Source organism: Dendrobates tinctorius, unplaced genomic scaffold (genome assembly GCF_039654945.1).
Source record: "Dendrobates tinctorius isolate UK_male_01 unplaced genomic scaffold, ASM3965494v1 ptg000136l, whole genome shotgun sequence".
Taxonomy (NCBI): domain Eukaryota; kingdom Metazoa; phylum Chordata; class Amphibia; order Anura; family Dendrobatidae; genus Dendrobates; species Dendrobates tinctorius.
In genome coordinates, this window is record NW_027361804.1 from 3,148,062 (window position 1) to 3,218,080 (window position 70,019).

Below are 70,019 nucleotides of genomic sequence, written 5' to 3' on the forward strand. Positions count from 1 at the left end.
GAGTCCTGGCTCTCTATTCAGTTGCTGTTGTGCCCAAGTCTTAGATGGGAGTAATGCATTTACAGCCAACTACTCCACCGGTGTCTGCTGCAGAACCATAAGTGTCCATACAACCTCAGGGACCGGGCCCCGGCCTTGCGCTGAGAACCTATAGGCAGGGTTCCTCTTCCAACCCACAACTCCTCTCTGTTCTCTCTATTCCTCTTTCCTATGGAAGCTTAGGTTGCAGGTCTACGTCCTTCTCCTTCTGTTCCTTTCCCGTGCCAGCTGGCTCAGATCACTGAGGCAGCTGCAACGCTCCTCCTCGGACCCGTCCTCAGACTCTCCTGACTGACTATCCTTCTCCAGACTGACCTCTAGACTGATCTGTAATTCTAAACCTTCTAAACCTCAACTCCACCCACCTCCCAGCACATCCAGTGTTCCATGCAGGGAACCACCAAGGCACTCCTAATATCTAGGAGGAGAGAGACACCTCACTGTGGATGTGCAGAAATACCCTGTTCTGTGGGATGAGAGAATTGGAGTGTGGAAAGGAGTTCCCAACTTACCTAGTTGGTGGGACACTACACCTTAGGAGAAGGTGCAGCACCTCTGTGGCGACTGAGCCTCAGGGGCGCCACATACCCCCCCATTAAACACAGCACGTCCGCGGGCTGCAAGACAACAAAGTTGACAGCACAGGAACATACATTTTTTATAATGCTGCATAAACAATTCTTATACTAAGCTTCCTAGCATAGGAGGTACGTATTCTTGAACGTTACAAACAATTCTTATTTAACTATCTAAGGTTCAAGTCAAAAAGTGCAGTTTTTCAATCTAAGTGCCATTGTCTGTGACTCACTATCACTTCAGTATTATTCAGCTTTCCTTCCCTAGTACACGTTTCTTTATCATTTTACTCTCTTCTAGATGCAAGACGCTGACTGCAAGTACCTGGTCCGTCACCTGTCTACTTTCAATTCTTTATTCTTAATTCTGTATCAAAACATTCTCAATTCTCTATCTAAAAGCCATTTCTCAGTTACTAGTACTCTTATAAAACACATTATCAAATACTTCACAGTAAAACATTCAACAATTATTTTTGTAAGTGCTGGACATTGCTCCCAGCCAGGATTTCTTGCCGTGTCCTTTGAGGTAGACATCATCTTCGAAAAGTGTCCATGCAAAACATCATCTTCGCAAAGTGTCTTTATGTAAAACCAAGAGAGAGCACCTAAAGAGGTGCAAGCTATTTACAAGAGAGTTTGTGATACACTCCAAGTTCATGATCACGGTAGTTCAAAATTGAAGAACGCTGCCACTGCAAAAACTAGGCAACAAAAGTGCTACCAGAAAAACAAAAACATGACGAACAAAAGGGCACAACAGGTGCAAACAAACAATCCTGGTTAACGAGATTTGTAAATCCTTATTGCTGATCTCTTCCTGGGGTTAAGGAAGCCGAATTGGAACTGTCACCATCCTGATTCTGATTTCTTGCAAAAAGGCCTTGAAGCTGTGGCAAAGGGAACCCATGATGCATCTCATCAACTGCTCCTCCTCGATAGGTGGTTCCGCTGTTCTGGTACGAGGTCTAGCTCCTAGGGCTTCTGCAACTTGTTGGCGCTGATAAGCTACTACCTGGGGACTTGGCAGTGAAGGGATCCTGAGATCACCGTCCCAAAACGATCCAGACCCTACTCTTCCCTGGAGATATCGGATCAGGCGTGCCAGCTCCAACCGTACCCCTAGCAGCAGGGACCTCCTCCGCCTCCCCATCAACCCATTAGGAAGGCCGGGGTATATACCTGAGAGTTCCCGGCGGTGCAGCCTCTGCTCCGGTGCAGGCGTGGTGGCAATAGGCGTTGCCCGGTGAGACACCGGGGACGGCGGTGGAGCCAATAGCAGCTCCGGTTCCGCGGGGGTCACTGGCAGGACCTGCGCAGCCGCGCCAGGTCCAGGCAGGAGCTTCTCTTCCTCCGCTTCAGCTCCCTGGGCTGTGTACAACTCCTCCGGTATTAGCGGCAAAGAAGGGACAGAGTACGCTGCTGGTGGCATGGCAGCGGCTCCAAGCTCCACAGGGTCTGCCAGGGAAAGGTCCGGTGCAGCAGCGGCGGGTACCGGTGAAGCGGGTACCGCAGGCGTAGGCCCTTCCTGGGCGCGCTGCAAGTTCAATGTCCATAGCGCTTCTCGCCTCAGTCGCAGGCGGCGCGTCAGCTGGATAATCTCATCCTCCAGCTGTTGGTGATTCATCCCTGAGATCGGGTCGGAGCCTTCAGCCATGGCGCCGGGGAGATCCGTTTCCCCGCGCTCCTCAGGCCACCTTCCCTCACTCTCCAAAATGGCGTTCTGGCGTTCTTCTTCCTGCCTCGGCCCCTTTCCCGCCACTGGCTTCTTCTGCCCCTCCTTCCGGGGGCGGCGTCTTCCTCCAGCGCCTCCATTCCAAGCCAGTATACGAACCCCTCGGGGGGTGGGCCATGTCGCTGTCACATAGTAATTCAGGCAGGGAAGGCCCAATACTCTTCGCGGTCTTTTCCTAGGACCTCCCATCTCTTCACGCCCTTCTTCTCCGCGCCAGCAGCCATTTCTAATGTCCATTTTACAGTCTATTAAATTAGGTCTTCTGCACATTTTCAAAAGTATAAAGTCTCACAAATTTCAGGCGCACAGGACCCAATGGAATCGGGTCTCGTCATCCCGTTCGTGACGCCAAAATTGGGTCGCCCTCCCAGGGCTGCGGGGTACTCGGTACCGGGCCGGTGTCAGTGGGATGTGTCACAGCAGTGGTGACCCGGTTTGTGGCCCTGGGCGCCCAAGTAATGGGGAAATGTAGTTAATGGAATGGAATAGTTCGTGACGCCACCTGTGCTGTTTGGCAAGCAAGATGTTAAGCCAACGCTGCGTGCAGATCCTCTGGGGCTGATGGTGTGTTGCAGCATAGATGGTGTAGCTCCCCACAGGTGAAGCTGTAACCCCAGAGCAGTGTAATGGCAATAGATGAGAATAGGCGCAGGCGGTGTGAAGAATGCTGGTACCCAGATGTAGCGGTGCTGACGGTGTTAGCGCACAAAAGAATGGAAGACACCAGGGCTTGCAGTTCCAAAGCTTTACTCACAGTCCGTGGTACACACTGGTGCCTGCCTCCGTGCCGTGTCCTCCGGGGCAGAGACTCAGTCAACCTCCCGGACAAGTCAGGATTCTCCTCTCCAACACTCCGCCAACATGTGCCTCTCCTGAACGACTCCTCTATTGCGCCTTAAGGTGTGAAGAGCTCCAGTACCGTGGTACTCTGGAGTTCCTCCTGTCAGATGTTCCTAACAACTCTACTTGTATGGCAGACAGCTGTAGCCTCTCTCAGGGACTCCCTTCTCCGGAGTCCTGGCTCTCTATTCAGTTGCTGTTGTGCCCAAGTCTTAGATGGGAGTAATGCATTTACAGCCAACTACTCCACCGGTGTCTGCTGCAGAACCATAAGTGTCCATACAACCTCGGGGACCGGGTCCCGGCCTTGCGCTTAGAACCTATAGGCAGGGTTCCTCTTCCAACCCACAACTCCTCTCTGTTCTCTCTACTCCTCTTTCCTGTGGAAGCTTAGGTTGCAGGTCTACGTCCTTCTCCTTCTGCTCCTTTCCCGTGCCAGCTGGCTCAGGTCACTGAGGCAGCTGCAGCACTCCTTCTCCTAGGACCCGTCCTCAGACTCTCCTGACTGACTATCCTTCTCCAGACTGACCTCTAGACTGATCTGTAATTCTAAACCTTCCAAACATTTTATATGTATCTCAACTCCACCCACCTCCCAGCACATCCAGTGTTCCATGCAGGGAACCACCAAGGCACTCCTAATGTCTAGGAGGAGAGAGACAACTCACTGTGGATGTGCAGAACTACTCTGTTGTGTGGGGTGCGAGTGTTGGAGTGTGGAAAGGAGTTCCCAACTTACCTAGTTGGTGGGACACTACACCTTAGGAGAAGGTGCAGTACCTCTGTGGCGACTGAGCCTCAGGGGCGCCACATATACACTGCACAGTACCACTCCTCCTGTCCTGTATATATACACTGCACAGTACCACTCCTCCTGTCCTGTATATATACACTGCACAGTACCACTCCTCCTGTCCTGTATATATACACTGCACAGTACCTCTCCTCCTGTCCTGTATATATACACTGCACAGTACCCCTCCTCCTGTATATATACACTGCACAGTACCACTCCTCCTGTATATATACACTGCACAGTACCACTCATCCTGTCCTGTATATATACACTGCACAGTACCCCTCCTCCTGTATATATACACTGCACAGTACCACCTCTCCTGTATATATACACTGCACAGTACCGCTCCTCCTGTATATATACACTGCACAGTACCGCTCCTCCTGTATATATACACTGCACAGTACCCCTCCTCCTGTATATATACACTGCACAGTACCCCTCCTCCTGTATATATACACTGAACAGTACCACTCCTCCTGTGTATATATACTGCACAGTACCACTCCTCCTGTGTATATATACTGCACAGTACCACTCCTCCTGTATATATACACTGCACAGTACCACTCCTCCTGTATATATACACTGCACAGTACCACTCCTCCTCTATATATACACTGCACAGTACCACTCCTCATCTATATATACTGCACAGTACCACTCCTCCTCTATATATACACTGCACAGTACCACTCCTCCTGTATATATACACTGCACAGTACCACTCCTCCTGTATATATACACTGCACAGTACCGCTCCTCCTGTATATATACACTGCACAGTACCACTCCTCCTGTATATACACACTGCACAGTACCACTCCTCCTGTATATATACACTGAACAGTACCACTCCTCCTGTGTATATATATACACTGCACAGTACCGCTCTGTCACGCCGCCCTCGGGCTCGGGGCCTGCTGTCCAGGCCTCGGCCACCAGGAGACGCCGGACTGACATGTCGTCGTCGATCTCGGGGCCTGCTGTTCCGCCCTCAACCACTAGGAGGCGCTGTGGCTCGCGCCCGAGTGAGGGCGGCAACAATGAAAGGGCTTCTGCGCAGGCGTCTACTGGACGCAGACTCCGCTCCTCTGTCAGTCATGAAGGGGCTGGTGCATCATCATCAGGTCTGGTCCTGGGGGCGGTCCTGATGACATCACCAGCCCGGGAGCCTGTGAGGGACGACCTGATCCCTCAAATACCTTGGGACTGGGCTTGCAAGCCGCCGGATATATTCTTGGTTCCCCTACGTGTTACTTGTGATTGCCTATCGTTAACTCCGACCTCAGCCTGAACTTCTGACTACTCTGTTGCCTGCTGTTTTTGTACCTTGCATTTCTCCTGATTACTGACGCTGACCTTGGCCTGGATTCCTGACCCCCTCTACTGCCTGACGATTTTGTACCTCCGCTACTCTCCCGGTTTTTGACCTCTGCCTGGACTCTCGACTCTGCCTCTGCCTGCCGTTTCTGTACCTCCGCTGCTCGCCTGGTTTCCGACTCCATTTCTGGCTCCCTTCCTGCTGTTCTATTGCGACCGTTCTGCTCTGGCACTCTGCTCCTGTTCAGACAGCGCTTCCTGGGCTCTGCAGTAAATCCAGATCCCTGTATAGGGGTAAAGGGTGTCGGTGCTACTCGGGGCGCTGCCTGTCTGCAGCCCAGACTTGAAGACGGACGCGACATTATATCCGGCCCAAATAAAACTGTCTCTTGTGTGTGTGTGTGTGTGTGTATATATATATATCACACCTATATAAAGACAGTTTCTCTGAATTTTTTTTTTCTTTCCTCTCTTGCCTGAGCTGATTGTTGGCCTAAAACACCTGTTACTAAGCCTCAGTATACAGCCTGGAGGATCAGTCTCACCTTCCTGCTCGAGCATGCTGCAGTTAGGAGACTCCAGGTGTGATGTACAATGCCCGAAGATATGTTTTCTGTTGCAATGTGCTAACAAATCCTCCATCCTAGGACATTGTAAACTGTCAGTAGTAGGAATTCTTTCCCCCCAGGTTTTATCAACCCTGCCACTTCCTCTGGAAGAGCAGGAATGTTAATTAGCTAGACCATCTTCCTCACACCATTTGGCTTCTCTCAGCTGAAAGAGAAAAAAAGTGCGGGAACTAAACTCTTTGTTTGAAACCAGGAGTTTGAATAAAACAATAAGGGATTGTCCCGCGAAAACCATACCCAGCAGAAATATAAAAATCATATTTCTGCGATCCGAGCAGACCCAGCTTCGCTGTGGTGCCTGTTGCAAAACTCTCGGATGTCCAGAACCTGAGATATGATTTGCGCCCAAATGGACGGTCATATCGCATAGATGTTTGATGTTTTCTTGATGGGCTCATTACGCTGGGAAACATGATACCACTGATGAGTCCATACCAGCTTCTCCCATAAAGTTATAGCTAATCTAAGTTTTGTAGCCAAAACATAACTTGGATAAGAGAGGTGGGATCAACCCAGAATGCACCTCTCTGTGATGTCACATAGGAAAGTCTATAAGGCATTCCCTGGCAGAACCAGCTCAGAACAGCTCAAGTCGTCGTGCTAGAAAGATCCAGATGAGCGGAGAAGTGCAGCTCCGCCTCCACCCACCTTAGCCGCATGGTCTGCCTAAGGAACAATATGGAACTGTGAGTGTAATCTCTTTGTTTTCTCCACTTTTATTTTATACCTGTACTGTACATATTTTATGTCTCAATTTTATAGCAACTTTTATCTGTAATCACTGTCCTCTTTCGGAAAATAAATGAAATTATTTAGATCTGTCTCCATGCTCTAAGAATCGAACTATACGCCTTTGATAGATAATCGCTACTAATTCAAGGGGTTTGCCACGGACCCTCTTAATTTAACACTGTGAATTAAGTAACCGTGACTGGTGGCAGCGCATTGTGTACGGCTATTACGGCTTGCTGGCAGTCTAGAAGGGTCTTATATTGCTGAGTAAGGGGCTTCAGCCACAGCATTGATAATTCCCTTACTGCAGAAGCCTAATTGCCGGTTCACAACAGGCAGCCCGTCCGGCGACTAATTATCCTAGGTGCAGTTCCCTGACTGACCTGAGGGTAAGGGGGGCGCCGGAGAGCTGCGAGTTCCAAAGTGGAACTGAGAAAGTGGGATATACATAAATCCCCGCAGTACTTGGAAGATTGATAGCAGTGGTGGGGCATCCAAATTAAACTCCCCCTGCGGCAAATTGTAGAGCGAGATTAGCTTGCTGGATATTTTTGGTCACATGGTGCCAGTGTTGGGATAACTAAGATAAGCCCCACTGCGCCTGTGATAGCCGTGTGCCGGCATTGTGTCACGTCCCTCCGTCCGCTGATACACCCGTGTCAGTGGTGGGACTGTGACATGGTGACACAGGGTCCGCTGTCCGTCGCGTTTTGGTGGCAGCGGGACTCCCGTTAGTGTCGCCCGTAAGTGGACGAACGGCGGTGGGCTGTTCGTCACATATTGGTGGCAGCGCGGTGGGATCATCCTAGAGCATTAGTGATTTGGTTTGAGCAATCATTCCTCTCACTAAAAACCTGCACGGTTCCTGCGGGAATCCTGCATCATAGGTTTTGGAGAACAGACTCAGTGGTTACTAGTTCTGAGACATTTGTGTGTACGTACAAGTATTCCCTCCCATTTCTTCGTTTTTCTTTTTCTATCTTTTATTTGGCAACCATGGCGGCAAAAGGAGAACCTTGGTACAACCGGCAGACAAAGGAAGTTCTTGCTGGGTTATGCACGTACCAAGGCCTTGACGCCACGAACAAAAACAGAGCTCAAATGATCGCGGCTCTAGTGCAGCTGGACAACGACCAGAATCCAGCGAGCGCAGAAGTTGGCCCAAGTGGCAATGGGGCTGCAGCAGAGGCTCCACTCCTGAGCGCTGGCCCCACATTCAACCAGGACGGGGTGGACCCCTATCTGCAAATGGCCTTGGACGCACTCCCCGCCGAAGACAGTGATGGGCGGGTGAGGCTGATCCAGCAATATCGGCAGGAGGCCCAAGCCGAGCGTCAAGCCCAGGCTGAGAGAGCTGAGCGCCGAGCGGAGGCTGAGAGAGCAGAGCAGCGAGCCGAGAGGGAGGCGCAGAGGGCCCATGAACTGGAGGTACTCCAGCGGGGTGGGAATGCCCCCACAGCCCGAAGCAGTGAGCCCAGCAGCGTCCAGACTCCTAAACCCCGGCCAGAGCATTTTCCCGTGATGGAAAAGGATGGGGACTTGGACACATTTCTGCGAGCCTTTGAGAAAGCCTGCAGACAGTACCAGCTGCCTAGAGACCAATGGGCAAGGTACTTGACCCCAGGGCTAAAAGGCAAAGCCCTGGAGGCATTTGCTTCTCTTCCGCCAGAAGCCGATGACGACTATGACGCCATAAAGCAGGCGCTGATCGCCAAATACCGGCTGACACCTGAGGTATACCGAAAGAAGTTCCGACACCTCCAACGTGGCCCACACGATAGCTACAGTGATGTGGTGCAAGGACTCAGGACCCACTTTGACCAGTGGATCCATGGACTGTCCGTTGAAACCTTTGAGCAGCTACGGGACCTGATGATCAAAGACCAGTTCCTGCATCTCTGCCCAGCTGAGGTCCGACAGTTCATCCTGGACCGCGAACCAACGAACGCGGACAAAGCGGCGCAGATCGCCGACAACCACGAGGCCAACCGGAAGCCCGAGACGCGGAGGCCAGTCGCCACCAGCTGGAAAGGGGGTAAGCCAGCAACCAACCCCAATGCCCCAGCTAGCCATCCCTCCGGAGGCCCAGTCCCTGTTGCCAACAGCAGGCCGGCTACTGACAGTCGCCTGTGTCACCACTGCCAGCGGCCTGGTCACTTCTTTTACACCTGTCCGAATAGGCCGAAGAACCCCCCAGCCAAGGCCCCCGGGCCCAACGCCTCTGTTCTTTTGGTGGGAGGTGTGGTTGGGAGGGCTGACGACAACGTTCAACCTGTTCAGGTGGGGGCCCGTCTTGCTACAGGCCTCAAGGACACCGGGGCTGAACGAACCCTCATCCGTCCTGGACTGGCGGCCCCTGAAGAGTTTGTTGAGGGGAAAACCCTGACTGTCACCGGGATTGGAGGCACCCGTTGTCCCTTGCCAGTGGCACGAGTTTTTCTTGACTGGGGTGCCGGGAGCGGGTTGAGGGAGGTGGGAGTGTCTGAAAACCTGCCCACTGATGTTTTATTGGGGACTGACTTGGGGAGGATGGTTGCATACTATGTCCCTGACACCCTTCCCCAAACTGATAATAAGGGTAACGTTAACCCTGATGATGTTGATGATGGGAAACTGAATGTGTTACCTGCTAATGCCTTGATGAGTAATGATGCAACTAACAACCATTCTTTCCCAAGGTATGATGCTGATGCTGATGTGAATGTACCAAAGCAAACTGATAACCATTCTTTTCCTAGGAATGATGATGTTGATGTATCTGTGCCGACTGAACCCGTTAACCCTTTCTTTGAAACGGTAGATGTGTCCACAGGTACCGAGGTGCTCAGCCCCGTCACTCTGCGGAGTGAGACGGCTGAGGAACCCCTGGCAGGAGCAAGCAACGGTGCTCAAGAGAATGGGGAGGTGCATGGGGACCATGAGGAAGGTAATGCCATGCAGCTGACCAGTGCCACCGAGGAAGGTAACTGGCCCATAAGTAGCACTGCTCCTAAAGTGTTGGGGGTGGATGGGGAGGTAGAGCCCAGGGCAGCACCAGCTGGTGGGTCTGAAGAAATCCCCAGGGAGACAGCATACATAGCAGCTGTCACACGCAGTCAGAGTGCCCAGATCGCAGGTAACGCACTGTCTTCTGGACCCTCTGCTGCTACAGGAGAGACTGAACCAGAGGTGAACCCAGAGCCGGTTCCAGAGGGTCCCAGTAAAGAAGGGACCCTGACGTCACTTCTGGCAGCCTCCAGCATGGAGTTCCAGGCTGCTCTGCACTCAGATGCCAGCCTGGAGAAATTGAGAGGTCTCGCCGAGACGCCCACCTCCAAGTCTGATAAGGAGAGGGTGTTCTGGGAACGAGGAAGGTTGTACCGGGAGACAGTACCCGGAGATCCTAAAAAGGAGTGGTTGAGGGAAAGACAGCTGGTCGTCCCCTATCAGTTCAGAACTGAGTTGTTGCGGATTGCCCATGAGATTCCACTCGCTGGACACTTGGGGATCAGCAAAACAAAGGCACGGCTGTCTCAACACTTCTATTGGCCCAAGATGGGGACAGATGTAACACACTACTGCCGCTCCTGCGCCACCTGTCAAAAAGTGGGTAAGGCGGGGCCTGCTCTTAAGGCTCCCCTTATTCCTTTGCCGGTGATAGAGGAGCCTTTCCAGAGAATCGCGGTGGACATTGTAGGACCGCTGTCCGTCCCCAGCAGCTCCGGAAAGCGATACATTCTCACCGTGGTAGACTACGCTACCCGGTACCCAGAGGCAGTAGCTCTGTCTTCAACCAGGGCAGATAAGGTGGCTGACGCACTGGTGACCATCTTTTCAAGGGTAGGATTTCCCAGGGAGATGCTTACCGATCAAGGGCCCCAATTCATGTCTCGCCTAATGGAGGCGCTCTGTGAGAAAATGCAGGTGACGCAGCTGGTATCGAGTCCGTATCACCCACAGACTAATGGTTTGTGTGAACGCTTCAACGGTACCCTCAAACAGATGCTCCGCATACTGGTTGAGACCCAAGGGCGCGACTGGGAGCGGTACCTCCCACACCTGCTGTTCGCTTACAGAGAAGTTCCGCAGGCCTCGACCGGGTTCTCCCCCTTCGAGCTCCTGTATGGCAGGCGAGTCCGGGGACCCCTTGGGTTGATAAGAGAATCCTGGGAAGATGAGCAAAACCCCACAGAAGTGTCCATCGTGGATTATGTCATGCGCTTCCGTGACAAGATGCAGACCTTGACGCAGTTGGTGCATGACAACATGACGCAGGCTCAGGCTGACCAGAAGCACTGGTACGACCAGAACGCCCGGGAGCGGACTTACCAGGTGGGTCAAAAGGTGTGGGCGCTGGTCCCTGTACCAACGGATAAGCTTCAGGCAGCCTGGGAAGGCCCGTACGTCGTCCACCAACAGCTCAACCCGGTCACCTACGTGGTCACGCTTGACCATGCTCGGGGTAGGCGCAAGGCCTTTCACGTCAACATGCTGAAGGCGCACTACGAACGTGAAGCTTGCATCCTACCGGTCTGCAATCTGCCAGAGGATGGGGAGGAAGATCCCCTCCTGGACATGCTGGCCCAGGCCAAGGCCGATGGGTCCATTGAGGACATGGAGATAAGTGGTTCGCTCACCGTGTCCCAGCGGTTGCAGTTGATGGCCACCCTGGAACTCTTCCGGCCCGTGTTCACCAACCGTCCTGGGAGGACGGAGTTAGCGGTTCATGAGGTGGACACCGGGAATCATGCCCCATTACGGCGAACACCTTATCGGATCTCTGAAACGGTGCAACAAGTCATGCGCCAAGAGGTCGATGAGATGTTAAGGCTGGGAGTGATTCGACGGTCAAAAGGTGCGTGGGCTTCACCTGTAGTCCTCGTGCCTAAAAAGGATCGAACCACCCGGTTCTGCGTGGACTACAGGGGGCTTAACGCCATCACAACCTCTGATGCCCACCCAATGCCGCGCATCGAGGATCTGCTCGAGCGGTTGACAAACGCCAACTACATATCCATCATGGATTTGAGTCGGGGATACTGGCAGATTCCCCTGAGCCCTGAGGCGCAGGAGAAATCCGCCTTTATCACCCCCTTTGGACTGTACGAGTCCACGGTCATGCCCTTCGGCATGAAGAATGCCCCTGCCACTTTCCAGCGGATGGTCAACCACCTGCTTCGGGGACTGGAGGAGTACGCCGTGGCGTACTTAGACGATATTGCCGTCTTCAGTTCCACCTGGGAGGAACACCTTCAGCACCTCCAGGAGGTGCTCAAGCGTCTTCACCAGGCAGGCCTGACCATCAAGCCGGGGAAGTGCCAGATAGGCATGCGCAAGGTCCACTACCTGGGGCACCGGGTAGGCGGGGGTTCCATGAGTCCGGAGCCAGAAAAAGTGGACGCAATCGTGTCCTGGCCCACCCCCAGGACCAAGAAACAGGTGAAGTCCTTCTTGGGCACTGCAGGGTACTATAGGCGGTTCGTACAGGACTATAGCGCCCTTGCCAAACCCTTGACTGACCTCACCAAGCAGAGGCTACCCCAAACAGTCAACTGGACAGATGACTGTGAGGCGGCTTTCCAAGCTTTGAAAGCAGCCCTGTGCAACTCTCCAGTGTTGAGAGCAGTCGACAGCAGTCGCCCGTTTCTGGTACAGACCGACGCCAGCGAGTTTGGCCTCGGTGCTGTGCTTAGCCAGGTCGACTCGGGGGACCAAGAGCACCCCGTGTTGTACCTGAGCCGGAAACTTTTGCCGAGGGAAGTGGCATACTCGACCATCGAGAAGGAGTGTCTGGCCATGGTGTGGGCACTGCAGCGTTTGCAGCCCTACCTGTACGGGCGCGCCTTCACGGTGGTAACTGACCACAACCCTCTGAGCTGGTTGCACACAGTGTCCGGAACCAATGGAAGATTGCTCCGCTGGAGCCTTGCCCTTCAACAGTACGATTTTACTGTAAAACACAGGAAGGGCAGTGAAAACGGCAATGCCGATGGGTTGTCCCGCCGGGGCGAACCCGCTGAGGTGCGCATGGCAGATTACCGAGAGGTAATGCCTCCTTAGCGCCCTCTTAAGGGGGGAGGTGTGATGTACAATGCCCGAAGATATGTTTTCTGTTGCAATGTGCTAACAAATCCTCCATCCTAGGACATTGTAAACTGTCAGTAGTAGGAATTCTTTCCCCCCAGGTTTTATCAACCCTGCCACTTCCTCTGGAAGAGCAGGAATGTTAATTAGCTAGACCATCTTCCTCACACCATTTGGCTTCTCTCAGCTGAAAGAGAAAAAAAGTGCGGGAACTAAACTCTTTGTTTGAAACCAGGAGTTTGAATAAAACAATAAGGGATTGTCCCGCGAAAACCATACCCAGCAGAAATATAAAAATCATATTTCTGCGATCCGAGCAGACCCAGCTTCGCTGTGGTGCCTGTTGCAAAACTCTCGGATGTCCAGAACCTGAGATATGATTTGCGCCCAAATGGACGGTCATATCGCATAGATGTTTGATGTTTTCTTGATGGGCTCATTACGCTGGGAAACATGATACCACTGATGAGTCCATACCAGCTTCTCCCATAAAGTTATAGCTAATCTAAGTTTTGTAGCCAAAACATAACTTGGATAAGAGAGGTGGGATCAACCCAGAATGCACCTCTCTGTGATGTCACATAGGAAAGTCTATAAGGCATTCCCTGGCAGAACCAGCTCAGAACAGCTCAAGTCGTCGTGCTAGAAAGATCCAGATGAGCGGAGAAGTGCAGCTCCGCCTCCACCCACCTTAGCCGCATGCTCTGCCTAAGGAACAATATGGAACTGTGAGTGTAATCTCTTTGTTTTCTCCACTTTTATTTTATACCTGTACTGTACATATTTTATGTCTCAATTTTATAGCAACTTTTATCTGTAATCACTGTCCTCTTTCGGAAAATAAATGAAATTATTTAGATCTGTCTCCATGCTCTAAGAATCGAACTATACGCCTTTGATAGATAATCGCTACTAATTCAAGGGGTTTGCCACGGACCCTCTTAATTTAACACTGTGAATTAAGTAACCGTGACTGGTGGCAGCGCATTGTGTACGGCTATTACGGCTTGCTGGCAGTCTAGAAGGGTCTTATATTGCTGAATAAGGGGCTTCAGCCACAGCATTGATAATTCCCTTACTGCAGAAGCCTAATTGCCGGTTCACAACAGGCAGCCCGTCCGGCGACTAATTATCCTAGGTGCAGTTCCCTGACTGACCTGAGGGTAAGGGGGGCGCCGGAGAGCTGCGAGTTCCAAAGTGGAACTGAGAAAGTGGGATATACATAAATCCCCGCAGTACTTGGAAGATTGATAGCAGTGGTGGGGCATCCAAATTAAACTCCCCCTGCGGCAAATTGTAGAGCGAGATTAGCTTGCTGGATATTTTTGGTCACATGGTGCCAGTGTTGGGATAACTAAGATAAGCCCCACTGCGCCTGTGATAGCCGTGTGCCGGCATTGTGTCACGTCCCTCCGTCCGCTGATACACCCGTGTCAGTGGTGGGACTGTGACATAGTGGTGACACAGGGTCCGCTGTCCGTCGCGTTTTGGTGGCAGCGGGACTCCCGTTAGTGTCGCCCGTAAGTGGACGAACGGCGGTGGGCTGTTCGTCACACTAGGGACAAAGCTGAACGTCAGAGATCCGTACCCCGGGAACATCAGCCTCTGAGCAGCTCTGGCTATGGTTGCGCAGAGGCTCAGGTATTGCCCGCAGATGCGGCCAAAGTTTTACTACCTATTTCATTGTATTTTGGTCAGGATTCTCTGTGTTTAAAAGCCTATGTCGATAGCGGGTCTGAAGGGAATTTTATGGACTCTTTTGCTGCTAAAAAACTTGGTGTCCCACTACTGAAACTTAATATTCCAATTAAAACCACGGCTATTAATGGCACATCCATTATTCAGGAGGGGGTTAAATTTGTTACTGCTAAGATAACCATGTCAGTAGGAGCACTACATACTGAGCTTATTTCCTTTTTTGTGTTGGACAATCTATCTTCTGCAGTCATTTTGGGGATGCCGTGGCTACGTCAACATAACCCTGTCATTGACTGGCACCTGGGTGATGTGGTGCGCTGGAGTTCCCAATGCCAGGATAATTGCATGTCTGTAGCAGTAAATCAAACCAAGCTAAGAAAACACCCCTTCATACCGTTTGCTCTCAGGGATTATGGAGATGTCTTTTCCGTTATAGAGTCTGAGAAACTACCACCCCACAGAGAGTATGATTGTCCTATAAACCTAATTCCAGATGCCCGTCTTCCAAAAGGGAGAATATTTAATCTCTCTGGTCCAGAGCGTCAGGCCATGAATGAGTACATAGCGGATAGCTTAAGAAAGGGGTTCATTAGACCATCTATTTCACCAGTTGGAGCTGGCTTCTTCTTTGTAGAGAAGAAAGATGGTGGTCTCAGACCCTGCATTGACTACCGGGAATTAAACGCAATCACTATAAAGAACCAGTACCCGCTTCCACTCATCCCGGATCTTTTTAATCAGCTAATTGGAGCCCGTTGGTTTACTAAACTTGACCTCCGGGGGGCATACAATCTAGTCCGCATAAGAGACGGCGATGAGTGGAAGACAGCGTTTAATACACCTCTTGGTCACTTTGAGTACCTAGTAATGCCTTTCGGACTCAGCAATGCTCCTGCAGTGTTTCAGCACTTTGTAAACGATATTTTCAGGGACATCTGTGGTGTGTATGTCGTTGTGTACTTGGATGACATTTTGATTTACTCCACTGACCCTGTGACACACGCTCAACACGTCCGTTCTGTGCTGCAGAGACTGCGGGAGAACTCCTTGTTTGCTAAGTTGGAGAAATGTGTCTTTTTCGCTGAGGAGGTACAATTTTTGGGGTACATGGTCTCAGGCAGGGGGTTCCGCATGGATCCTGCCAAGATCCAACCTATTAAGGCGTGGGTGCAACCCAAATCGCTGAAAGCACTGCAGCGATTTTTGGGATTTGCCAATTACTACCGTAAGTTTATCAGGAGTTTTTCTGAGATTGCCAAGCCACTCACGGATCTAACCCGGAAGGGGGCGGACGTGACCAACTGGAATCCCGAGGCCATTCAAGCATTTTCTACGTTAAAAGAATGCTTTGTGGCCAACCCGGTTTTAGTACAACCTGACTTAGACCGCCCATTTATTGTGGAGGTGGATGCCTCCGAAGTCGGAGTGGGAGCAGTGCTATCGCAAGGCACTGCAGCCCTCACTCAGCTGCGCCCATGTGCTTTTTTTTCCCGAAAGTTCTCTGCCACAGAGAAGAACTATGATATTGGGAATCGGGAATTACTAGCAATCAAATGGGCCTTCGAGGAATGGCGTCACTTTCTCGAAGGCGCCAAACACAAGGTCACCGTCATTACAGACCACAAAAACCTGACCTACCTGGAGTCAGCTAAAAGACTGAATTCCAGGCAGGCCAGGTGGGCCTTGTTCTTTTCAAGGTTCGATTTTTTTTTTTTTTTGGTCACCTTTCGCCCTGGCACGAAAAATGTGAGGGCCGATGCCCTCTCTCGCAGTTTTTGCCCCACACAAGCCGAAGACTGTGAACCCGTTCCGATATTAGCCAATGGGATCGTCGTGTCGGCAGTTTCCTTGGACCTTCTGGAGGAGATCCGTAGGTCTCCGGAACGAGCTCCTGACACTACACCCCCCCAAAAATTGTTTGTTCCGAATTCCTTTCGCCTTCAAGTTCTTAAAGAGTCACATGACTCTGTTCTGGCAGGTCATCCTGGGCTCAATAATACCACCAGGTTGGTAACTAGGAACTTTTGGTGGCCGACGATGGTCAAGGATTGTAAGAACTATGTTTCAGCATGTGAAGTCTGTGCCCGCGCCAAATCCACCCATAATCGCCCTGCTGGCTGGCTTCAGTCCTTGCCCACCCCTGAGAGTCCATGGACCCACATCTCCATGGACTTCATCACGGACCTGCCGACCTCAGATGGGAAAACATGTATTTGGGTGGTGGTAGAGAGGTTCAGCAAACAGTGCCATTTTATTCCCCTGTCTGGCTTACCTAACTCCGAAACCTTGAGCAAATTGTTCCTTGTGCACATTGTACGTCTTCATGGTGTTCCGTCAAATATTGTGTCCGACAGAGGTACCCAGTTCGTCTCAAAATTCTGGAGGGCGTTCTGTAAACGCATCGGTGTTGAGTTATCCTTCTCCTCGGCCTACCACCCCGAAACAAATGGGCAAACCGAACGTGCTAATCAAGCTCTGGAGCAATACCTCCGTTGTTACGTGTCAGGACACCAGTCCGACTGGGTAGAACACCTGCCATTGGCTGAGTTTGCCTTAAATAATCGCTACCAGGACTCCATTAAAACTACCCCTTTTTTTTGTAACCTTGGATTGCATCCGCGCTTTGGGTCGTTCTCGGCTAGGATGTCGGAGCTCCCTGGGGTACAGAAAAACATACATCGCTTGAAAACAATATGGTCTGAAGTAAATAAGAATTTGAAAGGGGCTCAAGTTAGACAGGCTTCAGCTGCAAACAAACGACGGTCCAAGGGGCCGCACTTGGGGGTTGGGGACAAGGTTTGGCTTTCGACTAAAAACATCAAACTGAAACTACCGTCTGCCAAACTGGGTCCCAGATTTATCGGCCCATATGAAATTATAGAAGTGGTTAACCCGGTAGCCTTCTGTTTGAAACTTCCGCAGTCATTTAAATTACCTAACGTGTTCCACAAGTCTCTCCTCAAACTGTATCGCTCCCCAATTCACCCTGTCCAGTCCCCTCCTCCTCCTGTTTCGGTCGGAGGGTCCTTGGAGTATGAAGTCCAGGGTATCCTTGACTCCCGCCTTGTGAGAGACTCCATACAGTATCTTATACACTGGAAGGGCTACGGCCCGGAGGAGAGGTCCTGGGTCCCCGCAAGGAACATCCATGCCAAGGCATTAATTAGGAGATTTCATCTCCTTCACCCTGACAAACCGGGTTTTGAGGGTCCGGAGGCCCCTCCTGGAGAGGGGGGTACTGTCACGTCGCCGTCAGACTCGGGACCCGCAGTTCCGCCCTCAGCCACTAGGAGGCGACGGACTGTCACGCCGCCCTCGGGCTCGGGGCCTGCTGTCCAGGCCTCGGCCACCAGGAGACGCCGGACTGACATGTCGTCGTCGATCTCGGGGCCTGCTGTTCCGCCCTCAACCACTAGGAGGCGCCGTGGCTCGCGCCCGAGTGAGGGCGGCAACAATGAAAGGGCTTCTGCGCAGGCGTCTACTGGACGCAGACTCCGCTCCTCTGTCAGTCATGAAGGGGCTGGTGCATCATCATCTGGCCTGGTCCTGGGGGCGGTCCTGATGACATCACCAGCCCGGGAGCCTGTGAGGGACGACCTGATCCCTCAAATACCTTGGGACTGGGCTTGCAAGCCGCCGGATATATTCTTGGTTCCCCTACGTGTTACTTGTGATTGCCTATCGTTAACTCCGACCTCAGCCTGAACTTCTGACTACTCTGTTGCCTGCTGTTTTTGTACCTTGCATTTCTCCTGATTACTGACGCTGACCTTGGCCTGGATTCCTGACCCCCTCTACTGCCTGACGATTTTGTACCTCCGCTACTCTCCCGGTTTTTGACCTCTGCCTGGACTCTCGACTCTGCCTCTGCCTGCCGTTTCTGTACCTCCGCTGCTCGCCTGGTTTCCGACTCCATTTTTGGCTCCCTTCCTGCTGTTCTATTGCGACCGTTCTGCTCTGGCACTCTGCTCCTGTTCAGACAGCGCTTCCTGGGCTCTGCAGTAAATCCAGATCCCTGTATAGGGGTTAAGGGTGTCGGTGCTACTCGGGGCGCTGTCTGTCTGCAGCCCAGACCCGCAGACGGACGCGACACGCTCCTCCTGTGTATATATACACTGCACAGTACCGCTCCTCCTGTATATATACTGCACAGTACCGCTCCTCCTGTATATATACACTGCACAGTACCGCTCCTCCTGTATATATACACTGCACAGTACCGCTCCTCCTGTATATATACACTGCACAGTACCGCTCCTCCTGTATATATACACTGCACAGTACCGCTCCTCCTGTATATATACACTGCACAGTACCGCTCCTCTTGTATATATACACAGCACAGTACCGCTCCTCCTGTATATATACACTGCACAGTACCGCTCCTCCTGTATATATACACCGCACAGTACCACTCCTCCTGTATATATACACTGCACAGTACCGCTCCTCCTGTATATACACTGCACAGTACCACTCCTCCTGTATATATACACTGCACAGTACCGCTCCTCCTGTATATATACTGCACAGTACCACTCCTCCTGTATATATACACTGCACAGTACCACTCCTCCTGTATATATACACTGCACAGTACCACTCCTCCTGTATATATACACTGCACAGTACCCCTCCTCCTGTATATATACACTGCACAGTACCCCTCCTCCTGTATATATACACTGCACAGTACCACTCCTCCTGTATATATACACTGCACAGTACCACTCCTCCTGTATATATACACTGCACAGTACCCCTCCTCCTGTATATATACACTGCACAGTACCCCTCCTCCTGTATATATACACTGCACAGTACCACTCCTCCTGTATATATACACTGCACAGTACCCCTCCTCCTGTATATATACACTGCACAGTACCCCTCCTCCTGTATATATACACTGCACAGTACCACTCCTCCTGTATATACACACTGCACAGTACCACTCCTCCTGTATATACACACTGCACAGTACCACTCCTCCTGTATATACACACTGCACAGTACCGCTCCTCCTGTATATATACTGCACAGTACCACTCCACCTGTATATATACTGCACAGTACCACTCCTCCTGTATATACACTGCACAGTACCACTCCTCCTGTATATATACACTGCACAGTACCACTCCTCCTGTATATACACTGCACAGTACCACTCCTCCTGTATATATACACTGCACAGTACCACTCCTCCTGTATATATACACTGCACAGCACCACTCCTCCTGTATATATACACTGCACAGTACCACTCCTCCTGTATATATACACTGCACAGTACCACTCCTCCTGTATATATACACTGCACAGTACCACTCCTCCTGTATATATACACTGCACAGTACCACTCCACCTGTATATATACTGCACAGTACCACTCCTCCTGTATATACACTGCACAGTACCACTCCTCCTGTATATATACACTGCACAGTACCGCTCCTCCTGTATATATACACTGCACAGTACCGCTCCTCCTGTATATATACACTGCACAGTACCGCTCCTCCTGTATATATACACTGCACAGTACCACTCCTCCTGTATATATACACTGCACAGTACCACTCCTCCTGTATATATACACTGCACAGTACCACTCCTCCTGTATATATACACTGCACAGCACCACTCCTCCTGTATATATACACTGCACAGTACCACTCCTCCTGTATATATACACTGCACAGTACCACTCCTCCTGTATATATACACTGCACAGTACCACTCCTCCTGTATATATACACTGCACAGTACCACTCCTCCTGTATATATACACTGCACAGTACCACTCCTCCTGTATATATACACTGCACAGTACCACTCCTCCTGTATATATACACTGCACAGTACCACTCCTCCTGTATATATACACCGCACAGTACCGCTCCTCCTGTATATATACACTGCACAGCACCACTCCTCCTGTATATATATATATACACTGCACAGTACCGCTCCTCCTGTATATATACACTGCACAGTACCACTCCTCCTGTATATATACACTGCACAGTACCACTCCTCCTGTATATATACACTGCACAGCACCACTCCTCCTGTATATATACACTGCACAGCACCACTCCTCCTGTATATATATATATACACTGCACAGTACCACTCCTCCTGTATATATACACTGCACAGTACCGCTCCTCCTGTATATATACACTGCACAGTACCACTCCTCCTGTATATATACACTGCACAGTACCACTCCTCCTGTATATATACACTGCACAGCACCACTCCTCCTGTATATATATATATACACTGCACAGTACCGCTCCTCCTGTATATATACACTGCACAGCACCACTCCTCCTGTATATATATACTGCACAGCACCACTCCTCCTGTATATATATATATACACTGCACAGTACCACTCCTCCTGTATATATACACTGCACAGTACCGCTCCTCCTGTATATATACACTGCACAGTACCACTCCTCCTGTATATATACACTGCACAGTACCGCTCCTCCTGTATATATACACTGCACAGTACCGCTCCTCCTGTATATATACACTGCACAGTACCGCTCCTCCTGTATATATACACTGCACAGTACCACTCCTCCTGTATATATACACTGCACAGTACCACTCCTCCTGTATATATACACTGCACAGTACCGCTCCTCCTGTATATATACACTGCACAGTACCACTCCTCCTGTATATATACACTGCACAGTACCACTCCTCCTGTATATATACACTGCACAGTACCGCTCCTCCTGTATATATACACTGCACAGTACCGCTCCTCCTGTATATATACACTGCACAGTACCACTCCTCCTGTATATATACACTGCACAGTACCGCTCCTCCTGTATATATACACTGCACAGCACCACTCCTCCTGTATATATACACTGGCCTCTCTAGCTGGAATCTTGCTTTCCAGTTTCGGTTCTCGTCAGCCTTGTGCAGGATCCTCCCTCTTCAGACAATCAGTGATCAGTCAGCTCTCAGCCTCCAGGCAGCGCCTGTGTTACCAGGATCACAAAATCCATCGGATCCATGTCGGACCCCACAGTCACCTCATATCTGACCAAGCTCCTTTGCTCACATGGGGGTCGTCTACCCAGGGATCAGTTGTCTGGATTCTTGGAGCTTCCTCCAGAGCAGATTGAGCAAATTCTGCGTGATGAACCCCAGAAGTTCTCGATGATTGGGGATCTTGTTCTGGCCCGAAACCCTGTGAGAATCTGCTCCAAATATCTGAAGGATGAAACAGAGGAGGAGTGCGACAAGCTGCACCTGTGCCGATACTACCTACAGGACAAGTGCAGGAGGTGAGTAACCAGGGAGTAATGTACAGGACAGGAGGTGGTGACCGGGGAGTAATGTACAGGACAGGAGGTGGTGACCGGGGAGTAATGTACAGGACAGGAGGTGGTGACCGGGGAGTAATGTACAGGACAGGAGGTGGTGACCAGGGAGTAATGTACAGGACAGGAGGTGGTGACCGGGGAGTAATGTACAGGACGGGAGGTGGTGACCAGGGAGTAATGTACAGGACAGGAGGTGGTGACCGGGGAGTAATGTACAGGACAGGAGGTGAGTAACCAGGGAGTAATGTACAGGACAGGAGGTGGTGACCAGGGAGTAATGTACAGGACAGGAGGTGAGTAACCAGGGAGTAATGTACAGGACGGGAGGTGGGTGACCGGGGAGTAATGTACAGGACAGGAGGTGGTGACCGGGGAGTAATGTACAGGACGGGAGGTGGGTGACCGGGGAGTAATGTACAGGACAGGAGGTGGTGACCGGGGAGTAATGTACAGGACAGGAGGTGAGTAACCAGGGAGTAATGTACAGGACAGGAGGTGAGTAACCAGGGAGTAATGTACAGGACAGGAGGTGGTGACCGGGGAGTAATGGACAGGACAGGAGGTGAGTAACCAGGGAGTAATGTACGGGACAGGAGGTGGTGACCGGGGAGTAATGTACAGGACAGGAGGTGGTGACCGGGGAGTAATGGACAGGAGGTGGTGACCAGGGAGTAATGTACAGGACAGGAGGTGAGTAACCAGGGAGTAATGTACAGGACAGGAGGTGGTGACCGGGGAGTAATGTACAGGACGGGAGGTGGGTGACCGGGGAGTAATGTACAGGACAGGAGGTGGTGACCGGGGAGTAATGGACAGGAGGTGGTGACCAGGGAGTAATGTACAGGACAGGAGGTGAGTAACCAGGGAGTAATGTACAGGACAGGAGGTGGTGACCGGGGAGTAATGTACAGGACAGGAGGTGGTGACCGGGGAGTAATGGACAGGAGGTGGTGACCAGGGAGTAATGTACAGGACGGGAGGTGGGTGACCGGGGAGTAATGTACAGGACGGGAGGTGGGTGACCGGGGAGTAATGTACAGGACAGGAGGTGGGTGACCGGGGAGTAATGTACAGGACGGGAGGTGGGTGACCGGGGAGTAATGTACAGGACGGGAGGTGGGTGACCGGGGAGTAATGCACAGGACGGGAGGTGGGTGACCGGGGAGTAATGCACAGGACGGGAGGTGGTGACCGGGGAGTAATGTACAGGACGGGAGGTGGGTGACCAGGGAGTAATGTACAGGGCAGGAGGTGGGTGGGTGACCGGGGAGTAATGTACAGGGCAGGAGGTGGTTGTATACATATAATTATACATAACGTATATATTTATTATTTTGGGTTCTCACTGAGAGCGCAGAAATATGATATATATAACATAATCATTTATATAACATCTTTATCATACATTCCTTTTGTTTCAGAAAACACTGCAAGTTTTCTCATGATATTACAACAGATCATAACCGATTGATTTTGAAAAACAAAGAAATTTGTGGATTGAATATAGAAGAGATAAAAGTTCTCCTGCTCCAGAATGACAGCCAGATTCTGCCGGAGGTCAGTGCAACACAGCAGAGATAATAAAGACATCTCTGAGCAAAGATTAACGCAGATAACTTCCGTATATACTCGAGTATAAGTCGACCCCCCCTAATTTTGCCACAAAAACCTAGGAAAACTTATTGACTCGAGTATAACCCTAGGGTGGAAAATGCAGCAGCTACTGGTAAATTTAAAAAATAAAAATAGATACCAATAAAAGTAAAATTAATTGAGACATCAGTAGGTTAAACATTTTTGAATATCCATATTGAATCAGGAGCCCCATATAATGCTCCATATAGTTCAAGATGGCCCCATAAGATGCTCCATACAAAATACGCCCCATATAATGCTGCACAAAGCATAATGGTGGTCCTATAAGATGCTCCATACAAAATATGCCCTATATAATGCTGCACAAAGGTTAATAATGGCCCCATAAGATGCTCCATACAAAAAATATGCCCCATATAATGCTCCATACAGTACATGATGGGCCCCATAATATGCTCCATACAAAATACGCCCCATATAATGCTGCACAAAGGTTAATAATGGCCCCATATGATGCTCCATAGAATAATATGCCCCATATGCTTCTCCATAAAGGTTATGGCCTGATATGCTGCTCCATAGATTATGCCCCATATGCTGCTCCCTAAATGTTATGCCCCCATAAGATGCTCCACAGAATAGGCCCCATATGCTGCTGCTGTGAATAAAAGAAAAAATGACATACTCACCTCTGGTCACAGGGGGCCAGGTGCCAGTGTCCTGAGCAGCCAGGGACACCGGTGCGCTATGGGGGACAGGTGTCGGTGTCATCGCTGGCTCAGGCCCCGGCACCTGCGATATTTACCTGTCCCCGTTCCACCACCGCGTGTCGCTCTGCCTTCCGAGTCCTCTGTCAGTGACTGTTCAGGCAGTGGGTGCGTCGCGCACTAACTGCGTCATCATGCCCTCTGACCTGAACGTCACTGTAGAAGACACGGAGGACAGAGCGGCGCGCAGCGGTGGAACGGGGACAGGTGAATATCGCATATACTCACCTCCTCCTGGCACGTCTCTGCAGCCCCTGCTTCTCCCATGGTCTCTGGCGCTGCAGCTCTCCCTTCCTTCAGTGGTCACGTGGTACCGCGCATTAAAGCATGAATATGTGCATATTCATGACTTTAATGAGCGGTACCACGTGACGGCTGAACATTCGCTGGAGACCATGGAAAAGGAAGGGCTGCAGAGATGTGCCAGGAGGGGGTGAGTATGATCTGACACCCATGCTCTTCCGCCGACCGCCTGGTGTATATGACTCAAGTATAAACCGAGAGGGGGCACTTTCAACCTTAAAAAATGGGCTTAAAATCTCGGCTTATACTCGAATATATACAGTAATACAAAATGTACCGTCTTTAGTCTCGCATTTCAGTATGACAACAGGGATACAACTCTTCCATCTCATCCAGTTCTATCAACACAATCAAGGCTCAAAATTACCAGAATACTGCTCCCTATGTACAAGAATATAACTACTACAATACTGCCCCTATGTACAAGAATATAACTACTATAATACTGCCCCCTATGTACAAGAATATAACTACTACAATACTGCCCCTATGTACAAGAATATAACTACTATAATACTGCCCCTATGTACAAGAATAAAACTACTATAATACTGCCCCCTATGTACAAGAATATAACTACTACAATACTGCCCCTATGTACAAGAATATAACTACTATAATACTGCCCCTATGTACAAGAATATAACTACTATAATACTGCCCCTATATACAAGAATATAACTACTATAATACTGCCCCTATATACAAGAATATAACTACTATAATACTGCCCCCTATGTACAAGAATATAACTACTATAATACTGCCCCTATGTACAAGAATATAACTACTATAATACTGCTCCTATGTACAAGAATATAACTACTATAATACTGCTCCTATGTACAAGAATATAACTACTATAATACTGCCCCTATATACAAGAATATAACTACTATAATACTGCCCCCTATGTACAAGAATATAACTACTATAATACTGCCCCTATATACAAGAATATAACTACTATAATACTGCCCCCTATGTACAAGAATATAACTACTACAATACTGCCCCTATGTACAAGAATATAACTACTATAATACTGCCCCTATGTACAAGAATAAAACTACTATAATACTGCCCCCTATGTACAAGAATATAACTACTACAATACTGCCCCTATGTACAAGAATATAACTACTATAATACTGCCCCTATGTACAAGAATATAACTACTATAATACTGCCCCTATATACAAGAATATAACTACTATAATACTGCCCCCTATATACAAGAATATAACTACTATAATACTGCTCCTATGTACAAGAATATAACTACTATAATACTGCCCCTATATACAAGAATATAACTACTATAATACTGCCCCCTATGTACAAGAATATAACTACTATAATACTGCTCCTATGTACAAGAATATAACTACTATAATACTGCCCCTATATACAAGAATATAACTACTATAATACTGCCCCCTATGTACAAGAATATAACTACTATAATACTGCCCCCTATGTACAAGAATATAATTACTATAATACTGCCCCTATATACAAGAATATAACTACTATAATACTGCCCCCTATGTACAAGAATATAACTACTATAATACTGCCCCTATGTACAAGAATATAACTACTATAATACTGCTCCTATGTACAAGAATATAACTACTATAATACTGCTCCTATGTACAAGAATATAACTACTATAATACTGCCCCTATATACAAGAATATAACTACTATAATACTGCCCCCTATGTACAAGAATATAACTACTATAATACTGCCCCTATATACAAGAATATAACTACTATAATACTGCTCCTATGTACAAGAATATAACTACTATAATACTGCCCCTATGTACAAGAATATAACTACTATAATACTGCCCCTATATACAAGAATATAACTACTATAATACTGCCCCTATGTACAAGAATATAACTACTATAATACTGCCCCTATATACAAGAATATAACTACTATAATACTGCCCCCTATGTACAAGAATATAACTACTATAATACTGCCCCTATGTACAAGAATATAACTACTATAATACTGCCCCCTATGTACAAGAATATAACTACTATAATACTGCTCCTATGTACAAGAATATAACTACTATAATACTGCCCCTATGTACAAGAATATAACTACTAACTACTGCCCCATGTACAGTCATGGCCAAAAGTTTTGACAATGACACAAATATTATATTGTCACATGATCTGCTGGCCTCTGGTTTTTATGTGTGTTTGTCAGATGTTTTTATCACATACAGAAATATAATTGCAATCATATTATGAGTAACAGAAGGTTATATTGACAGAATGAGTTAATGCAGCAAGCCAATATTTGCAGTGTTGACCCTTCTTCTTCAGGACCTCAGCAATTCTCCCTGGCATGCTCTCAATCATCTTCTGGATCAAATCCTGACTGATCGCAGTCCATTCTTGCAAAATCAATGCTTTTATTTTGTCTGAATTTGAAGGTTTTTGTTTGTCCACCCGTCTCTTGATGATTGACCACAAGTTCTCAATGGGGTTAAGATCTGGGGAGTTTCCAGGCCATTGTCCCAAAATCTCTGTTTTGTTCCCTGAGCCATTTAGTTATCACCTTTGCTTTATGGCAAGGTGCTCCATCATGTTGAAAACGGCATTGTTGATCGCCAAACTGCTCTTGGACGGTTGGGAGAAGTTGCTCTTGGAGGACATTCTGGTACCATTCTTTATTCATGGCTGTGTTTTTAGGCAAGACTGAGAGAGAGCCCATTCCCTTGGCTGAGAAGCCACCCCACACATGAATGGTTTCAGGATGCTTGACAGTTGGCATGAGACAAGACTGGTGGTAGCGCTCACCTGGTCTTCTCCGAATAAGCCGTTTTCCAGATGTCCCAAACAATCGAAAAGGGGATTCATCAGAGAAAATGACTTTACCCCAGTCCTCAGCAGTCCACTCCCTGTACCTCTTGCAGAATATCAGTCTGTCCATGATGTTTTTTCTGGAGAGAAGTGGCTTCTTTGCTGCCCTCCTTGAGACCAGGCCTTGCTCCAAGAGTCTCCGCCTCACAGTGCGTGCAGATGCACTCACACCTGCCTGCTGCCATTCCTGAGCAAGCTCTGCACTGCTGGTAGCCCGATCCCGCAGCTGAAACACTTTTAAGAGACGGTCCTGGCACTTGCTGGTCTTTCTTGGGCGCCCTGGAGCCTTTTTGGCAACAAGGGAACCTCTCTCCTTGAAGTTCTTGATGATGCGATAGATTGTTGACTGAGGTGCAATCTTTCTAGCTGCGATACTCTTCCCTGTTAGGCCATTTTTGTGCAGTGCAATGATGAGTGCACGTGTTTCTTTAGAGATAACCATGGTTAACAGAAGAGAAACAATGATGCCAAGCACCAGCCTCCTTTTAAAGTGTCCAGTGGTGTCATTCTTACTTAATCATGACAGATTGGTCTCCAGCCCTGTCCTCATCAACACCCACACTTAATGGAGCAATCACTGAAACAATGTTAGCTGGTCCTTTTAAGGCAGGGCTGCAATGATGTTGAAACGTGTTTTGGAGGATAAAGTTCATTTTCTAGGCAAATATTGACTTTGCAAGTAATTGCTGTTAAGCTGATCACTCTTTATAACATTCTGGAGTACATGCAAATTGCCATTAGAAAAAATGAAGCAGTAGACTTTGTAAAAATTAATATTTGTGTCATTCTCTAAACTTTTGGCCATGACTGTACAAGAATATAACTGCTATAATACTGCCCCTATGTACAAGAATATAACTAATGTAATACTGCTCCTATGTACAAGAATATAACTACTATAATACTGCTCCTATGTACAAGAATATAACTACTATAATACTGCCCCCTATGTACAAGAATATAACTACTATAATACTGCCCCTATGTACAGGAATATAACTACTATAATACTGCTACTATGTACAAGAATATAACTACTATAATACTGCCCCTATGTACAAGAATAGAACTACTATAATACTACTATAATACTGCCCCCTATGTACAAGAATAGAACTACTATAATACTGCTACTATGTACAAGAATATAACTATTATAAATACTGCCCATATGTAGAAGAATATAACTACTATAATACTGCCCCTATGTACAGGAATATAACTACTATAATACTGCTACTATGTACAAGAATATAACTACTATAATACTGCCCCTATGTACAAGAATAGAACTACTATAATACTACTATAATACTGCCCCCTATGTACAAGAATAGAACTACTATAATACTGCTACTATGTACAAGAATATAACTATTATAAATACTGCCTCCTAGCTGTGAGGACGTGTCTCATCAGTTCTTCTCATGTCTGGAGCAAGCCTGGCTTCTTCTAATGTGAATACCATACCTCCCAACTTTTGAAGAAGGGAAAGAGGGACAAAGGCTGCGGCGCGCTGAGCGTGCCGCGGTAAATTTCAGGCCATGCCCCAACCACACACATTTCACAACAAGTCACACCCATGTCCATGCCCAAAACACACCCATTTAGCACTGCTGATCACACTGACTGGTACTGAGGAAAAGAAAGAACAGAGAGAAAAAAGAAAACTGAGAGAGAGAGGGGAAAAAAATAAAGAACAGAGAGAAAGAAAGAGGGGAATGAAAGAAAGAACAGAGAGAGATGGGAAAGAAAGATGGTACAGAAAGAACAGAGAGAGAGAGAGAGAGAAAAAGAAAGAGAACAGAGAGAGAAAGAACAGAGAGAAAGAAAGAAAGGAAAGAACAGAGAGAGAGAAAGCAAGAACAGAGAGTGAAAAAGATTAGAGAAAGAAAGAGGGGAAAGAAAGAACATAGCAAAAGAAAGAACAGAGAGATATAAAGGAAGAGGGGAAAGAAAGAACAGAGAGAAAGAAAGAAGAAAGAAAGAACAGAGAGAAAGATTAGAGAGAAAAAGAAAGAGGGGAAAGAAAGAACAGAGAGAGAGAAAGGAAGAGGGGAAAGAAAGAACAGAGAAAGATACAGATGAAAGAAAGATTAGAGAAACAGAGTGAGAAAGAAAGATTCTATAAAGATACTATAGCAGCCCGGCTCCCATTGTAATGCCCCCTGAGCCTCCCGGGCAGGACATATCACGATCCACTCACATGGCAGGCATCCCTGAGTCCAAGGTGATCCTGCTGTTCACGCTATCGGAGGAGGACATGGTGATGGATCTGAAGCATTCCCTGAAGTGCCTTCATGATTCCGTCACAATCTCCTCCCGAAATTACCTAATTTCCGGCAGCTTCTAGCATGTCGCTTCTGGTGGAATGTCACGTGTGAATTTTAAAGTTCTCTTTGGGGCTCCGCCGTGTAGTCCTGTGTCTGCGGGAAAAGTAAGCTCCCGGCCGGGGCAGACTATCAAAATCAGGGCTGTCCTGCTGGATCCGGGACACCTCATACACACACGGTTCCGCTTTGTATGCCTCCTACACACACAGTTCCGCTGCATACACCTCGCACACACACGGCTCCACTCGGTAAACCTCGTACACATGCAGCTCTGCTCCGTACACCTTGTACACATGCGGCCACGCTCTGTAAACCTTGTACACACATGGCTTCACTCCGTAAACCTTGTACACATGCGGCTTTGCTCCATACACTTCGTACACACGCGGTTCTGCTCCATACACCTCGTACACACGTGGCTCTGCTCCATAAACACACGGCTCAGCTCTGTACACTTTGTACACACAGGGCTCCATTCCGTACACCTCGTACAAGCACGGCTCCGCTCCATACACCTCCTACACACGCGGCTCCCCTCCGTACACCTTGAATACACGCGGCTCCACTCCTTGTACACGTGCGACTCTGCTCTGTACACCTCGTACACGTGCGACTCTGCTCTGTACACCTCGTACACGTGCGACTCTGCTCTGTACACCTCGTACACGTGCGACTCTGCTCCGTACACCTCGTACACGTGCGACTCTGCTCCGTACACCTCGTACACGTGCGACTCTGCTCCGTACACCTCGTACACGTGCGACTCTGCTCCGTACACCTCGTACACGTGCGACTCTGCTCCGTACACCTCGTACACGTGCGACTCTGCTCCGTACACCTCGTACACGTGCGACTCTGCTCCGTACACCTCGTACACGTGCGACTCTGCTCCGTACACCTCGTACACGTGCGACTCTGCTCCGTACACCTCGTACACGTGCGACTCTGCTCCGTACACCTCGTACACGTGCGACTCTGCTCCGTACACCTCGTACACGTGCGACTCTGCTCCGTACACCTCGTACACGTGCGACTCTGCTCTGTACACCTTGTACATGCGCAGTTCTGCTACATCCACACTGAAAACCCCTCCTGACCCCACACATAAACTTCATCTCATCCATCACCATGACAACCAGCACAACAGAGTCCTGCACTCAGGGGTCAGGGCTGTATGGGTCGCCCTCACAGGGCTGTGGGGTACTCGGTACGGGGCCGGTATCAGTGGGATGTGTCACAGCAGCGGTGACCCGGACAGTGGCCCGGGGCGCCCAAGTGATAGGAAGATGTGAATGGTAGAATGAAGTTAGATGAATAGTTTGTGACGCCACCTGTGGTGTTCGGCAAGGGAGGTGTTAAGCCGACGCTGCAGACAGATCCTCCGGGACAGATGGTGTGGTGCAGCAATGGTGGTATAGCCCTCCACAGGCAGGGCTGTTGTCCCAGGGCAGTGTAGATGTGGAGACACTTAGGTGATGTAGTGTCTGGCGCAGGGGATGCAGCAGTGTCAGGCGCACGGACGCAGGAAGGAATGGAGGACACCAGGGCATGTAGTTCCAAAGCTTTACTCACAGTCTGTAGTGTCCGCTTCTGTGCCGTGTCCTCCGGGTCAGGGACTCAGTCAACCTCCAGGCAAGATGGAAAGCTCCCTTCCACACTCCGCCAACTTATGTGCCTTTCCTGAACGTCTCCTCTATAGCGCCTTTAAGTGTGAAGATCTCCAGTACCGTGGTACGCTGGAGTTCCTCCTGACAGATGTTCCCAAGAACGCTTCTTGCACGGCAGACAGCTGTAGTCTGCTTCGGGGACTCTCTACTCCTGAGTCCAGGCTCTCTGTCCGTATTGCTGTTGTGCCCTCAAGTCCTAGATGGGAGTAGTGCATTTACAGCCAACTACTCCACCGGTGTCTGCTGCAGAACCATTAGTGTTCATACAACCTCGGGGACCGGGCCCCGGCCTTGCGCTTAGAGCTTCTAGGCAGGGTTCTTTCTTTGACCCACGTCCTCTGTGTTCCCTTTTACTCCTACGTTCCCTACTTGTCTTTCCCTTATATGGAAGCTCAGGCTTCAGGTCAACGTCCTTCTCCTTCCTTTCCTTTCCCGTGCCAGCTGGCTCAGGTCACTGAGGCAGCTGCAGCACTCCTTCCTCCATCCCTTCTTCCAGGGATCCCCACTCCTCCCGAGTGGCTTCCTCTCTCCTACTCAACCTCTGAACTCAACTGAACCTCAATCCTGGAACCATCCCGCTCTTTTATATGTATTCTAAACTCCACCCACCTCCCAGCACGTCTAGTGTTCCAAGCAGGGAACCACCAAAGGTGCTCTGCCTCTCTCTAAGCAAGGAGCCGCAATGTGGTTATGCTGAACTACTCTATTGTGTGGGGTGTGAGTGTTGGAGCGTGGTCAGGAGCCTCCAACTTACCTGGATGGTGGGGCACCACACCTTAGGAGAGAGGAAGGTGCAGTACCTCTGTGGCGACTGAGCCTCAGGGGCGCCACATGTGCACACAGGACCTGTGATGAAGTCACAGGAGGGGAGGAGTCAGGAGCATCGGACGCCCCTGATCATGTGACCCCTGACTCCTTCCCTCCTGTGACCTCATCACAGGTCCTGTCCGCACTGAAGAACCCAGCGATCGGCGCTGGGATTCATCACTGTGGGGCTGCGGTGGCCGGTGGGTCTGTCTGGGGGGTTAGTGAAATGCGGGAAAAATAAGCTACTGCCCGGGACAGCGGGACATGAAATCAAAAACGGGACTGTCTCGCCAAATCCGGGACACTTGGGAGCTATGGGAATACATATCCCAGAGTCGCCATTAATATAAAACAACAAGCCACAGCTTCCATGAAGGAAGAAAGCAGAGTGAGTGTGAGTAAAGTTATGGAGGATACGCCAGCTCCAGTAACAACAGGGAAACCTGAGGTGAAAGTGTCAGTAAAGACATGCAGCAAAGCCCAAGGTCCAGTAATGTCTGTAAACAGCCCCAGCCTGGCGCACAGAAGGTGAAGCAGCCGCCATTACCGACCTCAGGTGTGCAGCTCCCTCCTCCACACAGGCAGAGGCGGACATCTCTGGAGAGGCAGACATGGCAGGAAAGCCTGCAGCAGCGAGACATGGTGACCGGTATGGCACGCTCAGGTCGCACGTGGGTGGCAGCAGTGAAAGGGCTGTGGAGCCCGGAGCCAGAGGTGACACCATAAAGTCATCTGAGGTAAAACCAAAGGAGACTCCGGCACTCAAACACCCAGAGCCATTGTCTTGCGAGGGAGACGGCGCCTGCACCAGAGCTGCAGCTGGCGGAGGAGATACCGGCCCTGGCGAAGAAGATGGAGGCGTTACAGCAGCACAAAGAAATGCTGCAAATGGAGACTGATGGGATCTATAAACTAAAGGCCGCTCATCCTGACAGGAAAGCTGTGTGTGACCAGAGACTTTACTGGCCAATGTGGCTGACCACATAGCCTGTGCCCTGGGGAGGGGGCCCCTGCCGGAGACCTACAGAACCCAGGAACGGGTCACATCTCAGGCCGGGATCACACAGGTGAGGAATACGGCCGAGCCTCGCATGTTAGTACCCGGCACTCAGGAGCAGCTCCATGTATTGCTATGTGGCCGCACGCTCCGATCCGAGTGCCGGGTACTAACATGCGAGACTCGGCCGTATTCCTCGCATGCCGGATTTTGGTGTAGAGTCCACGGCCGCTGATGCTGAGTTTGGATCACAGACTGTACAAGATGAACTTAAGAAGCAGCAGACACGGCCCGAGGTACAATCTGCACGTTTATGCTTTCAGGAGGGACAAATACTGTCCCAGAATGCTAAACACAAGAGCGGAACATTGCGTGTGTGACTGTGTATTGATGGGGATGTGCACACGTTGCGGATTTGACTGCGGATTTTTCCGCGTGGATTTGGCTGAATCCTCAGGTAAAATGACCTGCGTTTTACCTGCAGATTTAATGCAGATTTCCTGCGGATTTTCTGCAGATTTTGTGCAGATTTCGCCTGCGTTTTTACACCTGCAGATTCCTATAATGGAAGAGGTGTAAAACCGCTGCGGATTCCGCACAAAGAATTGACATGCTGCGGAAAATAAACCACAGCAAATCTGCACTGAATTTTCCGCAGCATGTGCACAGCAGATTTGGTTTTCCATAGGTTTACATGGTACTGTACACTGCATGGAAAACTGCTGCGGATCCGCAGCCAAATCCACAACGTGTACACATACCCTAATACTGACTCACAGGCTGGGGATCACCACACTGTTCCCATGGGGTTGGAGGGGGCTCACACTCTGTAGTAGATGTCACATTGCCTGATCATAATGATAGTATTGTTGATACCAATGTGCAGGATAATGTGTGCAATTTCCTCCCTTTAATACCTAATGCAAAAGAGGTGATAAATCCCCCTGCAGAAGACCCTCACCCTATCATTCATCCCAGTGCGACCCAGCAGGCTCCCCCCAGTAATGCCTGGAGCCATGGTGCTCCGTCCTTTGGCGTTCAAAAGAAGAAACGTGGTGCGATTTAAGCACAGAGGTGCCAAGGAGAAACTGCCAGACAGGAGGTTTGTGGTCAGGGAGCTCATGTGCCACCAGATGGGGTTTGCGCCAGTCAGCATCTTGGCAGTGATTAATCTTCCAGACAGACAGGGCTATGACATCAGCTTTAAGATCATGCCTGATCTGGATAGATTCTAGGCCAATTTCCCCAAGTTCAGGGACATGGACAATTGGAACAAGGGCCAGATACAGTTATTGTAAATATCATCATTTGGAATGAGACTGTTTCCCCTCAGGACATTATGGTGTGGCTCCGGAGACATTGTGACCTGGTCTCTGACCTCACCAAGAATCAAGATGATGATTGTTTATGGAAGGGAGGGTGGAAAGTCCTGGTCAAGCTACGGCAGAATAACAACATTACCGTTCACTTACCCAACTCCTTCTTCATTGAGAGGGAGAAGGGTGTTTGCTTCTATCCTGGGCAGCCTCGTAAGTGCTTTAAATGTGGCAAAGCAGGTCATGTGGTCAAATCCGAGGAACAATATGACAGTGACAAAAATACCAGGAAAAAACTCAGCAGCGGTGTTGGTGTGATGGTCGTATCTAACAGATGTGAAGTTCTGTCTGAGTCAGATGGAAATTTTGAACAAGAACTGAAAAGAATAGAGGCAGAATGTGACAGAGATATAGAGGACCATCCACCTACAAAGCGGAAGCTCTTACCCATAGACACTAATGTAGCATCAGACATGGAGACCGGCAGTGGGCAGAACAATTCCGAATTATGATGATGGGTTCTACTTCTCTGCTCCTGTTATGTATTGTTATGGCAGGGTTTTCTTTAAAAATTACATCAACTAATATGAACAGCATTAAGGTGAGGAGAACGACCGCGGTAACATCCACAGCTGAGGCTGAGCGCCCGAGAGCCGCCAACCTGCCCTCCAGCTGCTGGATGTACCGCTGCAGTCGTTCGCCCACCATTACTAGCCAGACCCTGGCACTAGTATAATGTTAGGGCTAGCGGAACACACCAAGTAATAAAAGATGGTGTCAAGGTGCGTTCGCAGCCCGGGGTCCACCGTGCAGAGATGTTACCTGCTGCTCGGTAATGGGGGACGCTATATGGCAATAGAACTGGACACAGTTGGTTTAGCGTCACCTGGTGTGTACAGAGGCGGATTCTGTTACTGCACAGAACCGCGGAATATAAATGCTGGAGCCTGTTAACACTCACAGAGCTCGGCAAACTAAAGATATAGCTCGCAAGTGTGCACAGTACCGCTCTGGCGGACGCCACTAACCACCCGGACTCGGGCTAGGAAAGCGCAACACTTGTGCATGGCGCCGCGCTTGTGGTTGCTGCTACTTGACGCGGTACGATAGTGCCTTGTACCGAACAGCACAAACTGGCGCTAAGTATGTGCTGATAACTGGAAGCACGGTGGTGCATAAGCAATGCCACTAGTAAGCGCTGACAATTCCCTATACACAAACACAACCAGAGGGAGGGGATCATAATGAGTCAGTCGCAAATACATGCATCTGTCAGCACACACACAAAGGTACAAAACACTGTCTATACTAGTGCATAGCCGAGCAGCCATGTGAACCTTTTATAGCAGCATCCTTCTGGGACCTTCCACGTGGGCCAATCGGGGAAGCAACAGGACCTGAGCATGTGACCCCTGACGTCCAATGAGAGGTCAACCCATGGGCATGCTCAGTAGCCCGAAAGGACTTGGTCCCAGGAGGTGCTCGCTGCTGGCCAGTGCAGGTTGCTATAGCTGACCCTGGGATGGCAGCAGCAGCAACCACCAAACCAACAGCACTAGCTGGGGCAAGACGCCGGGATCGACGTCTTTGCTGAGCAGCCTCCTCTGCAGTCGGGACTGAATGGGAGACCGCAGAAGGCAAGGCTCGGGATTCCTCCTGTGCAGAGGCGGGAACCCGACGCCTAACAATAAGTACTATAATACTGCTCCCTATGTACAAGAATATAACTACTATAATACTGCTCCTATGTACAAGAATATAACTACTATAATACTGCTCCCTATATTCAAGAATATAACTACTATAATACTACCCCTATGTACAAGAATATAACTACTATAATACTGCTCCTATGTATAAGAATATAACTACCATAATACTGCTCCTATGTACAAGAATATAACTACTATAATACTGCTCCTATGTACAAGAATATAACTACTATAATACTGCTCCTATGTACAAGAATATAACTACTATAATACTGTCCCTATGTACAAGAATATAACTACTATAATACTGCTCCCTATATTCAAGAATATAACTACTATAATACTGTCCCTATGTACAAGAATATAACTACTATAATACTGCTCCTATGTACAAGAATATAACTACTATAATACTGCTCCCTATATTCAAGAATATAACTACTATAATACTGTCCCTATGTACAAGAATATAACTACTATAATACTGCCCCCTATGTACAAGAATATAACTACTATAATACTGCTCCTATGTATAAGAATATAACTACTATAATACTGCTCCTATGTACAAGAATATAACTATTATAATACTGCTCCCTATATACAAGAATATAACTACTATAATACTGTCCCTATGTACAAGAATATAACTACTATAATACTGTCCCTATGTACAAGAATATAACTACTATAATACTGCTCCTATGTACAAGAATATAACTACTATAATACTGCCCCTATATACAAGAATATAACTACTATAATACTGCCCCTATGTACAAGAATATAACTACTATAATACTGCCCCCTATGTACAAGAATATAACTACTATAATACTGCCCCTATATACAAGAATATAACTACTATAATACTGCCCCTATGTACAAGAATATAACAACTATAATACTGCTCCTATGTACAAGAATATAACTACTATAATACTGCCCCCTATGTACAAGAATATAACTACTATAATACTGTCCCCTATGTACAAGAATATAACTACTATAATATGCTCCTATGTACAAGAATATAACTACTATAATACTGCTCCTATGTATAAGAATATAACTACTATAATACTGCTCCTATGTACAAGAATATAACTACTATAATACTGCTCCTATGTACAAGAATATAACTACTATAATACTGCTCCCTATATTCAAGAATATAACTACTATAATACTGTCCCTATGTACAAGAATATAACTACTATAATACTGCCCCCTATGTACAAGAATATAACTACTATAATACTGCTCCTATGTATAAGAATATAACTACTATAATACTGCTCCTATGTACAAGAATATAACTATTATAATACTGCTCCCTATATACAAGAATATAACTACTATAATACTGTCCCTATGTACAAGAATATAACTACTATAATACTGTCCCTATGTACAAGAATATAACTACTATAATACTGCTCCTATGTACAAGAATATAACTACTATAATACTGCCCCTATATACAAGAATATAACTACTATAATACTGCCCCTATGTACAAGAATATAACTACTATAATACTGCCCCCTATGTACAAGAATATAACTACTATAATACTGCCCCTATATACAAGAATATAACTACTATAATACTGCCCCTATGTACAAGAATATAACAACTATAATACTGCTCCTATGTACAAGAATATAACTACTATAATACTGCCCCCTATGTACAAGAATATAACTACTATAATACTGTCCCCTATGTACAAGAATATAACTACTATAATACTGCTCCTATGTACAAGAATATAACTACTATAATACTGCCTCCTATTTACAAGAATATAACTACTATAATACTGTCCCCTATGTACAAGAATATAACTACTATAATACTGCTCCTATATACAAGAATATAACTATTATAATACTGCTCCTATGTACAAGAATATAACTACTATAATACTTTCCCCTATGTACAAGAATATAACTACTATAATACTGCTCCCTATATACATGAATATAACTACTATAATACTGCTCCTATGTACAAGAATATAACTACTATAATACTGCCCCCTATGTACAAGAATATAACTACTATAATACTGTCCCTATGTACAAGAATATAACTACTATAATACTGCCCCCTATGTACAAAAATATAACTACTATAATACTGCCCCCTATGTACAAGAATATAACTACTATAATACTGCTCCTATATACAAGAATATAACTACTATAATACTGTCCCTATATACAAGAATATAACTACTATAATACTGCCTCCTATGTACAAGAATATAACTACTATAATACTGCTCCTATATACAAGAATATAACTACTATAATACTGCTCCTATGTACAAGAATATAACTACTATAATACTGTCCCCTATGTACAAGAATATAACTACTATAATACTGCTCCCTATATACATGAATATAACTACTATAATACTGCCCCCTATGTACAAGAATAGAACTACTATAATACTACTCCTATGTACAAGAATATAACTACTATAATACTGCCCCCTATGTACAAGAATATAACTACTATAATACTGCCCCTATGTACAAGAATATAACTACTATAATACTGCCCCTATGTACAAGAATATAACTACTATAATACTGCCTCCTATGTACAAGAATATAACTACTATAATACTGCTCCTATATACAAGAATATAACTACTATAATACTGTCCCTATGTACAAGAATATAACTACTATAATACTGCTCCTATGTACAAGAATATAACTACTATAATACTGCCCCTATGTACAAGAATATAACTACTATAATACTGCCCCTATATACAAGAATATAACTACTATAATACTGCCCTTATGTACAAGAATATAACTACTATAATACTGCCCCTATATACAAGAATATAACTACTATAATACTGCCCCTATATACAAGAATATAACTACTATAATACTGCCCCTATGTACAAGAATATAACTACTATAATACTGCCCTCTATGTACAAAAATATAACTACTATAATACTGCCCCCTATGTACAAGAATATAACTACTATAATACTGCCTCCTATGTACAAGAATATAACTACTATAATACTGCTCCTATATACAAGAATATAACTACTATAATACTGCTCCTATGTACAAGAATATAACTACTATAATACTGTCCCCTATGTACAAGAATATAACTACTATAATACTGCTCCCTATATACATGAATATAACTACTATAATACTGCCCCCTATGTACAAGAATAGAACTACTATAATACTACTCCTATGTACAAGAATATAACTACTATAATACTGCCCCCTATGTACAAGAATATAACTGCTATAATACTGCTCCCTATATACATGAATATAACTACTATAATACTGCCCCTATGTACAAGAATATAACTACTATAATACTGCCCCCTATGTACAAGAATATAACTACTATAATACTGCCCCTATGTACAAGAATATAACTACTATAATACTGCCCCCTATGTACAAGAATATAACTACTATAATACTGCCCCTATGTACAAGAATATAACTACTATAATACTGCTCCCTATATACAAGAATATAACTACTATAATACTGCCCCCTATGTACAAGAATATAACTACTATAATACTGCCCCTATGTACAAGAATATAACTACTATAATACTGCCCCTATGTACAAGAATATAACTACTATAATACTGCTCCTATATACAAGAATATAACTACTATAATACTGCTCCTATGTACAAGAATATAACTACTATAATACTGCTCCTATGTACAAGAATATAACTACTATAATACTGTCCCCTATGTACAAGAATATAACTACTATAATACTGCTCCCTATATACATGAATATAACTACTATAATACTGCCCCCTATGTACAAGAATAGAACTACTATAATACTACTCCTATGTACAAGAATATAACTACTATAATACTGCCCCCTATGTACAAGAATATAACTGCTATAATACTGCTCCCTATATACATGAATATAACTACTATAATACTGCCCCTATGTACAAGAATATAACTACTATAATACTGCCCCCTATGTACAAGAATATAACTACTATAATACTGCCCCTATGTACAAGAATATAACTACTATAATACTGCCCCCTATGTACAAGAATATAACTACTATAATACTGCCCCTATGTACAAGAATATAACTACTATAATACTGCTCCCTATATACAAGAATATAACTACTATAATACTGCCCCCTATGTACAAGAATATAACTACTATAATACTGCCCCTATGTACAAGAATATAACTACTATAATACTGCCCCTATGTACAAGAATATAACTACTATAATACTGCCCCTATGTACAAGAATATAACTACTATAATACTGCCCCTATGTACAAGAATATAACTACTATAATACTGCCCCCTATGTACAAGAATATAACTACTATAATACTGCCCCTATGTACAAGAATATAACTACTATAATACTGCTCCCTATATACAAGAATATAACTACTATAATACTGCCCCCTATGTACAAGAATATAACTACTATAATACTGCCCCTATGTACAAGAATATAACTACTATAATACTGCCCCTATGTACAAGAATATAACTACTATAATACTGCCCCCTATGTACAAGAATATAACTACTATAATACTGCCCCTATGTACAAGAATATAACTACTATAATACTGCCCCCTATGTACAAGAATATAACTACTATAATACTGCCCCTATGTACAAGAATATAACTACTATAATACTGCTCCCTATATACAAGAATATAACTACTATAATACTGCCCCCTATGTACAAGAATATAACTACTATAATACTGCCCCCTATGTACAAGAATATAACTACTATAATACTGCCCCTATGTACAAGAATATAACTACTATAATACTGCCCCTATGTACAAGAATATAACTACTATAATACTGCTCCTATGTACAAGAATATAACTACTATAATACTGCCCCTATGTACAAGAATATAACTACTATAATACTGCCCCTATGTACAAGAATATAACTACTATAATACTGCTCCTATGTACAAGAATATAACTACTATAATACTGCCCCCTATGTACAAGAATATAACTACTATAATACTGCTCCTATGTACAAGAATATAACTACTATAATACTGCCTCCTTTGTATAATTTTTACTCTTACTTTGTTTTCTGCAGATCTGTTGGAAGTATCAGCGTGACTCGTGTGACCTCGGCCAGGATTGTTCCCGTCTTCACATTTGTGATTTCTTCACACGAGGAGAATGTAATCGACGCTTCTGTAAACGCTCTCACAATCTCCTGGACGTCGGTGCTGATCGCTGTCATATGTCTGAGGTTTCTCTAAAAAACTTTCAGATACTTTCTGAATTAAAACACAATGAGCGTCTCCAGTCACTGAACAAACTGGAAAAGAAGGATGTTGAGAATGGGAACCCTGCAGTCCAGAGGAGCAGAGGAAGACCCACAAAAAAGGGGGATTACCAGAGGTTTTTGCGAAACAAGAGTCGAGGACGACAAAAAGAAGGATCGGGTACAGTCATGTATTTACGTGGGAGGTCTTATAGACTGGTTTTAATAGGTTCAGTTTGGGGTTTTCCTAGGATAGATGATCACTCATGGCTCGGTCTGTGGGACCTCCACTGTTCAATAAAATGAGCTGGAATACTGTTCGTTCCCCTGGGCCACTTGGTGGAGGAAGACTCAGCTTTTTAGGGCACCTTAGACACTCAGAAGCCTTGACACAAATTTAATATTTTAAAATGTATTTTAGGGTGCGATGTCTGGGAGAGATCAAGCAGCCGGCCAACATCTGAGAATGGGGAGAGTCCTGTTTGGATTGGAGACAATGATGATGAATGGGATGAATTTCTGAAAACTCAGCAAGATATGATAAAGAAAAAATGGTTTAATTCATCTCCATCTCAGTCAGACGACAAAGGGGCTTCATTGCTGCACCCACAGACCAGAACCTTTCCCATTGTCCAGCCATCAATGTCATCAGGAATACGTCACCCAATACCAACTGTAACCACCATACCACCAGCCTCACCTCAAGTATCTTCTTTTCAGCCAGGTATGTCCCCTGTGGGGTCTCCAAAAGTATATACTGCTGTGAAAAACGTTTACAATTTCATAATCAATCCATAATTTTATCCACAGGAATCCCAGCCAGACTTTTTACTCCAAGTTATAGCCCATCTGCCTCTCAGCCAAAGTCGGGCATTACACCAGCAGGTCCAGTTAATGCCCCACCAAAACCAAGTAATTTTACCACACAAGGTCCATCAGTTGTGGACTCTAAAAAGCCAGTGTCCCCCTCATTGGTGAAACCACCCAATGTTACACCAGTGTCACCAACAAGACCAAGCAAAATCGATGATTCTCCAATAGAAGGTCTTCCAGAGAAACCAATGACGGCTCCTATTGCAAAGTCATCCATCTCTCAGTCAGTTGATACCACCAAACAATGGTCCTCCCCAGAGACGCTTCCCAGCTTAGTTAATTCTCCTATGAAAGGTTCATTTGATCCTCTGGAGAAGCCAGTAGCCACTTCAACTGTCAGCCAGAACAACACTCACTTTGGTGTTTCCACCTTCAGACCAGAAACCTCCATCACAAAAAGTCCTATTTTTCCATCAATATCTTATCCAAAATTGGTGGATTCTCATATGAAAGGTCCGTCTATTGCTCAGGAGAAACCAGTGACCACCTCAACTGGAAACCCGTCAATCACTCAACCAGCTGTTACCATCAAATCAGTAACCACCCCAACAGCTGGTCCTTCCACTGCCCCACCTCCATCTTATCCCAGACTGGTAAACTCTAGAACGGAAGGTCTACCTGTCCATCATGTAAAACCAGTCCAGTCCAGTGTCCAGTACCAGCCTGTACCTGATGATAAGCAGATATCGAGAGCAAGTGTTCGAGAAGATATAGTGACTACTGAACCTACATTTTCCGATCCTCAGACGTCACCAAAGAGGGGTAAGTACATGAATTGTGAAAGATTCATCTAACTGTGGCTAATCTTCGAAAATGCTCAAATGAGCTCCATCTGAGTCCATAGTGATTGATGCCGGGTCTGACTTTTTTTCCCCATCATGTTCAATCATTGTTTTGATTGGTCAAATTTACATAAAAAAGTGAAGAAACCATATCAAGGTGTTGTTTCGCCTGTCACATTCAAAGTCCAAAGGTCACGCTTAGAGGGTAAGTCCATGTTGTTGGGTATTTTATGAGTATTTTACTTAGTTGGTCAAACATGGACAAGTCTTTAAAAGATTTATAGTTGACCTACCCATTTTTGCTGCTAGAGTCTACCACCCTCTAGACGGGACATTGGTGATATGTGTGTATCCAGGATATAAAATACTGATGATATCGTCAGGTTTATAACATTATGATGTTTTTCTTGTTTTTTTTTTTCAGTAGATCCCAACAAAGTCCCGGAGATTTGTCTCTCTAATCTTTGGAAATATTGTAGTCTAGGAAGTAAGTGACTCCTTGGGGACATTATTAAATATATGAACATGCACAGAAGATCAGCTCACTGTTGGTGTGTTGAGGACTCTTCAGTTGCACAGACATCTGTCTCTGGATCCACAAACTTTTCAGTAGCAAACGTAGAAAAAGTCCAACAATGCGGAGATGATCCCAAAAGACTTAACTTTTATTCCATCATGGTGTCAAAAACACAAGAGCCTATGAACTGGCCAACGTGTCTTGGCAGGTTATGGCTTATTCATGGCCAAGACAAGGTTTCGGTCCCTCGCTGCAACCTTCTTATGGTGATTAATGGGAGATCGAATGACTTCCCTCCGCTCTCACCCAAATATCATGTGATCTGATATGTCAGTGAGAAGGAAAACCTGGGAAAAATGAAATACAAAATAATGTAAAAGACACAAACACTCATGAATGAGACAAGTGAGAATAGCGTCCAAAGACCATAAACACGAAAGCCCGTGATAGGAACCCGTTCACATTGCACTCAATGATCTTATAATTATATTGTAACATTTCTGATTAAAGCAGAGATCAGAAAAAACTGCATAAAGAAAAAGATCCCGAAGTCTTGGAATGAATGCAGAATTGTATCGGAGAAGAAAGATTCTGAAAACTCCAACATCTGCTGTCAGATGTCTCCGATATATTCTACATCACTAGTTTATTGCATAAAGTCCCTGATTTAAAGGATTAAAGTAGTGAATTGGCTAGAGTGTTATGGCCCACTACACCATAATCCGGGAGTAGGACCAGTGTGACGTTCCCTCGTGAAGGTCTCTTCATGGCGTTGCCCACATAGTCTCCACACCAATCTCTGAGTGTCACTGCATGCAAGACAAGAAACAGGACTCATCACTAAAGAGGACAGATCTCCATTCCAGCCTCCATTGCTTTCTTGCTCTGTACCCTGATAACCTTGGGGAGAGGTGATGTAAGCTCGATGAAGCACCATTAGGTGGATGTCATGCTTCTTATAGTTGTGTAGACGCTGATTGACTCCTTTTTCCAATTTAATTTGCGGTAGAGGATGGATCACTGTGCGCCATTCTTCTAATCTGATGATCCATCTGTGGACTTCTAGCTGTCATTCAAGTTACAACATTGAACAGTTTGGACATCTCGGCCTAGGTGCGCTCCACTCCAAACTTCAGGAGTCATAAACTAAGGTCTTTGAGTTCAAGGATCCTGCCTCTCTCTGTTTGCAAAATGGCAATAACTGGCAAGCTGAAGGACAAGAGACAACACTCAATCATCCTACAAGACTTTTATCCAGCTTTTGAGGTCTCGTGTGAATAGTATTTTTGCCCCTCTCACTCCCCAAAAATTAGAGATTGATTCCAAAATTTCTTTGATTTGCATAACCGTACGGCTTGCCCTTGGAGTCGTAGGCTCCGTGTTGAGGAGAGAAGCTATAGAGATGGATGACTGGCACTTTAGTGGAGATCCAAAGTATACAGCCACCAGTATGATGGGACGTATCAAGTAATAATTTATAGAGGCATCCGGACCCTCTGACACCTTGAAAACCTGTAGAAATACCCGTTATAGAAGGGATGGGTAACCCATCACCTGCAAGCAAGCAATCCAACAGCAGATACCGCGTCCATATCACGTCAGGCCACCAGAAGGGCAGCCACATGGAGAAAAAGGTGCTGCCCCGTCCACAGCCAGTGTCCGTACTCCCAGTGCACAGTAATGGAGTGCAGAAGTGTCGGACAGGTATTCTACAGAGTGAGCGGTGGTGTGGAGGCCACTTATGTGCACATTTTTTTACAGGACTGAACACAAATAACTTTCAATATTGACAGAATTAGCAAAAAAATTGTAGGTTTGTTCACTCATTACGTCTTGCGGGATCATCTCTGCAACGCTGGACTGTTCCTGTGTTTGTCACTATTAGATTTGGATATTGTCTAATATGCAGGTAACGCTCGGTTCTGCTTTTTTCCCAGAGGATTGCCCGGACATGCATTACTACCTGCCGTACCGCTGGCAGATTCACAAAGGAACCGACTGGGAAGACGTTCCCAACATGGAGGAGATTGAGAAATGTTACTGTGACCCAAAGGTTGACAGGTACGGGTCGTCCAGAACCGAGCGTCAGATTATAATATGTGTATGTACTAAAGAGGAACTCCAGATAAGTGTCCAGACGTGATGGCCACTGACATCGGACATCCTCTTGCTGTGGGTCACGTTCTCGAAGTAGAATCGCCATGTAACTGTTTTCTTCGCAGGGTTCCTCTGATTGACTTTCTGACCATGAAATCTGGCATGCGCCGCGTTCGTCGTCTCTCCACCGTATCATCGGTCATGAAGCCGTCTGAATATGTCCTGACCACTGAGTGGCTGTGGTACTGGAGGGATGAACACGGCAGCTGGACACAATATGGTCACTCTGTAAGTAGGCACTTAATAATGGGCGATCCTCAGGGGTGGAGCTGTAGGATGAGCTGAGAGAGTTACAGCTCCCAGTGTCTGGATCCTGAAGGGGCTCAAGAGGTCTCCCGATCCCCCATGTGATAGATGGGGTAGGGATAGTGCTAGAGAGCAGAACTTCAAGGAATTATATTTTTCACATTTCTTCCTCTTAGAATATGAAACACGTGAGCGCCAACATATTGTCGTCAGACCTGGAGAACGTGTATCTCCCCAATCCAGTCGCTGTTATACCTTTCATGGCCGGCAACCAGATCTATGAGATCAACTTCCGAGGTACGGGCGCGATTAATGGCAGCGGTACCGATGTGCGGCTCCAGATAGACACACGTGTACCCCAAGATTACAGTCAGTGACTGAGGATCCAACCACATCTGCTGGAGGTTTCTCCAGGCATCGATGACGCTGACAGTGATACAGGAGGATGACTGACCTTTTTTTTACTGTCTCAGAAATGAAGCAGAAGAACATTATATACACGACGGAGAAAGACGTGCGCAGGAGACCGAAATATCTGAGCTTTGACGATGTGAAATTACTGCGAGGAAGGTAATCTCCTCATAGATGGTTTCCTGGTTGTTCCTGGATGTGTCATTAGATGCTTTGTCAGCAATTCAGTATTAAACTTTTTTTTATCCTTTATACTTTCAGCACAAGATCGGCAGCAGCTAAGTCCCCCCTGAAATCAGGAACGTCCCCCATGAACACTAACATCTACCCCAAGACCTGGGACCCTGAGGCCATGCCGGAGATCGGCTGTAAGGTAATGTGCGGAGCCACTATGACGTGTGACTGGAGGACAATGGACAGGAGGGGTCACGTATCTTCTTCTATCCACTATAGAAGGTTCTTGTCTCGGATACATCCAGCGAGTTCTTAGAAATTGTCAGCAGCTTCTCCAAGACGGTCAAGGGGCACGAGGTGAAGAAGATGTGGCGTCTCCAGAACCCATCTCTGTGGCAGGTGTACCAGTGGTACGTCCGCTCTTCTGCCTCACATCTGGCGGGGGGTTAATATGGGCCCCAGGAAGGGATGAGTGGATGAGCCAGCATTGTACCAGGATGTCCCTGCTCTTCGTGGCCCCATCCTTTCACTATGGGTGGCAGGACATTACAGATAGATGATGTCCTTACTCTCCATGGCCCCATCCCTTCACTATGGGTGGACGACCTTACAGATAGATGATGTCCCTGCTCTCTGTGGCCCCATCCCTTCACTATGGGTGGAGGACCTTACAGATAGATGATGTCCCTGCTCTCTGTGGTCCCATCCCTTCACTATGGGAGACAGAACCTTACAGATAGAGGATGTCCCTGTTCTCGGTGGCCCCATCCCTTCACTATGGGTGGACGACCTTACAGATAGATGATGTCTCTGCTCTCTGTGGTCCCATCCCTTCACTATGGGAGACAGAACCTTACAGATAGAGGATGTCCCTGTTCTCGGTGGCCCCATCCCTTCACTATGGTGGCATGACCTTACCGATAGTGATGTCCCTGCTCTCTGTGGCCCCATCCTTTCACTATGGGTGGCAGAATCTTACAGATAGAGGATGAAACTGCTCTCTGTGGCCCCATCCGTTCACTATGGGTGGTGGAATGTTACAGAGAGAGGATGTCCTTACTCTCCGTGGCCCCATCCGTTCACTATGGATGGAGGGCCTTATAGATAGATGATGTCCTTACTGTCCATGGTCCCATCCCTTCACTATGGGTGGCAAGACTCTACAGATAGAGGATGTCCCTGCTATCTGTGGCCCCATCCCTTCACTATGGGTGGCAGAACCTCAGAGATAGAGAATGTCCCTGCTCTCTGTGGCCCCATCCCTTCACTATGGGAGGCGGGACCTTACAGATAGAGGATGTCCCTGCTCTCGGTGGCCCCATCCCTACACTATGGGAGGCAGAACCTTACAGATAGAGGGACATCCTCTATCTGTAAGATAGCCAGAATGGCAATATCTGGCTTCAGTACTTCGGAGGCCTCTACAAAGACATCCCGAAGGAAGAACTAAACCAAGAACAGAAAAACATAATGGAAAAACTAAAAGCAATGGAGGAAAAAATCAATCATTTCCAAAACCCACTGGATACACCAATCACATTACAGGAAGTTACAGAGAGAAACTCTTCCATAAGATGTAGAAAAGCCGGTGGCCTGGATGGAATCCCACCAGAAATGCTGAAGTACAGCCCACCAGAAACACAGTCCGCAATGGTTAAACTCTTCAATATTGTGCAAAGCGCCGGCTACTTCCCTCCTACCTGGAATCAAGGCCTCATCACACCCATCCACAAGAATGGGGACAGGTATGACCCAGCCAACTACAGAGGAATATGTGTCAGCAGCAACCTGGGAAAACTGTTCAACAGCATCCTGAACAAGAGGATCCTCAGCTTCCTCACCAAGCACAACGTCCTCAGAAAGAGCCAAGCAGGGTTCATGCCAAACCACCACACCACTGAACACATCTACACCCTACACAGCCTCATTCAGAGCCACGTCCACAATACAAAGAACGGGAAGATATATGCCTGCTTCGTGGACTTTAGAAAGGCTTTTGACTCAGTGTGGCACCCAGGCTTATTCCTGAAACTGCTGGAGAGTGGAATAGGAGGAAAGACCTACAATGTTATCAAAAGCTCCTACACCGAGAACCTCTGCAGCGTGAGTGTGAACGGCAGAAGAACGGCCTATTTCCAGCAGAGTCGGGGAGTCAGACAAGGCTGCAGCCTAAGCCCAACGCTCTTCAACATTTACATCAACGAGCTGGCCACCGCTTTGGAATCTTCCACAGCACCAGGTCTCACCCTCCACGACGCGCAGGTGAAATTCCTGCTGAATGCAGATGACCTGCTGCTTCTGTCACCAACCGAGAAAGGCCTCCAAGAAAACCTGAAAATCTTGGAGAAATTCAGCTCCACATGGGCTCTATCGGTCAACCTAAAGAAAACCAACATCATGGTGTTCCAGAAAAGAAAACCAACATCGAACCAGCACCTTCCATTTGTGCTAAACAACTGCACCCTTACAGAAACGGACAAATATACCTACCTGGGCCTAGAAATTCACCAGTCAGGGGGCTTCAAACAAGCCATAGAGACCCTGAAGGACAAGGCCTGCAAAACTTTCTATGCCATCCGAAGGAAACTCTACCATCTGAAGCCACCAGTGAGGGTCTGGCTAAAAATCTTCGATGCCATAATCACCCCAATCCTCCTGTATGGCAGTGAAGTCTGGGGTCCTCACACCTACCCAGACTGGTCAAAGTGGGATTCCAGTCCAACAGAAATATTCCACCTGGAATTCTGTAAACACTTTCTCCACGTCCATCGGAGCACCTCCAACAGTGCTTGCCGGGCTGAGCTGGGCAGATTCCCTCTACACCTAGCGGTCCTGAAGAGGGCGCTGTCCTTCCAGGCTCACCTACAGAGTAGCATCCCAAGCTCCCATCACCATAAAGCCATGCTACAGGTGGTCTCCACAAACCAGGACCCCTGGAACAGCTCACCCAAACACAACCTGACCGAACCTTCAACCATAGGAACCTGACAAAAGCCAGAATCAGGAAGATGGTAGATGAGGGGCAGGAGAGGTACGCAAGTGACTGGAAGAACGAGATCAGCAGCTCTCAGAAACTGACCATGTACCAGAGTCTACAGAGAGACTACAGACTGGCCCCACACCTGGAGAAACTCCCGGACCCCAGAGACTGAAAGATCCTGAACCGATGTAGACACAGTGCCCACAGTCTGGCCATCGAATCCGGCCGACACAGGCACAGCGACAAGCCCAGGGAGGAAAGACTGTGCCAACACTGTGACCAGGAGGCCCTGGAGGATGAGACCCACTTCCTGCTACACTGCCCCAAATACTCAGCAGTGAGGGACACTCACTTCAGTAGACTCTCATCTCTTCCCAGATTTCATCACCATGAAGGAGGAAGAGAAAACATACATCCTGCAGGGGGAAGAAGATTGAGCAGTGGAGATAGCGGTGCGGTATGTGAGCGAATGTCATAGACTGCGAGAAAGACAACCATGATATGCCATGGACATCCTTACCCCCACCCTGTACCCCATCCATCATTCCTTCAGTCTCCACCCATTATCCCCACAGTCCCTACTTCCTATTCCCTACTGGACACATGCTTTGGCAAAACTAGTGTTTATTTGGTCCTGCCAATAAAGCTTCTTTGAATTGAATTGGATGCCCCTGTTCTCGGTGGCCCCATCCCTTTACTATGGGAGGCAGGATCTTACATATAGAGGATGTCCCTGCTCTCCGTGGCCCCATCCCTTCACTATGGGAGGAAGGACCTTACAGATAGAGAATATCCCTGCTCTCGGTGGCCCCATCCCTTCACTATGGGAAGAAGGACCTTACAGATAGAGGATGTCCCTGCTCTCCGTGGCCCCATCCCTTCACTAAGGGAGGAAGGACCTTACAGATAGAGGATGTCCCTGCTCTCGGTGGCCCCATCCCTTCACTATGGGAGGAAGGACCTTACAGATAGAGGATGTCCCTGCTCTCCGTGGCCCCATCCCTTCACTATGGGATGAAGGACCTTACAGATAGAGGATGTCCCTGCTCTCCGTGGCCCCATCCCTTCACTATGGGAGGAAGGACCTTACAGATAGAGGATGTCCCAGGACTCGGTGGCCCCATCCCTTCACTAAGGGAGGAAGGACCTTACAGATAGAGGATGTCCCTGCTCTCCGTGGCCCCATCCCTTCACTATGGGAGGAAGGACCTTACAGATAGAGGATGTCCCAGGACTCGGTGGCCCCATCCCTTCACTAAGGGAGGAAGGACCTTACAGATAGAGGATGTCCCTGCTCTCGGTGGCCCCATCCCTTCACTATGGGAGGAAGGACCTTACTGATAGAGGATGTCCCTGCTCTCGGTGGCCCCATCCCTTCACTATGGGAGGAAGGACCTTACAGATAGAGGATGTCCCTGCTCTCTGTCATTCTTCACTATGATGCGAATCCCTGTTTTGTAATGTTGTTTTTTGTTCTGAAGGCAAAAGGAACAGATGAAGAAAGTCAATCGGGGACGAGACGTGAAGGAAATTCAGTTATTTCATGGCACGGAGAGAACGCACATGGATGCAATCTGCAATCAGAATTTTGACTGGCGCATCTGTGGCACGCATGGCACCGTGTATGGGCAAGGTAGAGTCCAGATACTGTGAGAGTTATTTGTTCTCCTGCGGACAGTGCCTGCAAAGTGGTAGTAAGACAGATCACATCATATAGGTACCCCCAACTAAATGGAGGCAGGTCCCTTTAAGAATATGGATACATAGTATCAGCATGTATCAGTGCAGAGAACACTTTTCAGGTTACTTATTATGTTTGCAGTTGTGATAAATGTAAGAAATGTGAAAGCTGTGGCCAGGGGCGTAATGATCGCAGCTGCAGAGGGTACAACCGTGACACGGCCCGTGCGGGAGGAGTGCCGAGGCCGCACATTCAGGGCAAATGCAGGTCTCTGCGTTGCAGTACAAGTTGCCGACCAATCAGAGGCCAATAGCTGATGTTTGCGTGCAGGAGACGGGGGGCTCATGGCAAGAACGTGATACCCTGCCCATTGCTTGCACTCTGAATTCAGCGGCCAGCTACAGAAGACATGTATATACCGAATAGGAGACATGTATACCAGGATGGGCGACATACAGGCGCTTCTCACAAAATTAGAATATCATCAAAAAGTGAATTTATTTCAGTTCTTCAATACAAAAAGTGAATCTCCTCTATTATATAGAGTCATTACACACAGAGTGATCTATGTCACGGGTTTATTTCTGGTAATGTTGATGATTATGGCTTACAGCCAATGAGAACCCAAAAGTCATTATCTCAGGAAATTAGAATACTTTATAACACCAGCCTGAAAAATGATTGTAAAATCTGAAATGTTGTCCTACTGAAATGTATGATCAGTAAATGCCCTCAATACTTGGTTGGGCTCCTTCTGCATCAATTACTGCATCAATGCGGCATGGCATGGAGGCGATCAGCCTGTGGCACTGCTGAGGGGTTATGGAAGCCCAGGTTGCTTTGATCGCAGCCTTCAGCTTGTCTGCATTGTTGGGTCTGGTGTCTCTCATCTTCCTCTTGACAATACTCCATAGATTCTCTATGGGGTTAAGGTCAGGAGAGTTTGCTGCAAATCAAGCCCAGTGATACTGTTATGTGTACACCAGGTATTGGTACTTTTGGCAGTGTGGACAGGGGCCAAGTCCTGCTGGAGAATGACATTTCCATCTCCATAAAGCTTGTCGGCAGAGGGAAGCATGAAGTGCTGTAAAATGTCCTGGTAGACGGCTGCACTGACTTTGGTCTTGATAAAGCACAGTGGACCTACACCAGCAGATGACATGGCTCCCCAAACCATCTCTGATGGTGGAGACTTCACACTAGACCTTGGAGGAAGAGTGGAGAGGCCACAATCCAAGCTGCTGGAGGTCTAGTGTGAAGTCTCCACAGTCAGTGATGGTTTGGGGAGCCATGTCATCTGCTGGTGTAGGTCCACTGTGTTCTATCAAGACAAAAGTCAGAGCAGCTGTCTACCAGGACATTTTAGAGCTCTTCATGCTTCCCTCTGCCCACAAGGTTTTTGGAGATGGAAGTGTCATTCTCCAGCAGGACTTGGCGCCTGTCCACACTGCCAAAAGTACCAATACCCGGTGTACACACAACAGTATCACTGGGCTTGATTGGCAACAAACTCTCCTGACCTTAACCCCATAGAGAATCGATGGAGTATTGTCAAGAGGAAGATGAGACACCAGACCCAACAATGCAGACGAGCTGAAGGCTGCTATCAAAGCAGCCTGGGCTTCCATAACCCCTCAGCAGTGCCACAGCAGAATTTTTTTATAGAATATGAATGATAACACCAAAACTTTTTCTCCACTCATGGTTAGTGGTTGGGTGAAGCCATTTATTGTTAAACTATGGTACTGTGTTTTCTCTTTTTAAATCATAATGACAACCCAAAACATCCAAATGACCCTGATCAAAAGTTCACACACCCCATTTCTTAATACCGTGTATTGCCCCTCTAACATCAATGACAGCTTGAAGTCTTTGGTGGTAGTTGTGGATGAGGTTCTTTATTTTCTCAGATGGTAAAGCTGCCCACTCTTCTTGGCAAAAAGCCTCCAGTTCCTGTAAATTCCTGGGCTGTCTAGCATGAACTGCGTGCTTGAGATCTCCCCAGAGGGGCTCAATGATATTGAGGTCAGGAGACTGAGATGGCCACTCCAGAACCGTCACTTTGTTCTGCTGTAGCCAAGGACAGGTCAACTTTGCCTTGTGTTTTGGATCGTTGTCATGTTGGAACATCCAAGTGCGTCCCGTGTGCAGCTTCCTGGCTGATGATTGGAAACTTGCCTCCAGTATTTGCTGATAACATGCTGCATTCATCTTTCCTTCAACTTTTACCAAGTTCCCTGTGCCTTTGTAGCTCACACATCCCCAAAACATCAGCGATTCACCTCTGTGCTTTACAGTAGGAATGGTGTTTCTTTCATCATATTCATTGTTGACCTCTCTCCAAATGTAACGTTTATGGTTGTGGACAAAAAGTTCCATTTTGGCCTCATCACTCCAAATTTCCTTGTTCCAGAAGTTTTGAGGCTTGTCTCTGTGCTGTTTTGTATATTGTAGGTGAGATACTTTGTGGCATTTCCGCAGTAATGGCTTTCTTCTGGTGACTCGACCATGCAGCCCATTTTTCTTCAAGTGCCTCCTTATTGTGCATCTTGGAACAGCCACACCGCTAGTTTTCAGAGAGTCCAGTATTTCAGCTGATGTTATTTGTGGGTGTTTCTTTGCATCCCAAACAATTTTCCTGGCATTTGTGGGTGACATTCTTGTTGATCTTCCTGACCGTGGTTTTGTTTTTACAGAGCCCCTGATTTTCCATTTGTTAATCACAGTTTGAACGCTGCTGACTGGCATTATCAGTTCCTTGGATATCTTTTTGTATCCCTTTCCTGTTTTATACAGTTAAACTGCCTTTTCCCGTAGATCCATTGACAATTATTTTGCTTTCCCAATGACTCACAATCCAGAAACGTCAGTGGCTGGATGAAAGATGCAAGAGTCTGTCTGGATCCCAGAAACTCACTCAGCTTTTTTGCACACACACTGATTATAAGCAAACAGGTCACAGGTGAGGATGTTACCTTTAGTAGCCATTCAAACCCATTTGTGTCAACTTCTGTGCGTGTTATCAGGCAAAAATCACCAGGGTTTGGGAACTTTTGATCAGGGTCATTTGGATGTTTTGGGTTGTCATTATGATTTAAAAAGAGAAAACACAGTAGTCTGGCAATAAATGGCTTCACCCAACCACTAACCATGAGTGGAGAAAAAGTTTTGGTGTTATCATTCATATTCTCTGAAAAAAGGCAAAAATTCTGCCGGGGTGTGAAAACTTTTGAGCACAACTGTATATATCAGAATGGCGCCAGGATGACAGACAATGCTACATAATGAGGGGAGGGGGGATAAGTTTGTCCTCATAGGATTTAGAACACTACAAGAGCTCATACATCTGACCAACCATGTGGAAGGTGGGGAACCATGTTGAACTTTTGCACCAGGGCCCCTCAGACTCTGGTTACACCACTGGCTGTGGCTCTTCAGCCTTGTAGAACCACAACTCCCAGCATGTCCTGACAGCCTCACCTTTCCATCATGTGTGATATATTACTGACGTCATCACTCAGGAGTTTCTTGTAACCTGTCGTCATTCTCCCCATAGGAAGCTACTTTGCCCGAGACGCCTCGTACTCCCATAAATTCTCCATTCCAACTACCATCGGGACCCGGGCGATGTTCGTTGCTCGCGTGCTGGTGGGAGACTACGTAACGGGAAACCCCCAAATGAAGCGCCCACCACTGAGACCCGGCAGCAGCTCGCAGTGCTATGACTCCTGTGTGGACAACGTCATCAGCCCCTCCATTTTTGTGGTGTTCGAGAAGCATCAGATCTACCCGGAATATCTCCTGGAATATGAAGAAGAGAAGAAAAAATCCTGCGTCGTCTGCTGAGCACCAAACAGAGAGGGAACCCCGATACAAGGAGGGTTGACCCCAATATAAAGAGAAATAAACTCCAATATAAGTAGCGACCCTCAAAACAAGAAGGAGCGACCCCAATATAAAGAAGAGGAGGAGTAACCCCTATGAAAAGAAAAAGCAGCAACCCTTAATACAACCCTAATATAAGGAGGAGCCGACCCTAATATAAGGATGAACCAACCCTAATATAAGGAGTAGCCGACCCTTATGTAAGGAGGAGCCGATCCTAATATAAGGAGAAGCCGACCCTAATATAAGGAGAAGCCGACCCTAATATAAGGAGAAGCCGACCCTAATATAAGGAGAAGCCGACCCTAATATAAGGAGAAGCCGACCCTAATATAAGGAGGAGCTGACCCTAATATAAGGAGGAGCCGACCCTAATATAAGGAGAAACCAACCCTAAAGTAAGGAGGAGCCAACCCTAATGTAAGGAGGAGCCGACCCTAATGTAAGGAGGAACCAATCCTAAGACAAGAAGCAGCGACCCTCAATATAACCAGGAGCAAATCCCTCCCCAAGGAGGAGACATCACTGAATCAATGAGAATCCAATCCCATACAAGGAGGAGACAATCTGATTACAAGGAGACGCCAACTACAACACAAGGAGGGAACGTCCCCAGAATATCTGCCATTGTAACAAAAATCAGAACTATTCAAATGTTCCCGATTGGACATGAATTCACAACATGTAGCATTATGATAAAAAAGTTGATACATTTTGATCCTGACCAATCGGAGCGGTTGTCCTTGCCGCTTTGCATCTTGGGAGATTTAGATTTTTTATGTGCCCGGTGAAAAGATCACATCTCCCAAAATGTATCACATCAGATCGTGCTAAGCAGGCACTGACCACAAGAGGGCGGCAAAGTAAACACATTAAAGTGCGAAGTGGGAACCTGCAGAAAGCTGACTGCAGCTCTTTGTGTGACTAGAGTATAAGTCATAAAATGATGTATAAGCGTGCCACCTCTAATATAAAGGTTTCCTAGTGGAGATCTGGCTTTGGAGGAGCATAATGGCCTTACCCTGAACTGATTCCTGGGTGAGGGGATTACTGTAGTCCCGGGGTTCACCCGAGGGCGTCCTGGGGGCGCCTGAGCCCCTGGGTGAGGATTAGTGAGGTCATCATGCAGGAGTGGTGACATCATTCTTTGGGATGTGCTGGTGGGCCCCTTTATGTACATGGGGGGGTAGTCGGAGCCAGTGGGCACCGGGTGGCCCCTGCTCACCCTGCACAGCTCTGGTGCTTCCAGTTTTCTGGAGGATTTCCAGTCCCGTTCTCGAATAGTTGGACTCTGGTCCGGCTCGTGTGATTATAGCCCCCCGATCCCTGCAGGCAGGGCCGGTTTTAGACAAAGTGGGGCCCCGGGCAAAAGTTTAAAGTGGGGCCCAAATGCTCACATTTCTGTTGTATCTATGAGCGTCAAGTTCAGACCGGTAAACGAGCGTGATCGACAATAACGAAGTCATTTGACGCTTGTTTCCCGGCCTCCTTAGGGTAGATGCACATGTTCAGGAATTGTCAGCGCTTTGGACGCAGCACACGTCCGCTGCCATCTATTGAACGCAGGTAAATCCGCATGTGTTCACTGAACCGTGTGGATTCACTGTGTCCAATACATTGTACGGATGAAATTTATCTTGCGGAGATTCGAGTCTCCACAAGATAACTAGACATGCTGCGGTTTGGAGAGACGCGCTGCATGTCCGTCTCCGCGGGTGATCCGCAGGCGTCTGTGCACTCACAGTGGGCAGGGGTTTCCGGAGATCCCATCCACTATGCTGTAACATCTGGACGCTGCACAAGTACAGAGCGTTCAACCCGCATCGTTTACTAACCATGTGCACCTACCCTTACTCCGGCTGAGGAAGAATGATTGGTACAGATAGTCCTCCATATAGTATAATGCAGGTTCCATATAGTACATATAGTAAAATGCACTCCCCATAGTCCTTGATAGAGTATAATGCAGCCCCCCCCTCAGAGTATACTGCAGCCCCCTTAGAGTATAATTCAGCCCCAACACACACAGTATAATGCAGCCCCTCAGAGTATAATGCAGTCCCATAAACAGTGTAATGCAGTACCCCACACACAGAAAATTGCAGCAGACGCACACAATCAATACAGTATAGTGCAGTCTCACCACACACAGTGTAGTGCAGCAGACACACACACAATACTGTATAGTGCAGACATACACAATACAGTACAGTGCAGTCCCCCACACACATTATAGTGCAGCAGACACACAATACAGTATAGTGCAGCAGACGCACACAATCAATACAGTATAGTGCAGCAGACACATATTTACAACTCAGTATAGTGCAGTCCTTCACACACAGAGTACAGTGCAGCAGACACACACAATACAGTATAGTGCAGCACACACACACATGCAGTATAGTGCAGTACCCCCCCCACACAGTATCGTGCAGCAGACACACACACAATACAATATAGTGCAGTCCCCCACACACATTATAGTGCAGCAGACACACACACAATACTGTATAGTGCAGTCCCCCACACACATTATAGTGCAGCAGACACACACACAATACTGTATAGTGCAGTCCCCCACACACATTATAGTGCAGCACACACCGTATCATGCACAATATACACAATAGTTACCTCTCTGCCTTGTTCCCCTGTGGCTCTAGCTTCTGCAGAGCGTCTCATCGACTCCCCTGCTGGCACACGTTGAGGCAGAGGGGGAGTAATGGGAGAGGGAGTGAGACATGTCCCCCTTACTCAGGGGCCCTTAGCGGCAGGTGGTGTGCCCTATTAGTAGCACGCCACTGGCTGGGGGCCCCTGAATAAGCGGGGGCCCCTGAATAAGCGGGGGCCATAGACGACTGCCTGGTCTGCTTGCCCTAACGCCGGACCTGCCTGTGGGTCACCGGACAAGAGACAGGACGGGGGGCAAAACGCTGAATATGTTCTATAAATCAGAGGATTATTCTGAAAATTCACTGAAGATTCAACACAAATCAGAAACTAGTGAAATGTTAAAGGGATTCTCCACAGGGAAGACGACCGCTGACCCTCCTCACCGTGTATCCCCATGACTGGGAGTGACCACTGTGGAGACCCTGCTAATGGCTCCGCCGAGTCTTACTGCAGCCGAGGTTAACGCTTTTATGTCCACGATCTTCTATAAAGAGGTTATTGCTGAGTCATTGTATCTCTGTATAAACTGAAAAATAAAGGGGGCTCCACCCAGATTACTGGGGGCTACTTGTATAGTGTCGTCATTGTGGTCAGACAGGAGACCCCCACAGCAATATACAGCACCGCTGACAACCTGCCTGTGTACATGTGTGAGAGGTCATACATGAGACCTCACCCCTATATACAGCGCAATATCCCCCTAATCAGCCTGTATACATGCATGCACCTATCAGGGGACTCCGGGGTTTGTTCACTGGCGTCGCCCCGGTTGATTCACAGTATATATACTATGTCGTGCCCGTCCCTTGACACCTGTGGGTGACAGTACAGACATTACGTCTCGCCCCACTACTCTTACACTGCACCTAGGCTTCTCGCTCCACTTTCTCACCCCCCAGAGCTCCTGCTTTACCTGTTCCCCCAGAACATTACCCTCTTTCCTTCCTCCCGTGGATGTCGGTTCCTTTACTTCCATTACGACTTTATAGCTCTCAGCCTCCAGATGTAACACAGTAACATAGTTTTGAAGGCTGAAGGAAGACCTTATGTCCATCTAGTTCAGCCTATTTTTAGTGCAGCTGTTCTGCATTGTTGATCCTGGGGAAGGCAAAGAACCCACAGAGTAGAAGCCAATTTTCTCCATAGGGAAAAAAACTCCTTCCCCTAAGCTGGGTCAACCATCTACCTATAATATTCTGTTATTCGTAACCTTCTATACTGTTACTCACAAGAAAAGCCTCCATTCCTTTCTTACATTCATTCAGTGAGTTGGCCATCACCACTTCCTCAGGAAGAGAACTCCAGAGCCTCACTGCTCTTACCGTGAAGAACCCTCTTCTATGCTGGTGCAGAAATTGTCTTTCCTCCAAACGAAGAGAACGCCCCCTTATTCTTGTCAAAATTCTTGGTGCAAACAGTTCATTGGAGAGATCTCTGTATTGCCCTCTGATATACTTGTACATATATATATATTAGGTCTCCCCTAAGTCTTCTCTTTTCTAGAGTAAATAGACCTAATTTTGATAACCTTTCTGGGTATTGTAGTGAACCAACTCCATTTATCATTTTAGTAGCCCGCCTTTGAACCCTTTCAAGTTCAGTAATGTCTTTCTTGAGCACCGGCGTCCAAAATTGCCCACAATCCTCCAAGTGTGGTCTGACGAGTGACTTGTACAGAGGGAGAATTATGTTTTCATCTCGTGTCCCCAGACCTCTTCTAATGCATCCCATGACCCTATTTGCTTTGGTGGCAGCTGCCTGACACTGGGCACTCCACTTTAGCTTCTTATTGACTAAGAGGCCTAAGTCTTTTTCCATGTCTGATTTCCCCAGCAGTTTCCCATTTAGTAAGTAAAATTGTAGCATCTGTTTCTCCTTCCCATGTGCAGAACCTTACACTTATCTGTGTTAAACCTCATTTGCCATTTTTCAGCCCAATTCTCCAATTTACTCAAATCTGTCTGTAGTTGCAAACTGTCCTCCTTTGTGTTAACGACCTTACATAGTTTTGTATCATCTGCAAATACTGATATTTTACTGTGTAAGCCATCCACTAGATCATTAATAAATATATTAAATAATAGGGGGCCCAATACAGACCCCTGTGGTCCCCCACTAGTAACACTGCCTTTCCGCCATTGCTTCTTTTCCCCCCATTGTTTCGGACCTCAGGATGCCACTTCCCTGTTATCTCCTTTCTTTCTCAGATCTTCCTCCCCGGGGGATCTTGCCTCCTCTTTTGTCACCTTGTTTTCAGTCTCCCTGTCCAGGAAGCCATGTTCCCTTCAGCCTTCTTTCTCATCCCGCTTCTCTTTTCCTTCCTCCTCCAGGACGTCTCCTTCCTTCCCACCTGATTCCCGTGTGTGAATTTTCCTCCTACTCTCATCTCTTCCTTTCCCTTAGATTTGGCTCCCTTCTTGTCACTTTCCTTTCCTCTCACCATTTCCCAGGATGGCGCCTCTTACCTTCCCATCCCCTTTCCTAACAACTCCATCTTCCTCCCAAGATTTTTCTTTCCTTACTACCTCTTTTCTCCTTCCTTCCTATCTCCCCCTTCCCTCACCTTCCTTTCCAACTATTCCTACCCCCAAAGAAGTCACTTTACTGTCTCCCCATTCCTCTTTATACCTATTCCTCCATATTGGATGTCACCTTCCTTTCCCTTCCCATCAACCCCCCAGTATAACACCTTTGTTTCTTCACGTCCCCCTTTCTCTTCTCCCCCATTTCTTCTTTTTTCCCATCTCTTTTCCCCCACCATGATTACACCTTTGTTTTCTCCCATCCCTCCTCCCAATCTCTGCCTTCCCACCTCTTTCTCCCCTCAGTGTAACACTTTTTTTTTCCATCCCTTTCTCTTCTCTCCATCCCTTCTTCCTTCCCATCACTATGACACCTTTGTTTCCTCCCATTTCTCCTTCCCTCCCACATTTGTCATTTCTTCCCATCCCTTCTTCCCTCCCATCTCTTCCTCCCCTCTGTATAACACCTTTCTTTCCATCACTTTCTCTTCTTTCCCATCTCTTCTTCCCACCACTATGACAGCTTTGTTTCCTCCCATTTCTCCTTCCCTCCCACATTTGTCAATTCTTCCCATCCCTTCTTCCCTCCCATCTCTTCCCCCCCTCTGTATAACACCTTTATTTCTTTCCATCACTTTCTCTTCTCCCCAATCCCTTCTTCTTTCCCATCTCTTCTGCCCACCAGTATAACACCTTTGTTTCTGTTACGGGCTGGCGGAACGCATCAAATAATAAACATGGAATAATATAGGAGGTGCGTCCGCATCCCGGGGCCCACCGTGCAGAGGTGGCCAACTGCAGCTAAACAATGAGGAGAAGGGGTGTAGGAGAAAGCCGGACACCAGTGGGAACCCGGTGCAAGCAGGGACGAACTCCGTTACCTCGCGCCAGCCGGAGAATAACCGCAACCTGTTAAGGTCACAGGTCACGGTAGTGTGAACCACCGCTTGGAGCGGGTGCAATGTCCACTCTGACGCCACTAACCAGCCTATCAATGGTGCTGGAAAGCACACACGGCGCTGCTCTGGTGGCCGCTGCGGTATCAGTAGTCCAGGCCTGTACTGGCCGACGCCCAAGTAGAAGATGAGGAGACACACTGCAGCGCCGTGCAGTGTCAGAGCTACGGTGCTGACTCTGATTCCTAACCCTTACTCATACATAATATCCAAGGAGGGGGGAATGATAATGCGTCAGTCACCAGGCTCATTCATCCATCATCACACATTCACTATAGCCTCAGAGTCTATCATAGAGCATGGCAGGGCGGCCATGCGAACCTTTTATAGCCGTGTCCTTCCGGAACCTTCCTGATCCCCCTGATGGTCCAATCAGAACTGGAGAAGGACCTGAGCATGTGACTCCCGATCCCCAATGGGAGATCGTCCCATGAGTATGCTCAGTGGAGCGAAGGAAGGACTTAGACTCTGGAGTCTTTTGCTGCTGGCCAGGCTGCATTGCCATACCTGGACCAGAGGTGGCAGCAGCAACTGAACCCATGATGCTGGTGTGGGCAGAACGCCAGGATTGAGGAGTCTGCTGAGCAGGCTCCACTGTGGCTGAAGGGGAATGGGAGACCGCCGACAGCAAGGCTCAGGATGTGCAGTGCCTGGAACCCAACGCCTAACAGTTTCTTCCTATCCCCTTCTCCCCATCCTTCTTTCATTCCCATCTCCTCCTGTATAACACCTTTGTTTCATTCCTTCTTACCACCAGTATTACACCTTTGTTCCTTCCCATCCCTTTCTCTTCTTCCCTTCTTTCTTCCCGCTGTATAACACATTTGTTTCTTCCCATCCCTTCCTGTTCTCCATCCTTTAGAATCATAGAATCGTAGAGTTGGAAGGGACCTCCTGGGCCATCTGGTCCAACCCCCTGCTCATAGCAGGATTCGCTAAATCATCCCAGTCAGATGTCTGTCCTGCCTCTGTTTGAAGACTTCCATTGAAGGAGAACTCACCACTTCTCGTGGCGGCCTGTTCCAATCATTGATCACTCTAACTGTCAAAAAGTTTTTTCTAATATCTAATCTGTGTCTCCTCCCTTTCAGTTTCATCCCATTGCTTCTAGTCTTTCCTTGGGCAAATGAGAATAAAGTTGATGCTTCTACAATGTGACAGCCCTTGAGATATTTGTAGACAGCTATTAAGTCTCCTCTCAGTCTTCTCTTTTGCAAACTAAACATTCCCAAATCCTGCAACCTTTCCTCATAAGACAGGGTTTGCAGACCGGTCACCATTCTGGTCGCTCTTTTCTGAACTTGCTCCAGTTTGTTGATGTCTTTTTTAAAATGTGGTGCCCAAAACTGGACACAATATTCCAGATGAGGTCTGACCAAAGAGGAGTAGAGGGAAATAATTACTTCACGTGATCTAGACTGTATGCTTCTGTTAATACATCCTAGAATTGCATTTGCCTTTTTTGCTGCTGTATCGCACTGTTGACTCATATTCAGTCTGTGATCCATTAGTATACCCAAGTCTTTTTCACATGTGCTGTCACTTAGCCCTATTCCTCCCATTCTATATATGCTTTTTTCTTTTTTATTGCCCAGATGTAGTACTTTGCATTTCTCCCTGTTAAAAACCATTCTGTTAGTTGCTGCCCACTTCTCCAGTTTATTTATATCTTTTTGAATCCTCTCTCTCTCTTCTCTAGTATTAGCTATCCCTCCTAGCTTTGTGTCATCAGCAAATTTAATCAGTTTACCCTCAATTCCTTCATCTAAATCGTTGATAAAGATGTTGAACAATACAGGGCCCAGGACAGAGCCCTGTGGTACCCCACTTGAGACATTCTTCCAACTGGATGTGCAGCCATTTACGACCACTCTTTGGGTCCGATCACTAAGCCAGTTATGAATCCACCTAACAGTTGCCTTGTCCATTCCATACTTAGTCATTTTTTCAATAAGGATTGTATGAGAGACTTTGTCAAATGCTTTGCTGAAGTCAAGATATACTATATCTACAGCATTTCCTTGATCCACCCAATCAGTGATATCGTCATAGAAGGAAATTAAGTTAGTCTGACATGACTTATTAGTTACAAACCCATGCTCTGTTTAATCACTTCATTCTTATCCAGGTATTGACATACATGTTGTTTAATAATTTGTTCAAAGATCTTTCCTGGTATAGAAGTCAGACTCACCGGCCTATAGTTGCCTGGGTCCACCTTCTTCCCCTTTTTGAAGATAGGAACAACATTTGCTCTTCTCCAGTCTTCTGGCACTTCTCCTGTTCTCCAAGAATTTTCAAAGATTATGGAGAGGGGTTCAAAAATTTCTTCTGCTATCTCCTTCAGTACTCTGGGGTGTAATGCATCTGGACCTGGAGACTTGAATTCATTTAGGTTAGCTAAGTGTTTCCTCACTATCTTTGTTTATAGATATCCTGGATTCTTCTATTCCCTTAATAGGACAGTGAATAACAGTTGATGTTACATTACCTTTCTGAGAGAAAACAGATGCAAAATAGGAATTTAAAAGTTCGGCCTTTTCGACATCCTGTCTTACCATTTCATCATTTTCATCCTGTAAAAATCCTATAGCATCTTTGACTTTTCTTTTACTTTTGACATATCCCCAAAATCCTTTATTATTGCTTTTGACATCTCTTGCAAGCCTCAATTCATTTTCAGCTTTAGATAATCTGATTTGTGCCCTGCAGGTTCTGCAGACAGCATTATATTCTTCTTTAGATATGCCTCCCTCTTTCCATTTTATAAACATTTTTTTCTTCCTTTTTAGCATGTGCTTAAGTTCTGTGTTCTTCCTCCCCATCTCTTCCGTCCACCAGTATGACACCATTGTTTTCTTCCTTCCCTCCTTCAAAGAATGTCTCACTATCCTCCTCCTCCTGTGCCAATGTCATTATTATTATAGCGCCATTTATTCCATGGCGCTTTACATGAGAGGAGGGGTATACATAATACATAGAAGTACAGTAATCTTGAACAATACAAGTCACAACTGGTCCAGGATGAGAGAGGACCCTGCCGGCAAGGGCTCACAATCTACAAGGGAGGAGAGAGGAACCTACCCACGAGGGCTCACAGTGTACAAGGGATGAGAGAGGACCCTGCCGGCGAGGGCTCACAATCTACAAGGGATGAGAGAGGACCCTGCCGGCGAGGGCTCACAATCTACAAGGGAGGAGAGAGGAACCTACCCACGAGGGCTCACAGTGTACAAGGGATGAGAGAGGACCCTGCCCGCGAGGGCTCACAATCTACAAGAGATGAGAGAGGACCCTGCCGGCGAGGGCTCACAATCTACAAGGGATGGGTGAGGACCCTGCCCGCGAGGGCTCATAATCTACAGGGGATGAGAGAGGACCCTGCCCGCGAGGGCTCACAGTCTACAAGGGATGGGTGAGGATACAGTAGGCGAGGGTAGAGCTGGTCGTGCAGCGGTTTGGTGTATCGGTGGTTACTGTAGGCTGTAGGTTTGTCGGAAGAGGTAGGTCTTCAGGTTCTTTTTGAAGGTTTCCATGGTAGGCGAGAGTCTGATGTGTTGTGGTAGAGAGTTCCAGAGTAGGGGGGAAGCACAGTAGAAATCTTGTATGCGATTGTGGGAAGAGGAGATGAGAGGGGAGCAGAGAAGGAGATCTTCTGAGGATCGGAGGTTTCGTGCAGGTAAGTACCGGGAGACGAGGTCACAGATGTACGGAGGACTCAGGTTGTGGATGGCTTTGTATGTCATGGTTAGGGTTTTGAACTGGAGTCTTTGGGTAATGGGAAGCCAGTGTAGGGATTGACAGAGGGGAGAGGCCGGGGAATAGCGGGGGGACAGGTGGAATAGTCAGGCAGCAGAGTTAGAATAGATTGGAGGGGGGGCGAGAGTGTTAGAGGGGAGGCCACAGAGCAGGAAGTTGCAGTAGTCAAGGCAGGAGATGATAAGGGCATGGACTAGGGATTTTGCAGAATCTTGGTTGAGGAATGTACGGATCCGTGAAATATTTTTGAGTTGAACTTGCCAAGAAGTGGAAAGGGCTTGGATATGTGGTTTGAAAGAGAAATCAGCGTCAAGGATAACCCCGAGGCAGCGAGCTTGTGGGACTGGAGAGAGTGGGCAGCCGTTTACTTAAATGGATAGGTCCTTTGGGGGGTGGGGTCACGTGAGATGGGGGAAAGATGATTAATTCTGTTTTTGTCCATATTAAGTTTTAGAAATCTAGCGGAGAAGGATGAAATAGCGGATAGACATTGAGGGACTCTGGTTAGTAGGGAGGTGATATCTGGTCCAGAGATGTAGATCTGTGTGTCATCAGCATAGAGATGATATTGAAAGCTGTGAGATTCTCTAAGCTGTCCGAGGCCGAAGGTGTAAATGGAGAAGAGCAGGGGCCCTAGGACTGAACCTTGTGGGACTCCGACAGATAGGGGGCGAGGTGAGGAGGTGGTGTGCGAATGGGAGACGCTGAATGTCTGGTCTGCTAGGTATGTAATCACAATTATAAATGATTGCAAACCCTCATCTATTCTTTGATCCTCCATTTATCTGATCCCCCATGTACTTTCTGATCCTCTCTTCACCTATTTTCTGATCCTCCCCATCTATTCTGATCCTCCCCATCTTTTGTCTGATCCTCCCCATCTATTCTGATCCTCCCCCTATCAATTCTCTGATCCTTCCTCATCTATTATCTGATCCCCCCATCTATTCGCTGACCCACCATCAATTCTCTGATCTCCCCCATCTATTCTCTCATCCCACATCCATTCACTGATCCCCACCACCCATCTATTCACTGATCCCCACCACCCATCTATTCTCTGATCCCCACCACCCATCTATTCTCTGATCCCCCCACCCATCTATTCTCTGATCCCCCCACCCATCTATTCTCTGACCTCCTATCTATTCACTGATCCCCCCCACCCATCTATTCTCTGATCCTTCCCATCTATTCTCTGACCCTCTCCGATCTATTCTCTGATCCTTCTCCATCTATTCTCTGATCCTTCCCATCTATTCTGATTCTCCCCATCTATTCTCTGACCTCCTATCTATTCACTGATCCCCCCCCACCCATCTATTCTCTGATCCTTCCCATCTATTCTCTGACCCTCCCCCGTATATTCTCTGATTCTCCCCATCTATTCTCTGATCTAACCCTCCTCTATTCTGTGATCCTTCCCATCTATTCTCTGATCCAACCTCCATATATTCTTTGATCCTTCCCATCTTTTCTCTCTTCCCCCTCCATCTATTCACTGTTCCTTACCTCCCATCTATTTTCTGATCCTCCCCCATATATTCTCTGAACCTCTCCCATCTATTCTCGGATCCTCCTCCATCTATTCTCGGATCCTCCTCCATCTATTCTCGGATCCTCCTCCATCTATTCTCGGATCCTCCTCCATCTATTCTCGGATCCTCCTCCATCTATTCTCGGATCCTCCTCCATCTATTCTCGGATCCTCCTCCATCTATTCTCGGATCCTCCTCCATCTATTCTCGGATCCTCCTCCATCTATTCTCGGATCCTCCTCCATCTATTCTCGGATCCTCCTCCATCTATTCTCGGATCCTCCCTCCATCTATTCTCTGATTCCCCCTCCATCTATTATCTGACCCCCCCATCTATTTTCTGGTTCCCACAAATTCTCTGATCCTCCCCCCATCTATTGTCTGATCCCCACCATCTATTCATGCCTAAGACAAGCATTTATTCCTCTGGGTCACTCCTCTCCTGCCCTCTGGGCTGAACCTAAATCCCCTCCCCTGGTGGTTTGGCAATAAATCTCCCAGAAACTATGAAAGATCATAACTCTTTTCTGGGCAGTCTTTGGGCAGCGGTTTTGGCACCATCACATCTGATCAGGCCCCTGCTATTCATAGAGACTAAACACAAACACCAAGCTGAGAGTGACCGTTATATGTATCTCCTTTAACGAGCTTGTTAGAATGACTCGAGACCCAGGCATGCGCTTGCACTGTTCTGAGGATCTCAGAAATATACACAATGTACAGCTAAGACATATAGAATTATCATTCCTTTATGAATTCCAAGCTGGCTGAACAAAGTACTCATTCCGCATGGCTTGGATCCACAGGGGGTCTTCCTGTAGCACATGCTAAAAGGTTTTTTTGAAATTTTATAACCAATAGTATACAGATGATTGACATGGAATTATATTGCCAATATTCTTCACACCATCTATTCTCTGATCCTATCTATTCTCTCACCCACTCTCATCTATTCTCTGACCCTCCCCGTCTATTCTCTGATTCTCCCCATGTATTCTGATCCCCATCTATTCTCTGAACTTACCCATCATCTATTCTCTGATCCCTCATCTATTCTGATCCCCATTCATTCTCTGATCCCCATTGATTCTCTGATCCTCCCATCTATTCACTGATCCTCCCCATCTGCTGCCCGACTAATCCACCTGCCCCCCCCCCACTGTCAATGCCTGCACTGGCTCCCCATTACCCTGAGACTCCAGTTCAAAACCCTAACCATGACATACAAAGCCATCCACAAGCTGTGTCCTCCATACATCTGTGACCTCGTCTCCCAGTACTTACCCACACGCAACTGCTCTGGAACTCTCTACATCAACATATCAGACTCTCGCCTACCATGGAAACCTTCAAAAAGAACCCGAAGACCGACCTCTTCTGACAAGCCTACAACCTGCATTAACCACCAATCCACCAAATCGCTGCATGACCAGCTCTGCCCTCACCTACTGTATCCTCACCCATCCTTTGTAGACTGGGAGCCCTCGCAGGCAGGGTCCTCTCTCCTCCTGTACCTGTCGTGACTTGTATTGCTTAAGAATATTGTACATTCCTCAACCAAGAATCTGCAAAAACCCTAGTCCATGCCCTTATCATCTCCCGCCTTGACTACTGCAACTTCCTGCTCTGTGGCCTCCCCTCTAACACTCTCGCCCCCCTCCAATCTATTCTAACTCTGCTGCCTGACTATTCCACCTGTCCCCCCGCTATTCCCCGACCTCTCCCCTCTGTCAATCCCTGCACTGGCTTCCCATTACCCAAAGACTCCAGTTCAAAACCCTAACCATGACATACAAAGCCATCCACAACCTGAGTCCTCCATACACCTGTGACCTCGTCTCCTGATACTTACCTGCACGAAACCTCCAATCCTCACAAGATCTCCTTCTCAACTCCCCTCTTATCTCCTCTTCCCACAATCGCATACAAGTTTCTCCCGCGCATCACCCCTACTCTGGAACTCTCTACCACAACACATCAGACTCTCGCCTACCATCGAAACCTTCAAAAAGAACCTGAAGACCGACCTCTTCCGACAAACCTACAGTAACCACCAATCCACCAAACCGCTGCACGACCAACTCTGCCCTCACCTACTGTATTCTCACCCATCCCTTGTAGAGTGTGAGCCCTCGCGGGCAGGGTCCTCTCTCCGCCTGGACTAGTCGTGACTTGTATTGTGTAAGATTACTGTACTTGTATGTATTATGTGCACCCCTCCTCACTGTCAAGCGCTATGGAGGAAATGGCGCTATAATAATAAATAATAATAATATCCATCCATTCTCTGATCCCACATATATTTTCTGATTCCCCATCTATTCTCTGATCCCTCCCATCTATTCTCTGATCCATTCCATCCATTCTCTGATCCCCCATCTATTCTCTGATCCCCCCATCTATTCTCTGATCCCCCCATCTATTCTCTGTTCCCCCCATCTATTCTCTGATCCCCCCATCTATTCTCTGATCCCCCATCTATTCTCTGTTCCCCCCATCTATTCTCTGATCCCCCCATCTATTCTCTGATCCCCCATCTATTCTCTGATCCCCATCTATTCTCTGATCCCCATCTATTCTCTGATCCCCACCTATTCTCAGATCCCCCCATCTGTTCTCTGATCCCCATCTATTCTCTGATCCCCTTCTATTCTCTGATCCCCCCATCTATTCTCTGATCCCCCCCATCTATTCTCTGATCCCCATCTATTCTCTGATCCCCCCCATCTGTTCTCTGATCCCGCCATCTATTCTCTGATCCCCCCATCTATTCTCTGATCCCCCATCTATTCTCTGATCCCCATCTATTCTCTGATCCCCATCTATTCTCTGATCCCCCCATCAATTCTCTGATCCCCCCATCTATTCTCTGATCCCCCAATCTTTTCACTGATCCCCATCTATTCTCTGATCCCCCATCTATTCTCTGATCCCCATCTATTCTCTGATCCCCCCATCTATTCTCTGATCCCATCTATTCTCTGATCCCCATCTATTCTCTGATCCCCATCTATTCTCTGATCCCCCATCTATTCTCTGATCCCCCCATCTATTCTCTGATCCCCCATCTATTCTCTGATCCCCCATCTATTCTCTGATCCCCCCATCTATTCTATTCTCTGATTCCCATCTATTCTCTGATCCCCCCCATCTATTCTCTGATCCCCCATCTATTCTCTGATCCCCCAATCTATTCACTGATCCCCATCTATTCTCTGATCCCCCATCTATTCTCTGATCCCCCATCTATTCTCTGATCCCCATCTATTCTCTGATCCCCATCTATTCTCTGATCCCCATCTATTCTCTGATCCCCCCATCTATTCTC

The 70,019-nt window shown here is 47.1% G+C and overlaps 1 protein-coding gene across 2 annotated transcripts; it reads left to right on the top strand.

Moving 5' to 3' along the window:
* Positions 1-21,393: 21,393 nt before the first annotated feature.
* LOC141048470 (zinc finger CCCH-type antiviral protein 1-like) lies at positions 21,394-58,479 on the top strand. 2 transcript variants are annotated; one of them, XM_073544057.1, is made up of 14 exons: positions 21,394-21,761; positions 23,222-23,357; positions 41,361-41,715; positions 41,956-42,258; positions 42,345-43,169; positions 43,617-43,676; positions 45,644-45,767; positions 45,929-46,091; positions 46,286-46,406; positions 46,583-46,679; positions 46,782-46,893; positions 46,974-47,104; positions 51,156-51,307; positions 54,912-58,479. In XM_073544057.1, the coding sequence occupies exons 1-14, from the start codon at positions 21,487-21,489 to the stop codon at positions 55,199-55,201; spliced, it is 3,144 nt and encodes a 1,047-aa protein (XP_073400158.1). In that variant the 5' UTR covers positions 21,394-21,486; the 3' UTR covers positions 55,202-58,479. The 2 variants fall into 2 exon arrangements, with proteins under 2 accessions (XP_073400158.1, XP_073400157.1); XM_073544056.1 differs by having other exon boundaries at positions 21,395-21,761; positions 43,614-43,676.
* The last annotated feature ends 11,540 nt before the right edge of the window (positions 58,480-70,019 follow it).

Excerpts from the sequence above, each read along its gene's own strand:
- LOC141048470 (XM_073544056.1), top strand. The coding sequence starts at position 21,487 with ATGTCGGACCCCACAGTCACCTCATATCTGACCAAGCTCCTTTGCTCA. Across the intron at positions 23,358-41,360 it reads ACAGCCAGATTCTGCCGGAG|ATCTGTTGGAAGTATCAGCG; the intron begins GTCAGTGCAACA and ends TGTTTTCTGCAG. Across the intron at positions 51,308-54,911 it reads TGGCACCGTGTATGGGCAAG|GAAGCTACTTTGCCCGAGAC; the intron begins GTAGAGTCCAGA and ends TTCTCCCCATAG.